Source organism: Chenopodium quinoa, unplaced genomic scaffold, assembly GCF_001683475.1.
Source record: "Chenopodium quinoa cultivar QQ74 unplaced genomic scaffold, ASM168347v1, whole genome shotgun sequence".
In the NCBI taxonomy this organism is placed as follows: domain Eukaryota; kingdom Viridiplantae; phylum Streptophyta; class Magnoliopsida; order Caryophyllales; family Amaranthaceae; genus Chenopodium; species Chenopodium quinoa.
The window spans coordinates 4,216,935-4,277,882 of record NW_018743919.1 but is presented as its reverse complement, the minus strand read 5'-3'; the positions used below and the strand labels follow the sequence as shown (position 1 = coordinate 4,277,882).

The 60,948-nt window shown below is 36.2% G+C and overlaps 7 protein-coding genes and 1 non-coding gene across 8 annotated transcripts in view; 5 read left to right on the top strand and 3 right to left on the bottom strand.

Moving 5' to 3' along the window:
* Window positions 1-219: 219 nt before the first annotated feature.
* LOC110687488 (oligopeptide transporter 3-like) lies at window positions 220-5,179 on the bottom strand. The gene is made up of 6 exons (XM_021864145.1): window positions 4,628-5,179; window positions 3,288-3,385; window positions 1,826-2,395; window positions 1,467-1,722; window positions 1,179-1,361; window positions 220-1,071 (listed from the first exon to the last, which is right to left on the bottom strand). Exons 1-6 carry the CDS (start codon window positions 5,120-5,122, stop codon window positions 457-459), a joined length of 2,217 nt encoding a protein of 738 aa, XP_021719837.1. The 5' UTR covers window positions 5,123-5,179; the 3' UTR covers window positions 220-456.
* A 4,630-nt stretch (window positions 5,180-9,809) lies between these two features.
* LOC110687487 (heavy metal-associated isoprenylated plant protein 7-like) lies at window positions 9,810-14,347 on the bottom strand. The gene is made up of 5 exons (XM_021864144.1): window positions 13,719-14,347; window positions 13,432-13,621; window positions 12,793-13,004; window positions 10,607-10,697; window positions 9,810-10,413 (listed from the first exon to the last, which is right to left on the bottom strand). The coding sequence occupies exons 1-5, from the start codon at window positions 13,725-13,727 to the stop codon at window positions 9,968-9,970; spliced, it is 948 nt and encodes a 315-aa protein (XP_021719836.1). The 5' UTR covers window positions 13,728-14,347; the 3' UTR covers window positions 9,810-9,967.
* Window positions 14,348-15,469: 1,122 nt separating this feature from the next.
* On the top strand, window positions 15,470-17,547 carry LOC110687108. Its single transcript, XM_021863728.1, has 2 exons — window positions 15,470-16,985; window positions 17,273-17,547. The coding sequence occupies exons 1-2, from the start codon at window positions 16,463-16,465 to the stop codon at window positions 17,314-17,316; spliced, it is 567 nt and encodes a 188-aa protein (XP_021719420.1). The 5' UTR covers window positions 15,470-16,462; the 3' UTR covers window positions 17,317-17,547.
* A 2,025-nt stretch (window positions 17,548-19,572) lies between these two features.
* On the top strand, window positions 19,573-20,334 carry LOC110687549 (uncharacterized mitochondrial protein AtMg00810-like). The gene has a single exon (XM_021864208.1). It carries the CDS (start codon window positions 19,573-19,575, stop codon window positions 20,332-20,334), a length of 762 nt encoding a protein of 253 aa, XP_021719900.1.
* Window positions 20,335-43,423: 23,089 nt separating this feature from the next.
* Window positions 43,424-44,830, top strand: LOC110687486 (anther-specific proline-rich protein APG-like). The gene is made up of 3 exons (XM_021864143.1): window positions 43,424-43,811; window positions 43,891-43,972; window positions 44,101-44,830. Exons 1-3 carry the CDS (start codon window positions 43,788-43,790, stop codon window positions 44,778-44,780), a joined length of 786 nt encoding a protein of 261 aa, XP_021719835.1. The 5' UTR covers window positions 43,424-43,787; the 3' UTR covers window positions 44,781-44,830.
* A 1,247-nt stretch (window positions 44,831-46,077) lies between these two features.
* Window positions 46,078-49,861, top strand: LOC110687485 (pentatricopeptide repeat-containing protein At4g16390, chloroplastic-like). Its single transcript, XM_021864142.1, has one exon. The coding sequence runs from the start codon at window positions 47,365-47,367 to the stop codon at window positions 49,399-49,401; it is 2,037 nt and encodes a 678-aa protein (XP_021719834.1). The 5' UTR covers window positions 46,078-47,364; the 3' UTR covers window positions 49,402-49,861.
* Window positions 46,388-46,461, top strand: TRNAR-UCG. Its single transcript has one exon. It is a non-coding gene; the product is annotated as a tRNA-Arg (tRNA).
* A 6,962-nt stretch (window positions 49,862-56,823) lies between the features above and the next one.
* LOC110687484 (microtubule-associated protein 70-5-like) overlaps window positions 56,824-60,948 on the bottom strand; it is a 5,096-nt gene continuing 971 nt past the window's right edge. Inside the window, exons 2-10 of the mRNA XM_021864141.1 lie at window positions 59,482-59,567; window positions 59,300-59,365; window positions 59,009-59,179; window positions 58,596-58,922; window positions 58,214-58,360; window positions 58,064-58,135; window positions 57,460-57,975; window positions 57,232-57,380; window positions 56,824-57,093 (exon numbers count right to left, since the gene is read on the bottom strand). Of these exons, the coding sequence (XP_021719833.1) occupies window positions 57,078-57,093; window positions 57,232-57,380; window positions 57,460-57,975; window positions 58,064-58,135; window positions 58,214-58,360; window positions 58,596-58,922; window positions 59,009-59,179; window positions 59,300-59,365; window positions 59,482-59,567 (1,550 nt within the window). The 3' untranslated portion in view covers window positions 56,824-57,077. The remainder of the gene's footprint in view (window positions 57,094-57,231; window positions 57,381-57,459; window positions 57,976-58,063; window positions 58,136-58,213; window positions 58,361-58,595; window positions 58,923-59,008; window positions 59,180-59,299; window positions 59,366-59,481; window positions 59,568-60,948) is intronic.

The following is a 60,948-nucleotide window of genomic DNA, read 5'->3' as shown; positions in this document are numbered from 1 at the left end:
CTGTACAACTTACTACTAATTAAAACATGAGCTTCAATGCTAGCGCAAATACACTCTTGCTTGCATCTTCTGTTTTGGTTCAATTGATCCCACATTTGCAGGGTCATGTTAAACCGATTCGCCTTACCTCACACTTAGGCCAAAACAGTTAGGATATGCCAGCCCTGTTTCTAAACCTCAGAGTGTATTATCAATCAGACGCTTATGCACAAGCAAAAAGGATCAGAAACTGTGTTACTTAACCAAAATTGATCAGCTTAACCAAAATTGATCACAAAACAATTTCAACCACACTAAATAGGTTCAATAGGATAATAATTCTATCAATGTGTTTATTGAGGGGTTCTTTCTCAAAAACTATTCCTCATCCTACTATAAATGTAACATTTTCAAAAACAATAATAATACTCCCTACACTAACTTGATGATGGCATATTTGCAAGGCTTTCATGGTAGTTAATGGACTGGACATCCTTCCACTATAATCCCTGGGGCAGTTGGGCACGACGCCAAGGGGCAATGATCTATTTCTGTTCCCCACCATTTCAGATTCTTGTTCTCGTTTTGGAGAGCGAAGAATATCAAAACAGCCATGAAGGCTGTCCCGGCATCCAAGGCTGCTGATAGAACATAGTTGTACCTCTTCCACCATTCTTTTCTGTACTTGAATACAAAGTAGTTGAATATGGTACCAGTGACCAGCCAACTAGCTATGTTTGTAGGCGTTGCTGGTGGCATCCCTGCAAACCCATATGATATGACTGGTATATTGATGAGTGGGATCCATTTGTTTTCAGGGAAGATCTTGTGGAGTATCCAGACTGGAACAGGCAATACTGCTCCGATAAGGAATAGCCACACCAAGTTCCTGTACAACCCTCCTGGTCCAAAGAGCCTTTGAGGTCCAATTAAGCCCCAGATAACAGAAGCATCAAAGGTGACTCGGAATTTGGGGCATGTCCACGGGCTGTTAGGATTTAGAGACTCCACATCGCATATGTTGTCAATGGAGGCCAACATCCACCATGCTACTGCAAGGTTGACTACACCGGCAACTAGTGTTCCAACAAGCTGTGAGTTGTTAAGAAAAGAATGGAAAAAATAGGTGAGTTTCAAGCAATCAAACCTAATCTTCATTTACTGAATGTTCTAATAGACAGCTGACGATATGTACAAACCTGAGCTGCGTACATGGACCTTGGTGGGATTTTCATGTAGTGCCCAAGTTTTAGATCAGACAGGAAGGCCAGAGCATGAACGGTGCTGATTCTCCCGTATATCTTGAAAAGCAGATTGGCTATGGGTTTTCCAGGGTAGACATACCCAAATATGAACTGTGCTATTATGTCGTACCCAGGTTGCTGCATTGATCCAGAAGACGAGTTTAAAATCCAGAAAATCTTTAAATAAATTAACCAGATAAAGTAAAATCCGCAGTCTTAGAGCATGTAGGTACTAGGTAGTACCTGGTTCGTGGTCGCTTGAATGACACCAATGGGAAGAGTCACAACCCAAGCCAATGCAAATGCAAAAAGCATCCCCCACCAGGGCAGCTGCACATCATCTTTCCATATAAACGACATCAGGATTGAAAATGCCGCACTCAAAACTAACAAGATCAGGAACCACCATTCAGGCACTTGTTTGTATTTGCTCATCAGCTTAGCATGTACGTCCTTCTTAGCATTTTGCATTGCGGACCTGCTCTGCTTCCAGATGTCCCTGCACAGCACATCCGAATGACATGAGTAAAGACTTGACTTACAACCGCACTGACTACTGGATCAATGTAATCTGGTAATTTGCATGGACTGTAGCAGCATACCTTCCATGGAATAGAGCAACATGTGTAAGAGTGGCAGTGAATCTTGCAAATCCAGACCCGATTGAAAGGGCAAAGAGAGGACTAAGGTATAATTTTCCGTAACTATTATAAGCTGCAACGTTGAGGTCACGTTGTGGGGTGAGAATCTTGGTGGTATCATACTTCAGTCCATTAGACCGAAAAAGCTTGTTGGAAAATATTGGAAATTTCCTGGAATCAAACGTATCAAACTTCCAGTAACACAGCGGGATTATTATGTATATGAACATGATAAATCCTATTCCAACATTGACAATGGAAGACCAAGGTGCCACCAGAGGGCTGCCATGGTAGGCAGAGATGCCCGCCCAATCCAGGGTGAAGGCACCCACACCTAGCCCGTTGTAACCTGATCCAACCTGTTGGGCGGTAATGCTTCGAGGCCAGGCCCAACACACCCAGGAAAAAAAGGTCAAAATTGGAAACAGATAACCAGGGAGAGCATAATAGGCAAAGCTTGCTGCAAAGAAGATGAGGAAAAATTGCATTCGGGTAAGCCCCTTTTGTTTGTGCTCCTTCTCATGAAGTGCTCTGCAGCATCGAGTTAATCATAATCAGATGTCTTTAGTATTAGAAGAATAAGATTACACAAGTAATTACATAATTACATAAATGCATAAACACTTTTTACTCCATGGTTTATGTCAAGACCTTTTAAGTTAGGGGAATTTTTAGTTGGTATTCCTAGTTAGTTACTGCGACATCCTTAGAACACGAATATTACTGATCACTGATTACTTTCTATTACATGAGTTAGCCTAAGAGAATCTTGCAATACATTTTCCTTCATTCATATTGTATGTGCACAAAGAACGAATATACTCGATGACAAGCTAACAAAACTGAGGGTGACAAATTCTTACTCCGTAGCTCTTCAGCATGAATTCATTACTGGAATATAAGTTATGAAATGACTTTCTTTTCTTTTCTAGCAGCAAATTCTTACTTCCAAAAGTCAATTAACCTTTTAATGGTTAAGGTAAGGTTATGTTAAAGCATTTTTCACCAAAAAAGAACATTTTTGTTAAACAAAAATACAGGGCAAGAGCATTTGTCATTTCCATGCTCCTAAATTATTGAAAGCTAAGGAGTTGATATATTAGTCCCAAGAAAGCATGATATCATAATACGAATAGTATTCCTAATAAAAGTTGGTTGTAAGATCGGAATATTGAAGCACTAGTAGTTCCAATCCGTAACATCTGTCAATGAGAAGGATAGGCAAGTAGTAGTCTATCCAGTGGAATTGATGCTCTTTGTTTAGACAAATACATGGCCATACATACGTATCAATCAATTAGCCAGACGACTTGCCCTCAACTTTCCAAAGGAAAGGCGAAAAGAAGAATTTGTGACCTTTGCAATTTGGCAAGCACATTGCAATGTATGTAGAAATAAAGAGTAGAAAGGTTGAAGAACGAACCTAAAAAAGGAGACTTGGGCAAGGTTTGCTGGCCACCACATTTCAACTGGGTCAACCAGATACCTTCTAAGCATCCCAGCCCATCCATATCCAATTATCTGATCATGTTGTCACAACCACATATCACACTTTTAATGGACCTTATTATGCAGACTACTAAAAGACACAAATCAATAAATAGAACCTAATAAAAAGTTGCATGAAAAAGTATTATTTAGTCTTACTATATCATATGGAGTAGGAAAAACTTTATTATACAGTAATGGTCATGTAAATTAAAATGACTTTCTCCATTTCAAGTTAGTTGTGGTAGTCATATTATCCCATTTATCTCTTAACAAAATCTTCTCATGGATGGTAAAATTATTTTAATTAATTTGCTAGTTTATGGGTCTAATTCCTTCCTTAAAATACATGCCAAAGTGATGTTTACAAGTAAATAAAAACGGAAAAAGTACTTCCTACACCATAATATTTAATCCCCTTTGCATGCTCTCTCTTTTCTCCCCTTTGTAATTAATGAAACAAAAATTGAATGTGATGAAAGCTCAAAAAATAAGGAAAAGAGATGAAAATGAAGAAGAAGAAAAGTCCAAAATAAGAAAAATGAAAGGTGGAATGGGAAACTTCCAAGAAATGTAAACCTATGGATGGAATAAGGATGGGACATGCAACCCAACTCCAACACTCCTCTCACATGCAAAACCCAGACCTAACCTTCTCCTTTAATTTTCAATTATTATCAGACAAATTCCAATTCCAATTTTCAACATTATTCTACCCCACCCTTTTGTAATTAATCGACACATTTCTATTAGTCAAATTATTGATAACTCATAACGTATACCACTTTTCAGTGTTCGCTCTACTACCACGTAATTGTAGCACAATTTGCCACTATACTTCCAATTTTATGGTCAATTCTCTCTTATAATCTGTACCAAAAAAAATGATAATTAATTATGTAATTTGAACTAATAATATGTTCACGAATTAATAATAGCATAAAACAAGTGTTCCTGTTCATGTGCCTGCGATAATATCATTGTGGTACAATATATGTCATTTATGCGTGGTACTAATTAATTACTAATGGACATAAAAGTGATATGCTCGTACAAGACATGTATTTTTTGTAATGATGTGACATTCACTACTAAGAAGTATCTAGGTAAAATTTGTTTGTTAGTGATAAATAAAGAAAAATTAAATTGCACGTATTCATTTATGGTAAATGTTACAAATACACTCGTATGGTTGATTTTATCATATATTTTTAAATTAATACATCAAATTAAAGAACAATTACTAAAAATTAATGATGAACAAAGCAAACTGACCTGAGTAGTCAGCACAATGAAGAGGGCACAAAGGAATCCCAAGGACTGTTTATAGTAAGCTTTCATGACAGTAATGGCACCAATCGAGTAAGCATCACCCCCACCGTAAGAAACACCACAATTTGCTAATATCGTGATTATTACATGCTCTTTTATATTAAACGGACCCGGGTTCAAGCTAAACTCCCAACGCCCCCCAAATAAGCTGTACTTTCGGGTCGGTAAAACCCGGGCCATGAACTTACCCATGGGCAAAACCGCTATTTGCATTAATATGGCTGATATAGTAAGTGGTTGTGTTCTATAGATAAAAAATGTGTTTAAAAATATGAGTAATACGCACGATATCATACCCAAGAACCATGCCCGAAATGTTAACACCGGAAGTGTCGGGTCATCGGTTTCGGGTACCACTAACGCAACCTCTTCCACCGGACACCTCTCGTGTTCCTCCTCCTCTTCTTCCATCCTCTCTCCACCCACTTTGCTCGCCATTTCTCTCTCTATGTTGAGAATTGTTGGTGGTTTAGTAAATATGACAATGTCATATGATATGAATGTATAAATACAAGTCCTAAATTACACCATTATTTTTTGTGAAATGACGTTGTTGTCCTTAATAAGGAATGACGGAATTGCCCTTGTAACGGAATAGGAATGGGTGGGTGGGTGGCGCCATCAAACTGCTGAAAAGTGGAAGAAAACTTTAGGGAGTAAAAAGAGAGCATGAGAATATCACGAGCTGTGTGTTGTACTCCTTGTTCTGACACACTTACGTGCCCTCTCCAAAATTGCCACGCTGGATGTCTACGTGGATTTCGTACTTGTGGGACCCGTCTTTTTGTCCACGTAGGATAGTGGACGACTCTGCTTGTGTTAGCCTTGTGCTTTGGTTTTGTTTCCTCGTTCCTGGTTTCTTTTGATTTTGCTCCATTATTAGAATGTGATTTCCTTAATTCTTGCTATCTCATAGATACGCTCATTACAACCAATGCTTTTACAAAGTTTCTAATTATATTTAATACAAGTGATAATACTTTTTGAAAAAGCTGAGTCTTTCACAGTTTCACCCCTAATCCAACCCAGCCTAGAAAAAGAACGGGTTTAGACAAATCTTAAAACGTATTTCTAATTCTAATTATAGTCTAGGCTCTGCCAAAAAAAGCCCAACAGTAATTTGTAGGTTTTGTTACACAAAAGTTAAGCTCAACTCAATTTTTTTATCATCTCTATCTTAAGTTCAATTTCAAAATGCATTTTTTTTTAATGACTAGGGATTCTAACGGTAAGCCCTTTAAGAAAATTATTACCGGTGGCCTTTATGCCCTATTCTTGTTCGCATGATATTTTATTATAGCTATTTGCATATAGGCGATGAATGTATTGGATATTGTGTAACTGTGCAATGTTCGAAACTTTAGTAGAGCTACTTTGATTTAGCGGGAGAATGATAAAAATATCGAGTTCTAGAAATAAAAGTCCTTTGTGGAAATAAATTGGGGAAGATATTTTGTTTAACTTTTTATATATATAGGGATTGTTTCTTTAACTTTCTTTGAAATAATTAGAGATAGATTATCGATCAATGCATTTATTGTGTTCATCTCCTTGAACTTAACTCCACATCACAGCTTTCCACCATATCATTCTAATCAACTATTATTACGGACTTCTTACAGCTAGTATGTTTATAACTTTCCACCATATCATTCTAATCAACTACGAAGTATTATTATTCCAAACTTCTTACAACTACTCGTAGTATGTTTAACAGTGTATTAAGTACGGAGTATATGAGTATATCCTAGCATATGTACGTTCTATCATTTTGGTAGCCCCAGTTGGGTTACAAAACCACAAGGCCTTGTTCATTTCACTTAACAAAAAATAATACGAAATATTAAGTAAAAGTAATTTCAGTTTAGCAAAAAGAATTTCAATTTAGTAAGAATAATTTCAATTCAATAAAATAAGTTTAGTTTTGTAAAAATCAATAATTTTAAAAAAGAAATATAATAGAAAATTATTAAAAATAATTTCAATTCAACAAATATAATTTCAGTTTAATAAAAATAAGTTCAGTTCAGCGAAAATAATTTCAGTTCAGTAAAAATAATTTCAATTAAACAAAAAGAAGATGAAGTGAACAGGGCCTAAGTATATTCTAGCATATGTTATACTACTTCAATACAATAAATGTTGTTACTCAGTCCACCTCTAGCCATGAACTTCGTATTATATTTCATTTGGCCGATACATACATATACCTTATATAGTTATACATTTTTGACCAAGGAAATGACAATATAGTTTATGCTTTGTATATAGTTCAAATGTTCAATGTTTAAAAGGGAGTTTTCAAAAACAATCACTCCTACTTATGCCTACAATTCATGATATTGAGTACATTAAGTTGCTCGTAAAATCACTCCTACTTTGACATACACATAAAGTAAGAAACATTATTTTGATAAAATGAGCTCAAACCATGAAACCAATTATGAATAATGATGGATTGGAGACAATAATGAAATTGATTATAAACCAACCAAGTTTCATAATGGAAATAGTGGGTATGTATGTAGGGGTTCTGTTTGAACATTATGGCACATATCATAGACCATGCACGGTCCAATTCTACGCCTAGATTTTCTTTTTACAAAATAAAAAATTTAATTTGTCCACATGATACCTTCGATGGGCCACGTCCCACGGGGAACGAATGTCATATTTGGTTCTAGAAATAAAGGAGCCGTACGATGTGGTTTGAATATTCGCCACTTCCAATGGCAAAGCTTACTTGATTACAAAAGAGCATATAAATATTAAATTATTAATGTATGAAATGATTGCTATTTACATGTAACATTGTACCCAATGCGCTCGTCATCAAACTCTATCACTACGACGCATATTTCAGATCTTGTTTATCCTAAATAATTCTAGATTCGTTAACTTTTATCTAGCCGAGTCGATAATGGTTTATCGTCTAACTAATAAGTACCTGCATATATAGTCAGCGTAGATTAATATCTTACCTTTCCCTACATTGGCTGTTCTTTGATATCCATGAGGTAACCTATATTTGGTGTGTACACTAACTCAATTGAGTTTGTACTGTTGTAGCCTCATCTGCCTTCGCTTGCTAATACTTACCTTATCCTATAATCATAAAAAATTTCAAATCGAACAGTTGATTACCAAACAATATTCTCATTTGTTAATCATATAGGAAAGGAAAAGGGAGAAATATGAATTCTGGAAGGAGTAGGCCTTGCACAATTGCCCATCATCTATTTCAACAACAAAGATATTATTTAACTTAATGTAAGCGTAGTTCTAAGGGTCAAGATTGTGAAATTTCTAAACATAATTATCTAATAATTAATTAAACCACATGCAACGTATATTTTAGAATTGGGCAGACTAGCCAAAATAAACCTTAATTAATTTCGTACCCTCTCCCTATTTTCATATGTTAACAAAGGAATTTGGATTCATCATCTTGTCTCTCATGTCCTTCACTACAAATCCTTCACTGTAAAAAAGCCTTATCAAATTATTATGCAGTCCAAGTAATACAGGACGTACTCGTAAAGTCGTAATCTTCGTTAATTCGTATTAAAACAAAGGGGAAGATAGTGAGGAATGGTTTCATTGTACTCCAATGTAGGAAGATAAATGCTAGCTAGGTGAAGGAAATACGGATTACAAGTACATAATAACGACTCATAGATGTTGGTTGTTTGGGTGTTATTTGTCGTTAGAGAAATGAGTCTTCTGTACGACAAAGTTACAGGATGAAGGGAGGACCACAATGCCATAATATTCATCCATCAGATTCTCAAGATGAATTTTGAGTGGACGATCTTATGCATAATCTATAATCTCATGTTCCATCTCTTTAGTTGACAATTTCAAAACCCACTTGTGTTATTTGGCACCAATATATCGATCAAGTTTTTTTTTTTTTTTTTAACCATTTACGGACCACCGAAGGAATTTTATAAGATAAAATTATCATGGTACTTCCTCTAATTCATACCAGATTAATTGACATGTATTAACTTTTGACTTTATTCACAAAGTGTTTTGGCTAATATGTGTGATTTATAGATAAAAAAAATATAATAATAGTGATGTAAAGACTTACCCCTCTCAATGTAAACTTTCATTATATTATTAATAGATATACTTGCTTACAATTGAATTGTGTATTGACAAAGGTAATAATAAAACATATGGGCTAATTTGAAACAGCGAAAGTAAGGAAGAAATTGTATGGCCTATGGTCTAAGGTGTGTAAGTACGAGAGTAGGTTTTATGGGCTATGGTGTTTTGGTGTATGGCTCCCTTGCCAATTGCGATTGTAGTCCAACTCCTGGACAGTAGGATTTAAAAGGAAATCCGGAAAAGTGTGGGTAGGCCAGCTCTACTGGCCCAAATAATTTTTCATGTATAAGCCCATTCTATTGAAGGAAAACTATTCCTTAAACAAAGCAATTTTCCGCATATTTGATAACCTTTTCCTAGAGATGATCCATTCTTCTTTAACGAAAAAAAAAAAAAAAAAAGCTCTTCTCATTTTGCTGCTTGTAATTGGAAAAGAAAGACGGATATCATTTGGGCCATGTCGGACCATGTTTCATGTTAATCCTGCGTATGCCATGCTACAATATTCAAAGCGAAGAGCCCAAACGCATCTCGTGCCTACATGCCCATCGTGTAAGATTGTGTCGTGCTTACATGATCAAGCAATTTATTAGTCTTTATTACCCATTGTTTGATTTTTGTTCACATGTATAAATATATTTCCTTCAAAATAATAAGACAAAAACATGTTATACTATCACTAACAAGATACACATTTCAGTTATTAAACAACAATATATAAGTCAATAACAATCCATCAATAAGTTGGCATAGAAATTAATTAAAAGTGATGGATATATTATTGTATAATAGAGGATGATTTGATACTTTGATGGTGTGGGTGAGGAGCAATGGCGTCCACTTAACGTAATAGACTAAAAAGGTCCATGAAGCTAAGAATTATCTCCCATGCTTAAACAATACGCCACAATTGTTGCTTTTCAGCTTTCAATTCACCATTCACATCAAAGTTGAAACAAATTGCAATTATTTCAAGTCTTTTGGATTATAATGAAGGCTTGACAATAGATCAAGTTGATAAAATACATTATAACATAATTATTACACAAAATCATTAATCATATATAATACGAAGAACATTACATAATAATATTCAAAGCAATAATAAAAGTATAGATTATTTATACAAAATTTATAGCTAGCTATTATATAGGTAGAGGGTTTACATTACATAATAGAGCAAGCATTAGGGTTTTCATCACTAAACACTTGAGGAGGCTGATAATTATGATTATAATGATGATCATTATTATAATAATCTATCATGTAGTCATACCTTGCTGATGGCCAATAATAATCATTCGAACTGTTCATCATATTATTCATCATCATCATCTTAACATCTTGATCAATTATTGTGTTATCAATATTATTATTGACCTCCTTATTTTCCTTATTACCATCATCTTTCTTGCTGTTCTCTTGTTCATTACTACTTGCCTTGGTCGTCGTTGTCGTGTCTTGCTTATTATCTTGTTCATTACCAGCCTTGATAATGGACACTTGCTTCCTTGTCTTCTTTTGCACGTACTTAGCCAATGCTTCTGGATCTCCTATCACACCCTTCACAATCACTTGACTCTTGCCTACATCTGTTTCTACGGACTCTACCCCTGTTCATAAATAGATAATATTCATCAGATCATCTCAAATAATCATGCATATTCTAATCTACGTACATGTACGCACAATTATAAATTAAATATGGGGTACTACACTACGTACGTACTAAAAAAAAGTGTGCAAAACATGCATGTACTAATGTACTATATGAATTATTGTATGCATAGTTACATACAAACGTACCTTTAATCTTTCGAATGCGCTTATGTAGGAGCTGCGCACAGGCTTCACAATGCATATGAACTCCTAGCACCACTGTTACTACGGGAGGTGGCTGCCAAATTAATTAAACATGCATATAACATTATTAACCATATGATAAATATATTAACCATCATACATACATATCATACTCGATCAATAGAATTGTTTCAAATCACTATAATTTAATTCAAGTCATGTCAAAAATATCTAGTATAGTTTTGCAAATTGCCAGACAAGGAGATAAGATAAGGTGGTTTTGAATGTAAGTATCATATATGTAGCAATACAAGCTAATCATCTTCAAATATGATCAGATTGAACAAAATTGACTAGCATTAAGGCTTTATTTTGTTCATCTTTATTGCCATATATACACCATACAACTTTATTGTCCTTAAAATTAAAAATCAGTGACATTTTGTTACGTCACTTGTTAGGATAAGATCCTGAGAGAAGCTACAAACCACATGAATATTCAAGATTCTTATAATTTTGAATACTGCCTATAATGGCACTACTAGCTAGAAGAATTAAAATCTGAAAGAAATGAAAATGAATTTTAATTCAATAATGTGAGTCGAGGCTTAATTATGTAAGAGAGCAACAAGGGCATCATGCATGCTAAATCGAATTTACAATATGCATTATAAGGTGCATATATATGTGCTTATGTATAATCGTGCTTTTATTACTCTCAAGCAAGTAGCTATCTTTGATCATAGCTAAGCAACTACTTTGTCATAAAAAATTGTGCAAATATGACACTCCGTATGATCTTTATAATGGATAATAATACTAATCCTTCTAGCTAACGGATGTGTAGATGCATGACTCACATTTTATATATATATGTTGGGCTTGAATTGGAAATATGGTAAGAGCGAGGTTTCAAAAATTGACCTCAACTTGATTGACTCAATTCAAATATAACTTGATCCAAATTTCGAATTGTATGGGCATAATAATGATTTAGCATGAGTCAAACTCAAATTAGACCCGACTTAACCAGACTCATTTGAATCCGACCTATTTACCCAATTAATACCTCAATCTATATAGGTAGCCTTGATGCAATCTTAAATCACCATAAAATTAGTGATAGTGTTTCATACGGATAGATTAGAGAGATATATATATAAGTTGAAGCATACTTAAAGGGGCTTAAAAAAAAGGCCGAAATAAAGATGTACAGAAATGTAAAAGAAAGATGCGTGTGTGGCTTAAATGTATGAAAATGGAAAGAAGCAGTTGGTACGTACGGTGCAATATGGTACGGTGGTTGTGGTGTCGGCAAATTAAATAAATGTGACCCGGAATTGGAATTCATTGTAAAATGTGCGATTTTATGTTATGCGAGTAGCTTTTTCACCTTGAATTCACTCACCGGCCTTTGAATCTTGGCCTTGTATTTTCATGTCAGTTTTAACATATACGACAACTCCACCACATCACATGCTGTTTCAGATTTTACCGTACGTAAAATAAAACAGTGGACTACTACTTTAGTACTTTCTCTTCACCTTATAACTATGTCTGTCCTACCATTTCTATTCGACCAACTATCTCCATCTCTAATACACGCATCATCTTTTAATATTTCATCACACTATATAATTATATATATGCTTAATTATCTTTATGTATCTCTCTCATTTTATGTCAAACAAGATTACAAGACTATAATTAGTTATATATGGATAGATACATTAGGTTATGCTCTTGTTCCCCTTTCGATCCGCCTTATGGTAAGGTGGTTAGTTGATGTATTGTGTAAGTGAATGTCTAATAGTCACATAATGATAAAGAACTAGGCTTTTTCAAAATCAAATGTATATCATCACAATTTAGAAAGACCTTTAGTGATTCGTGATAAAAGTAAAACACGTGAAATGTATAGATTTTGTGAAATCCAACATTTTTTGAATGACAAAAATAAAGTTGCAAGTTGCAACTACTCGGTCACTAGTTTAAAAAGGTCTTGCTCGCTGTAAGTAACATAGGACATCGTAGTATTTTTTTATATCCTCTTTTATTTTAGTGGACATGCATCTATCTATATTCCTACATTAAACACCAAATTAGAACAAAAACATAAAAAGATTAATGCATAATTTAAAGCAAGGAAAATAAAGATGCATAATGTAAAAGGGTAGAGAGTTGCATACTTGATCCTTTTTCGCAGGTTCATCCTTTTGGTCCTTGTTCTCTTCTTCTTTTGGTTTCTTCTCTTCCTGAGGAGGCTTAGGCAAGGGAGAAAGTAATTGAGCGTTTCGGCCAGTTTTGTGGCGAATTCGGTCACATAACTTCAACGGTTCAGCTGTCTTCCCTTTTACCATTACCGTGTTCGTCTTCCTGTCCACTGCTACGTCTTCCACCCCTTTTAATTCATTAATCATAACCAATTCAATAGAATCATTGATATGGATTCAAAATTCTGGATTATGTAAAAGATTTAATGTTACATACAGAGTAATATATTTATTACTCCGTATGATTTAGTATTAAGGAGTACTAATTTACTACTCCATATACAAAGTATAATATAACCTTTACCTCTTGATATAAAGTTTTACGGATATTCATACTACTTATTAATCAATTTTAATTATTAATCGGAACTAATTATCATCCCGCAACATCAAGAAGTTTACAGATGAATACTTGTATAAATTAAGATGCAATGCGCGTAACTTTAAACATTTTTTGTACAAAATTTATAACTAACCATACATACATCTTAAAGGTAAATAATACGGAGTACTAGCTAGTAGCATGGATTATTTAAAAAGCAATAGATAACATACCTAGATAACCTTTAAGAGCTCTAGAAATTTTCTTGGCACAAGCCTCGCATTGACAATGCATGTCAACTTTAATTACAATAATCTCATTGTTATCATCATTATTATCATTATTCTTGGCTTTGTCGGTACTCCCCTTTTCCTTCTTCTCTTCAACCCGACCTTCTCCTCCGACAACAATGTCTTTCTTTTCCTATATATGGATAAATATATAATCTTTAAAGAACAAACAAAGTATAATACAATCGTATACATAATTTAAAAGATTATTAAAGAACGTAGGTACGTACCTCTCCCATGAGATTGGAAATTCGAAGTTTAGTTACTGGTAATCACAACAAGAACGAAGTATGAGCAGCTAAGTTGTAATACTCGTTCCCAACAAGAACGAAGTATGAGCAGCTAAGTCGTAATACTCGTCGTACAAACGTGTTATATGTGTGGTAGATAATTTATGTGGCAACCGAAATAAACCTCGCTAACTTTATTCTTATATAGGCGATATAGCAATTGTTAAGTTGTACGAGTATTGCATTAGTACGTGTATTATTTTTTAATTTGTATTATCATTTTTGTGGTGAGAAGTTGAAGGAAAAAATATAGTCGAAAGTATTTATTGCATGTTGTGCTCAAACAACCAAAATCAGCCATTGCGTCACCAAGTCTTTTCGAGAGCACCACATAGATAGAGGTAACTATTAACCTTTTTCTTTTTCCTTTTTTCTTTTTTTTGGGTGTATGTGTATCTAAAGAAACTACTAGTAGTGGTACCTATGTTTTTTCCTTTTTCTGTTTTTAAGGTAAAGGGGTCCATTTTGGAGGAGAGGGGATAAGTTTAGACACGATGAGAATCAAACCTATAGTTGGGTTTTACACTATCAAAGGGTTTTGTGTTTGGAAGTTGGAATTGTCTTGATTATATATATATATATATATATATATATATATATATATATATATATATATATATATATATATATATATACACATATACATATATATATACATATACATATATATATATATACATATACATATATATATATACATATACATATATATATACATATACATATATATATATATATATATATATATATATATATATATATTGCAAATTGTGCTTACAAATAATGGTGTATTGACATTATACTACTACATATATACTCAAGAAAAAAAAAATCTTATAATAAATGAATTATATATTGTGAATAGTGCGTATCCAATAATTGTATATTTTATGTGTACCACTCCAACTCGTCTCATAATTAGTATTGATGCTACTAAACAAGGGATTATTGATTGACACCTTAATTAGAAATTCTTAGAGAAACTAAAAGATTCTTAGAGATTTTCATATTCTTTCGAACATATGCTTATTTTTTTTGGTGTTTAGAGAGCCATAAGGGCGGGTGATGAGAATTGATACCAGGATCTTCTGGAATCGGGAGGGACGCTCTAACCACTTCAGTTATGTGGTTTGGTTAAGTCATTTAGCTTTTTACATATTTCAGTTTGATGTAATTCAGTTCATTACAGATTCATTCAATGCAAAATAATACTGTAAAACTTTATTAATGCTTATGGGTGTATTTTATTGATTAGGATCCCTACCTTTTGAGATATGAAGCGAAGTTTCTTTTAGGATACACAGGAAAATTCAAACTTTTAACTTATAAACCAAAGTGGCAAAACTGATTGGTGTTAGATACCACACACAAAGTTGCACAATTTCACTAAACTTTGAAATTAACTACAATATATGTACAACTCAAAAACACAATTATTGAACAAGTGTTTTGAAATCTTGTAATCTTGTACCATCATTGAAAGACTTGTTTGCTACATAAAAATATAGCTGACATCAACGTTGTCAATTAGAGTTGTTAGTATCATCTTATCTCGAGTTATCTTCTTTGTTCGAATAACAAAGTACCTTAGACCTTAGCACACATAAGATAGAGAAGAATATCAGAAATTTAATGGAGCCCATGGGCTGATATCACGATAGCTCAATTTATGGTGAGGGCTTTTTATTTAATTTCTGTTTTCATAATTTTGTAAAAATATTTGTGAGGATCTTTGGAAGAATATAAATACTAGTTTGGGGACCAAAAACTAGCACTTAACCTTATCAAAAGGATAGAAACTTTGGAAATACTGTTAGGATATAATTATGTTGTGAGATATATTTTGTGAATATATTTGTATATATCTTGTTAGGAGTTTTTGGCATGTTAGATTAAGGTTGTAAGCCTATATATACGTGTTTAATGGTAAAGGCTCATTAAGCCGTTTTCTCTTAAATTTCTTGTGAGTTTAACATGGTATCAAGAGCCCTCTAATTTATAAATTTTTTTACGTTCTTCCCTGCTTCCATTTTCTTTGTGTATTCTTTGTGTGTAAGTCAATTAGTTTCGGTGTGATGACTGGTGGTGAAATTCCGCCTCCGCCTCCTAAGGGTCCTCGTTATGAGCCTTTAATTTTTCTGCGTATTACCTTCATCCGAGTGAAGGTACGGGTGCGGTTATCAGCCCTATTATGTTGAAGGGGATAATTATGAGGAGTGGTCTCGTTCTTTGCGTAATAATCTTCATGCTAAGAACAAGTTTGGTTTTATTGATGGGACTATTGCCTTGCCGGATAAAACTTCTCCAAATTATGATCAATGGGGTATTGTTACTCTATGCTCGTTGCTTGGATTGTGAATACCTTGGATGTTTCGGTGCGTTCTACTGTTCGTTTTCAGACCATGTCAAATCCTTGTGGGATGATCTACGTGATAGATATTCTCTTGGCAATGGTCCTCGTATTCTTGAGTTAAAGGCGCAGATCGTTGATTGCAAGCAACGTGGAAGGTCGGTAGCTGTTTATTTTGGTGAATTGCGTAGGTTGCAGGATGAATTGGCTAGCTATTGTAAAATTCCTAAGTGTTCTTGTATTGCTGCCCCGGAGTATGCGAAGATCATTGAGAGTGAGTTGCTTCATCAATTTTGTATTGGTTTAGATAGATCCGAAAAAAATAAGTAGTGTTATGTCGACTTTGCTAATGATGGATCATGTTCCCTCACTCAATGTGGCATATGCCAAGGTTGTCTCTGATGAACGCAAGCAAACTGTCTCGAATGTACATGATAATCTTCCGGAAAGTGCTGTTGGGTTTGCTGCGTCTGGTTCGGCTCAGGGTCGGACAAATTGGTCGAGTGGTGGAGATGTTCGTATGTGTGGCCGTTGTGGTAAAAAGGGGCATGTGAAGGAGGAGTGTTTCGACTTACATGGCTGGTCCGATTCCTTCAATTCTGCTGGGCGCGATGGTCAGCGCAGTGGCAGGTCTGGCCGTGGGGGTGGCCACGGCAGCCGTGGTGGTCATACGACAGATTCTGGTGGCCGTGGTTTTGCTGCGAATGTGAGTGGTTCTCAACAGTCAAGTGCGCAAGATATTAATGACAATGATCGTGGCTCGGCTCCTACTTTGACTGATGAACAGTGGCAGCAATTTATAAGTGCAATTAAAAGTGCAAAGCCCACTAATTTTTCTTCTGATCAGACTTTTCATGGTATGTATAGTTCGAAAGAGTGGATAATTGATACCGGAGTATCAAATCATATGTCGGGTGATTTGAATTTATTTTTCGATTAGTGTGATATTTTATCTCCTGTTGGTTTGCCTAACGGAATAAGTACTACGGCCACTAAAGAAGGAAAAATAAAATTAAATGATGGTTTAATTTTAGAAGATGTTTTATTTGTTCCGAAATTAAAATGTAACTTGATGTCAGTGTCTCAATTATTAGACAAACAACATTTTATTGTTCTTTTCACTAACAAGATATGTACTATTCAGGACCGCACTTTGGAGAACTTGATTGGAGCGGGGGTGCAGTATAATGGGGTCTATCTCTTCCGGCCGGTTCGTGCTCGTAACTTTCAAACAAATTCAGTAGCAGTTCCAGATGCAAGTATGTTATGGCATAGGCGTTTAGGTCATCCTTCGATGAAAGTTGTTTTATCTTTACCTGGAGTAGTTAGTAGTAGTAAGAATAAAAAGTGTGGTGTGTTTGATTGTCATATTTGTTTTATGGGTAAAGAGCCCCGTAACTCTTTTCCTTTAAGTATGAATAAAGCATCTGGTTTATTTGATTTGATACATTGTGATATTTGGGGTCCAAGTAGAGTATCATCTAGTGTAATGCTAAATATTTCCTTACTATCGTTGACGATTTTTCTTGTGCTACTTGGGTTTATTTGATGGTTGGAAAATATGAAGTAGGGAAATTAATTCGTGACTTTTATGCTTTAATCAAAACTCAATTTAATAAAAAGATTAAAGTGTTACGAAGTGATAATGGACAAGAGTTCTTGAGTTTGAAACCTTTCTTTGACAAAAAAGGCATAGTACATCAAACATCGTGTGTAGATATCGCCCAACAAAATTGTCGTGTTGAAAGGAAACATAAGCATATTCTAAATGTTGCTCGGGCTTTACGTTTTCAAGCTAAATTACCTAAGTATTTTTGAGGAGAATGTGTTTTGGCTGCGGTTCATCTTATTAATTTGACTTCGACTCCTATTTTAAAGGGCAAGACGCTTCATGAATGTTTGTTTGGTACATCTCCCTTATATGACGATGTGCGTGTTTTTAGTTGTTTGAGCTATGTGGTGAATAATTCTCGTACTAAGGATAAGTTTGACTCTAAGTCTAGGAGGTGTATTTTTGTTGGTTATCCATATGGTAAAAAAGGTTAGTGGTTTTATGATTTGGAGTCTAAGGAATTTATTATAAGTCGTGATGTCAAATTTGTTGAAGACAAATTTCCTTTTATTGAGCAATTTGATGAGTTAGAAAAGGTGCAGTGGGAAAATTATTTTAGTCAGGTTCGTTTATGGGATGATGAAGATTATGTTAGTGATTTGCATGCCTTTTCACCTACTGCACATGATGGTAGTAGTGCTTGTGATGTGGATTTAATGCATGAGTTGCATGCTACTGTTGAATCACCTAAAGTCAGTGAGGGTACTCAAACTTTGCATGTGCCTAGTGATGTTTCTTTTGGTGATGATATTGCTATTGCCTCCCTGACTCAAGGGGGAGTACGGGTGCTCATAATGATGTGGCAGGGGGTATTACTCCCAATAATGGTGAAGTGTTGAGTCGTGGTCATCGTGTCAAAATTCCTTCCTCAAAGCTCCGTGGTTATGTGACTAATATAGTTCTTCGTTAAGCAATAGACCCCACTTCATCAACAACTACTGCACCCGCTTCTCAATCACGTTCTTCAGGTAAATAATTTGATATAGCTTGTTATGTTTATTATAACAATTTTTCTATGAGACACAAGTGTTTTCTGACAGCAGTTACGAAGGGTAAAGAGCCTTCCTTGTTTAGGGTAGCTGTGAAACATGAAGGGTGACGTAAGGCGATGAAAGAAGAAATTGATGCTCTTGAACGAAGTGGCACGTGGACATTGGAGGACTTACCTCCGGGTAAGAAGGCTATTGGTAGTGGTTGGGTGTATAAAATTACATATACTTCTACAGGTGAAGTAGAGCGACTTAAAGGTCGTCTTGTTGTGTATGGTAATCGACAGGTTGCAGGTGTTGATTATAATGAGACTTTTGCCCCTGTGGCAAAAATGGGGACTGTTAGACTTTTTCTTTCCGTTGCAGCTTCTTTAAATTGGGAGTTGCATCAAATGCATGTTCATAATGCCTTTCTTCATGGTGATTTGGAGGAGGAAGTATATATGCAGTTACCTCCGGGTTATAATTGTCCTACTCCAGGGAAAGTTTGTAGGTTTCGTAAGTCTCTATATGGTCTGAAACAGGCTCCTCGACAGTGGTTTTCTAAATTGTCTAAAGCCTTGAAATCTTATGGTTTCAAGCAATCATATGAAGATTATTCTTTGTTCAATTATATTCAGGGTACGGTCTCCCTTCATGTTCTTTTGTACGTTGATAATCTTATTATTGCTGGTTTCGTCTCATGATACAATTATTCATTTAAAAAAATATTTGAGTACTTGCTTTCATATGAAATACCTTGGTGTGTTGAAGTATTTTTTGGGTATTGAAGTTACTCGTGGTTCGGAAAGTATATTTTTGTCTCACCGTAAATATGATTTAGATGTGTAATCTGAGGTAGAAATGTTAGGTTGTAAGCCTATTGATACTCCTATGGAGCAGAACCATCGTCTTGCATATGCCGAGGGGGAGCCATTCTCTCAACCTGATCAGTATCGTCGCTTAGTTGGGCGACTTGTTTATTTATCTGTAACTCGTCCAGAGTTGAGTTACTTTGTTCATACTCTTGCACGGTTTTTGAGTAACCGACAGGTGCAACATTGGGATGCGGCAATCAGGGTACTTCTCTGTATCAAAGGTAGTCCTGGTCAGGGTATATTGTTACGTCCTATGAAGGACATGTGTTTGACGGCTTTCTGTGATAGTGATTGGGCAGCGTGCCCTTTGACTCGTTGTTCTTTGTCTAGTTATAAGGTTTTTCTTGGTCGTTCCCCTGTCTCGTGGAAGACTAAGAAACAACCGATAGTATCTCGTTCTTCAGCTGAAGCTGAGTATCATGCTATGGCAGTTACAACTTGTGAATTAAAGTGGTTGAAATCTTTGTTGTCCTCTCTTGGTATTTTGCATCCCAAGCCTATGAAGTTGTATTGTGACAGTCAATCTGCTCTCCATATTGCTAAAAATCCTGTTTTTCATGATCGTACTAAGCATATAGAGGCAGGTTGTCACTTTGTTCGTGATGAGTTGGTGAATGGTAATCTAGCTACTGCGTATGTTCCTACAGGTCATCAGTTAGCAGATATTTTGATGAAGGCACTTGGGAAACGACAGTTTGGTTTTCTTCTTAACAAGTTGGGCATTCGTGATTTACATGCTCCAACTTGATGGGGAGTGTTAGGATATAATTATGTTGTGAGTTATATTTTGTGAATATATTTGTATATATCTTGTTAGGAGTTTTTGACATGTTAGGTTAATGTTGTAAGCCTATTTATGTGTGTTTAATGGTAAAGGCTCATTAAGCCGTTTTCTCCTAAATTTCTTGTGAGTTCAACAAATACAACGATGAAGTTGTGCTAAGAAAAGGAAAGCCACCTCTTGATTTTTCTTGTTGTCCTCAAGTATACCAAATTGATACTTAGCCACAGACCATTAATCTCACATTTCTCCGTCACTAATTAATTAGATCTAAAAGTGCGTGATGCGTGTTTCATATTTCAAAAAAAACACATACTATTTAGTCTGTTGAGAACGTTACATTTTAAGAGAGTCATATAAAAATATAGACGTATTTAACTATTTTAAGCGGACACTAAACATCTCAAAAATTAGAGTATAATAATTACGAAGAATGTCACAATTTTATAATAATTCTGTTTTGGAAAAAGTTTGTTGCCAATCATTAGTATATCCCTTTTTTCATATATGTATGTAACTTTTAGCAACGCCTACCAGAATTGGTTTTACAACCTTCTACGCTACATTATATTCTAGAATAACAATTACAAGCTTCTAATAGAAATGAAAAGATAGAACAATAATTGCAATAAAATTATACAGGAAAAATTCACAAGAATAATCTGACCTTTTACATATCTTTTCAAATTAGTCCCAACTATTAAAAATCTGGGAATAATCAAACTTTTAGGTTGGATCTTCTCAAAAGAGTCCTATGTTTTTTTTTACCTGATATAGGCAATGGATTGTCCTATATATGTGGCATTAACAGTTGGTAAGGTTATTAATTTTCTTGTATATGCTCTTAGAATAACATCAACCACCCCCATTAACCATTGTCATCATCATTGATACCAGATGTGAATTTTAACCTACAAGTGCCATCACAACATCCATTCAATTGTGCGTCCAAATCGTGGATTAAAGTTAAATGGGTGCTCGTTATAAGCGCACCAATACTCAATGAATGTCATGAATTGTTGTAAGAATTCTGAAATTAAAAAACTAAAATAAAATTGGGAAGTTAATAGGATTTAAGGATTAAGAGTTTGGAGGCTTGTCATTAAAAGTTGCAAAATTGACTGTGCAATCATATAAAAGACTAGTTTTGTGTCTGGGCGATACCCAGATGATTGATAAAATTTTAAGATAACTTTTTGGATTGAAGTTAAATACGATCCTAGAATCCTTTTGATAATACAGGATATTTACACATAAGATATCATATTTCTTATTTATATAATAGTGTACTTTTTGTAGTTTTGTTTGTAAATAGATATCTATGTTATTATTGACTTGAAAGTGTTTTTATTGAATTTAAATTATTTCTAATGAGCTGAAAGTATTTTTACCATACTAAACTTATTTTTAAAACGAATTTTATGATGGAAATATAACTAAGTTATAGGATTTTTATTAAAAGTTATGATTAACTTTGTACATATATGAAATATTAGAAGTATATCGATAATAAAATTCTATACAATATTTTTATCTTACAAAATCTATCAAAATTTTTCTTACTTAGCATCATACGTGTCACAATAATACCTATTTGTCGCCTACGTGGCACGACACTTGGCGAAAATCTGGAATGCCAAGTGTCGTTGTCTCGTGGCCTGGATGTGAGACCAGCTTTATTTATTAATGACTAGTTTTGTGCTCGGACGATGCCCGGATTGTTCTAAACTTTTGATAATGTAAAATATTTAGACATACGATATTATATCGCTTATTTATATAATAGTGTACTTTTTGTAATTTTATTTGTAAATAAACATCTATGTTATTATTAACTTGATATTTTTTTATTGCACTTAAATATTTCAAATTTTATATAAATTAACTTGATATAAATGGATCTCATTTTAAAGAATTTTTTAAAACGAATTTTATGGTGGAAATAGTACTGAGTTATAAGATATTTATTAAAAGTTATAACTAATTTTGTATATATGAAATATTAGAAGTATATTAATAATAAAACACTATACAACATTTTATCCTAAAAAATTATCCAAAATTCGCTTACTTAGCATCCTATGTGTCACAATAATACTTATTTGTCGCCTACGTGGCTCGACACTTAGCGAAAAATTGGAATGCCAAGTGTCGTTGTCTCGTTGCCTGGCTACGAAACCGACTTTATATATTAGTGATATGATATAAATATGGCTGGGCCTGATATCAGATATTGGGTCGGGTCAGCCGGGGTTGATAGATGAAGCTTGATTTTGTAGCCAGGTTGAGCATAACTCAACAAACAAGTTGGACTACTGTACCAAGAAATAAAACTATGGTCCAAACCCAACCATTTTGGGCCAAGCCCAATTAATCAGCTCTTGCTGGACTATTACAATTGAACTATCCAAGCCCCTATTATATATAGTTACTTCGTACTCTCTTCGTCTGTTTTTTTTCCCCATTTGACTTTTCACGGTTTTTTTTTCCATTTGACTTTTCACGGTTTTCAAACGCATCTTACGCGTCCTAAAGTGAATATATTTTTATGTGTGTAAAATTATAAAAACTTGATATTAACAAAACATGAAATGAGACAAATCCAACAAGATTTCCCATGACTATATTATCTCCTATGATTCAATGACAATTAGTGGTTAAAGTTTCAAAAGTTTCACCCATAGAATATGGGTCAAAAATTTAGGGACAGAGAAAAAAAATGTTATAGGATGAGTCACTATTTATAATAATGGACCTTTTTTTTAAATACCTTATTCCATATTTATGAGGTATTTTTTTATTTCTATATACGAGTAACTTGATCTGTATATACTTTATCCATTTTTTCAAAAATAATGAATCAATTAGTACTCATATCATTACAACAAATATTGCAATATTATTCTATTTGCACATGTTTTCTCTTTATCTCACTCCTCATTACATGGGTTTGTATCCTTATTTTCCCTTTCTTTTCAACTTTTTATTTATGCCTCCCCCCCCCCCCCCCACACACATTACAATATCAAGGCATTTAAGGGAACAAAGATGTTTGGGTCCAATTTATTTCAATTGGGCTGGTCCATAAATGATTTAATTACAAAGCCCAAAGCAAGGTTCAACTCTCCAAATAATTGCCAAGTCAGTCAAGGCCCAGTCAACGTGGCAAGCCCACTTGATTTAAGGTCCATTTATCTATTTGAGCAAAGGTATAAAATCCTTCAATGTTCTTTCTCTACATTCATTCAATTCAAGCCTCAGCAATTAATACTCCTGAATAACTTTCTCTCTCTAAACATTGTATTGACTTCGGCATCAGAGGGGCCTTTCCTCGGCAACACCCCTGAGGCCAGTTTACGTGTGTTTGCTGTTCAGGAAACCCTCGGCCCAGTCATCACTTAGACCGAGACCAATCTTCAACCCACAGAAAAGGACCTTGCCGAAGGTCTTATTACTTTTACCCGAAACAATTTGGCGTCGTTTACGGGGAAAAACATTCAAAAGTAAGCCAGAAATCAACCAATCTTAGCAAAAATGACTAAGAGTGGTAAGAGTGCTAAGAGTACTAAAAAGAACGACTCTTCCTCTTCGAGGAAAAGTCCATTTCCGGTGATAAGGAATCCACTTGCTCCACCATCACCAGAACCTTCTTCTTCTTCTTTGAAAGCTCCCTCTTCCCTGGAAAAGGCAGCGCCAGAGAGGTCACCATCCCATCATACTCGCCAGCCGACCAGCTCATATCGGCCGAGTCAGTCCAATGCTAAGAGTTCCCCTCGAAGTTTCCATTCTCGGTCTCAGCCGAGAACAACTCCTCAAACGGGGCCCTCTACGGAGAAAGTGGCACGAGCCGTCGCGGTCTTCATGGACCTCATGAAGGCCCAAGAAGGAAACTTTCCACCATCCCGTGACCGCTCGCCTCTTCCCCCAAGAAACTTGAGAAGGAGAACCGGCCAAGAGGAAAATGGACGAGCTCCATCCTTCAAGGAACTCGGGGACAAATGGCAGGAGGACACTTAGAAGACTGAACAGGAGAGGAAAAAGAACCCTTAATTCTTCGAAAATTCCGAAACCCAAGACTCCCGAAGCTACAAAAGCAGCAACACCACCTCCGCGTGGCAAGAGTCTGCTCGCCGAAATGTTCACGAACGTCTCGGCTCAAGGGAGGTGAGCATGCATAGTCGCCTCACCTACCCCGAGGGAATTAAGCCTTGTCTCGAATCGTACCAGCCGAGGATGAAAACCACTTCAACCTCTTTGAGAGGGAGGAGCGAGGTCTCGTCGGCTAGACATAAGGGAAAGGTCGTGATGGTTCCCACCACTCACCCTTCCAAAGCTGGATTTTGGAAGAGCATGTCCCGACGGTGAAAATCCCGACACACATAACTTATTACGGTACTTCAGATCCGAAGGACCACATTTCCTCTTACGAGGGGCACATGTATCTAAACCCCAGGTCCGAAGTGACCTGGTGTAAATATTTCCTGACCACTCTTAAAGGTGTTGCACAAGCGTGGATCACCAAGGGAGTAAAGGAAGGCTCGATAACCGGTTGGAAAGACCTTTCCAACAAGTTCAAGAGCAAGTTTTCTACGGCAAACCGTCGAGAGAAGACAACTGTAGAACTTATGAGTCTGCAGCAAAGGGAGGACGAGAGCCTCCGAGACCATCTGACTCGCTTCAGCAACGAGTCGTCTAGAATTACAAGTCTAGACCAAGGGCTAGCCGTTTTCGCATTGCAAAACAGGCTACAAGCTGGAAAGTTCCTTGACTTCATGGTCATGCATACCCCGCAGACCTTGGAGGAAGCTCTGGATGCCTCTGATAAATACATCCGAGCCGATGAATGGAACACAACCAAATCCCAGTCTCAATCCGGGGCTGGGAAGACAAAGGGATAGCAGTCCGAAAGCCAAAGCTAGAGGAAAGGGAAGGCGAAAGCCTCAGAACCATCCTCGGCTACCGAGCTGAAGAAAGAAAAAACCCCATTCGTGGGGAAATACGAATCATACACTCCTCTCGCCCTTCCACGTGTTAAGATCTATAGCATAACGAAGGACGAGCAGAAGTACAAGAAGCCGAGGCCACTACCATTGTGGCACCAACAGAAAAACAAGGACCGATGATGTGGATTCCATGAATCTCTTGGACATCACACCGAGGACTGTATCTAACTGAGAGATCAGATTAAGGATATGGTCCGAAAAGGTTACTTGAAAAAATATCTCGCAAATCGTCGCGAAGAGAAAAAAGCCGAGAAAGATTCTCGGCAAGAACTGGACTTCCCCCAGAAAAAAGACAAGCTGCAGGACATAGACAATCCCGAGATCCTTGTCATTTTCGGAGGAACAAGCTCTCGGAAAGCGCGAAAATGCCACTTGAGGGGCTTGATCCATCAAGTGAACCATGCTGATATCCGAGCACCCTAGTGTCCAATGCTAAACTGTATCGTTCACAGTCGAAGACTACCGGGGGGTGGCATACTCCCATGATGACCCGCTGGTGATTGTCACGGGGATCGCAAACCACAACGTCTGGCGAACCCTCGTCGACGACAGAAGTGGTGCAGATATCCTCTTCCGGGAGGCTTACGACCAGCTGAAGTTGAGGACCAAGCACCTTACTCCGGTACCCTACCTGGTATCTGGATTCAATGGGTCTGCAACATATCCGGACGGGAAAATCCCGTCACCGTCGGCAGAGATCGAGCAGCCCGGAACATCATGGCCGAATTTCTGGTCATGGATGTTCCGTCTGTATACAACATGATCATGGGGAGACCCATAATTCACAAAATCCAAGGAGTAGTCTCAACGTACGATCAAATGATGATATACGTTACAGACGAGGGACACTCCGAAAGAATTCAGGGCAGTAAAAATGAGGCCCGAAGATGCAACTACCTCAAGCCATCCAAAAGTTGTCGCGATGAACAGGATGATGAGGAAGAAGAAAGAGAAAAAGACCGATGCACAAAGAAGCCTAAAGGCTAAAGTGCTTCGGCCTAGACGCCCCAGCACAAGAAAGATCTTTGGGGAAAGAAAAAGTTATTTCCTCATCTAAGCCGAAAGACTTAGAACACCAGCCGAAGTCAGGGAAGCCTGTTGATATTGACAACAGTCCAGATTGTGAAGAGTACAGTGCCAAAGCAATAGAGCTTGACCAGCAGACTGAGTCAATAGAGTTGACCGAGGGAGACCCTGAAAAATGTGTCAGCATCGAGCTCGGACTCCATCCGAACGTCCGTGTTGAGCTTATCCAACTCCTTCGAGACAACAAAGATGTGTTCTCTTTCTCGGAAGCAGACATGTCCGGGATTGATCTGAACCTCATCTCTCACAAGCTTAATGTCGACCCCACCTGTCAACCGGTTAAGCAAAAGAAGCGGAATTAATCCGCAAATAAGAAACGAGACATCGCAGCCGAAGTAAAAAAACTCCTTGACGTAGGTTTCATTGAACCCTGTCAGTATCCGGAATGGTTGGCCAATGTGGTGATGGTTCAAAAGGCAAATGGCACCTAGAGAATGTGCGTTGACTTCACGGACCTAAATAAGGCTTGTCCGAAGAACTTTTATCCCTTGCCGAGGATCGATCAGCTAGTCGACTCGACAAGTGGGCATGCCATGCTTAGTTTCATGGACGCATTCTCGGGGTATCATCAGATCTTCATGAACTCCGACGATCGAGCAAAAACGGCCTTCGTTACAAGTGTCGGGGTGTATAATTACAAAATGATGCCCTTCGGATTGAAAAATGCGGGGGAAACATATCAAAGGCTGGTAGATCAGGTCTTCGCCGAGCAAAAAGGCCGCAATATGGAAGTCTATGTTGACGATTCAATCGTCAAAAGAAAAGAGGACAAAGACCATGTTGCAAACCTGGCCGAGACCTTCACCACCCTAAGGAAACACCAAATGAAGCTGAATCCGAAGAAGTGTGTCTTCGCCGTGAATTCGGGAAAGTTCCTAAGCTTCATGGTCAACAAAAGGGGGATTAATGCCAATCCCGCTAAAGTACAAGCGGCGCTCGACCTTCTCGAGCCAAGAACAAAGAGGGACGTCCAGCGCCTCGCCGGGAGAATGGTTGCCCTGTCCAGGTTCATCTCTAGAGCCTAGGACAAGGGGTTACCCTTCTTCAAAGCGCTGAAACTCCCAAAAACCAAGGAGCTCATTTAGGAACACGAGCGAAAAGGAGCCTTCAAGCAGCTTCGTGAACATCTGGCTCAACTCTCGACGCTGGGACGCCCAGCCGAAGGAGAAACTCTGTACTTATATGTGGTAATTAGCCCGACTATTATAAGCGCGGTTTTGCTGAGAGAAGAAGAAAAGGTCCAGTAACCGATCTACTTCGATAGTCACACTCTGACGAATGTCGAGACTCGCTACCCCTTAATTGAGAAAGTTGCATATGCTGTAGTGGTAGTCGCTCAGAAGTTGAGGCCCTATTTTTACTGCCATCAAATAGTGATCTTGACTAATCAGCCGCTGGAAAAAGTCTTCGACAAAGTTGAAAAATCTGGTAGGCTAGCAAAGTGGGCCTTCAAGCTCATTGAGTTTAGCATCTGCTACCAGCCGAGTACAGCCATCAAAGGCTCAGGCCCTAGCGGACTTCCTGGCCGATTGTTCTTACCAGGAGACACTGGACGAGGAAAAGAAAGTTTGGACTGTTTTTACGGATGGATCCTCCACCGTAAATGGTTCGGGGGCAAGGGTAGTCATAACCTCGCCCGAAGGCAAGTCCTTTGAGTATGCACTGAAATTCTCATTCAAAGCTTCAAACAACGAAGCTGAATATGAAGCAGCAATCGTAGGCTTAGAGTTGTGCATATCATTGGAAGTCGAGCATGTCTGTCTAAAGACAGACTCTCAGCTCGTCGCAAATCAGATCCGAGGCGAATATGAAGCCAAAGAGCCCTCAATGATAGCTTATCTCGCAAAGATCAAAACAGTTATTACGAAGCTAAGAACTTTTGGAGTCGAGCTGATTCCAAGGGGTCAGAACGCACAAGCCAATGCACTCTCCAAACTTGCAAGTTCAACTTTAACAAAGCTGTACCGATCTGTATATGTGGAGGTGCACCAAGAAAGAAGTGTGGACGAAGCGCCTAAGGTTTGTTGCGTCACACACGAGCCGAGCTGGATGGACCCCATCCTAGCTTACAAGCTTCGGGGAGAAATTCCCGAAGATAGGAGCTTGTAAGCAACCCTTCTTCTCTTTGGGCCGGACATCTCTTCGTCTGAAGAGGATTCTTCTTCAGCCGGCTCTCCTTTATTTCCTTCTTCTTCGTCAGAAGGCTCACAGAAGTCTTCAGCAAGCGTTCGTCTTCAGCCCCTCCCCCCCCCCCCCCCCCCCCCTCTTCTTCATCTTTCTTCTCTTCCGCCTGAGGATCAACAGAAGAGGTAAAAGGTTCAGCACCACTTCTTGTAACACCCTCGATTTACTAACTAATAATATGCAAGATTTAAAGAAAAATAAACAATCTTTAAATAATATTGCGGAAGCATAAACCTAAATCGGAGGTATCACCGCCACACTCAACAACTTGTCAAGTGCTAAGGCTTACAAAATCCCAATAATTACAACCCAATAAACTAGGTGAGCTATTTATACAACTTTACAAACTTGCTATAATATACTAATCGAAACACTTGAGCTCCTTTATCTATGATCACTTGATCAACCTGTTTAGACAAACATGACTACTCACCATTAAGGACAAATTCCAAAATAGATCGTTGTAGGGCCACCATAAGAAAAAGACATGGCCGCAAACACAAGTAGCACAACAAAACAACACACACGTCAGCAAAAAGCTGAGTAATCATCACATATCAGAATACAGAGTATAATAGAATAATCAACATTACTAGGTCAATTAAACAATGTAGTTCAAAACTACATTACACATTGTACTCTTAAAATAACCTTTGTCAACTCAACCTCGAATAATAACACGAACCTTTACTCAATTAACTCATCTATCCCATAAGTGTGTCACACTCTTTTGTTTTATACCTAGCCTTGGACATGAGTAATTCAAATAACAAACCAACAAGTATAAAAACTTGAATACTCTCAATAACCAAAAAAAAACCTTGAACCAGACCACATATGGGCCGAATCCCATTGCAGGGGACCATAGAAAAATATAAATAAAAATTGTACCTCATTCTTAACTCATGATCATTATCTCCTTACCAACAAGCCAAGGACTAAGGTAATTAACATCGAGCCTCGAACCAAGAACAACATAATAATTCTCAACTCTTTTGATCTCATACTTGATCAAATAATCATTTACAAATTCATAATCAATATCTCAATAATGGCACATGTTCCCAAATAACATAACAAGGCATATTTGGTTCATAAAATATCTCAACTTGATCTTATAAGACAATAATACTAGTTCCCAAATATAATCAATCTTAACCCAAAAATAATACTCCGCATTAGTAACCCTAAACCTCAATAAAACAATACTCCCTAGAGCAATAAACAACATTAAAAACCTTAGCATAAATAACATATTTAATCAATACGACAATTATATCATATAATACAACACACTAATCACACATATATAAATCTTGATCATACAAAATAGAAACATAAAATTTACACAAAACAATTAATACAAACAATATATCATCATAGAACTCCAAGAATTAAGATGTGCTTACATATAATAATACGAGTAGGCAAACATCTCCAAAACAAATAAGTGTGATTACCTTTCGGAAAATAATACTCCAAGGTTTATCAAGAAACTAATGTCACGCATTAACAACATTCTGCACACATATAATGCTTTTCAACTTTTGCTAATGCACTTGCATATAAAATGAAATCACGAAGTCAAAGTCATCAAAGGTGTTGTGTGTGAAACAAAGAGATCCGTGGAAGCAATTTGCAAGGATAAAAGTTTTAATATGAACCCTTTAACCACTAGAGCAACTTTTTTTTTTTTTCTTAAAAGCAATTGATAACTATATTAGGGTTTAAGATAATTTTTATAGGATAACAAAAATAGAGTATAAAAATTCATAAAATAATTTAAAATATCATATTTTAGCCATAAAATATATTTGATAAAATCTCAATATATTCGAGTATTACACTTCTAGAGGCCTCGGTAACCCTTGCCGCCCTCATAGCAGCAACAGCAACAACATCTTGTTCTGCAAGGCTCAGAAGGAAGAAGGGGTCACGCTTCTTCCACCAGACCTTCTGCGCCTCGTACTCAGCAGCGCTGACTATCTGAAGCTTAGTCTTGCGCAAAGAAGGAGGTCGGTCTGATGACTCGGTTATATCAAGAGCGTTCTTCGTCACCCTCCTTGCAGCGTTGATCCCGAGCCGATTTTAGTTAATACCGGAATTTCCCTCGTGCAGCACTGAAAAGCCGAAATTCAAGGGTTAGTCGGCACGAAGAAAGCAAACAGTAAAAGAAAAAAGAGAAAAGCAAAGGCCTTCGACCCCAGCCGAACTCCTTACCCCCTTGGTAATTTCGGCTGAGGCCGACAACGGCAAACATTTTCTCCTAGAAGATGTAGTGGTAAATGGTGGGCACTTGGGCCATTCGGCCCGTGCCCCTTGGATTTCTCTTCTTGCTGAAGAGTGTCAGCAGCTCCTTCTCATGATCATCGAACTCGTAAGGCCTGATGCTCCTCATCTGGGGATCAGGCTCGCTCAAGTACCTCGGCCCACCAAAATAGTTCGGATGGTCCTCTTCTGAGGGCGCCCGAATCCAGATCCATTGGCCCCGCCAATCCTTGTCCGAAGTATCATTCGGCCAAGTGGTGAGATGCCCCCTATGGGTCTCAATCCGCCACCATCCAGTGCCATGATGTTCGTCTGATTGTTGGCTTGGCACCAGTTTGTGGAGTTTCCGAAAGACATAGAGCCTCGGCGCAAAACCGTAAAAGAGGCATACCTAGAGGAACGTCATCATCCTTCGGATGCTGGCAGGGGTTAATTGGCACAACGAGATGTTGTACCCGTTCAGCACTTCAACGACAAAGGAGTGCGAAGGGAAACGAAGTCCAAACTACAGCTGCCGAGTATACACCCCAATGTACCCAGGGGGAGGACAATGAATCCTACCTGGAACTATGGGCATTTGGCACCAATATTCATCTGCCTCCATTATGCTGTAAAAATTTTCAATTTGCTCGACAAAGCGGTAGAGGGGACTCTCGTTCACCCACCAGTCATAAGGAGGGGTGGTCATCAACCCAAAATTCTCAGGGACGTTGTCCCACTCCCTTGCTCCGGGGGCAAATCCCAAGGTTTAGGCGCCCAACTCCCGCCTTGGCCAGAGGTGCTAGCCTCCCCCGAATCTCGGGGAGGCGCGGATGACAGTGCCATCGTACGAATCGCGGCTCCGCTGGAAGAGGGTGTTGTCCCAACCCTGGGACGAGGGTTGCGGCCACTCAGAGGCGGCTTCATCTCTAGCGGACGATTGCATCGCGGAATCAGCTGAGGAACTTCCTCCTCCTCATCGACAACCATAGGTCTCTTTCCTCGATCTCAAGCCATTTTCATCAGTGGAAGTTCGAGAAACCGAGAAAAATGGGGGTGCTCTAAAAATCAAAGAAATTCGAAGAAATTTCGAAGGAAATTACCTTTATTAGAAGCGGAATTTGCCGATCTACTAGTTCAGAGCAACGAACTTCGATTTCAGGTTACGGATTGCTGAGAATATGCGGGAAAAGGAAAGCAGTTTAACAGTGGTGATTAGCGAAGAACAGAAGAGAATTAGCATGGAAATGAGGAGAGAGAGTGGGATGAGTGGCTTAAAAAGACTTTCCGAAAGCAGAATTCTGGGAGTCCTCGCCACTAAAACCCCCACTAACTCCACTTCAATGCAACCGTTAAACACTTCCCTAATTAACTACCCACTAAACCTTCCAACTTCCCTAATTACTCTCTAAATAATTGTTATTGCCTCAATAACTACCCAAATTCATTAAGTCAAAACCGGGCCCATCATGCTTCCGAATCGGATCTGGGGGCAAGTTGTTTGGGTCCAATTTACTTCAATTGGGTCGGTCCATAAATAATTTAATTACAAAGCCCAAAGCAAGTTCAACTCTCCAAATAATTGCCAAGTCAGTCAAGGCCCAGTCAACGTGGCAAGCCCACTTGATTTAAGGTCCCTTTAATTATTTGAGCAAAGGTATAAAAGCCTTCAATATTCTCTCTCTACATTCATTCAATTCAAGCCTTAGCAATTAATACTCTTTCATAGCTTTTTCTCTCTAAACACTGTATTGACTTCGGCATCGGAGGGGCCTTTCTTCGGCAACACCCCCGAGGCTAGTTAACGTGTGTTGTTGTGCAGGAAACCCTAGGCCTAGTCATCACTTGGACCGAGATCAGTCTTCAGCCCACAGAAAAGGACTTTGCTGAAGGTCCTATTGTTTTTACTCGAAATAAAAGGTAACAGATTAATGGTTAGATTATGTGAATAATGAATGGGGCTTCCTGTTCGAGAGCTCTGACACTCATATTTGTATATAAAAAAACAGTAAATATACAGAATTATACTTTTGACCTTAGGGTTTCATTATTAGATTAGACCAAACTAAACTTAAATAATCCATCTCATATCCAAACACAAAGTAGATTCATAAGACTGGATTGTCACCATCATTGGGCCCATTTGAGAATTGATCCCAAGCCCAACGATTGACATCTCCTCATAAGTTCTCACAACTATGAATATTGACATCATTACTACTGAGGCAGGTTAAGTCCAATTCAGTAGTCCCAGTGCTTTGTTTAGTTCAATATTGTAAGGAAAATGAAGGAAAGGGCTCCATAGAAACGAAGAGAAGGAAAATGAAAGATGTTTTAATTTCCAATGTTGGTATAATATTCGGAAATGAAAGAATCAAAATTGAGAGCGCTAAATTTACTCATTCCTCCAATTTTTGAAACTTGTAAAAAAGTGTTTTTTATATGTCAATGATCTTCATTTCCTTTCGAATTCCATATCAATTTTCAAATTAAACATTATGAACATGATGATATACTTATTAGTTATTACGTAGTATATTTCTTCTGTTTTCCTACCAAATCCTCTCTATAAAAAAAGGGCCCTAGTGATATATGTGGTGCCATTCACAAAGCTACATATATAGTTGTATGTATGTAGCCTTTGAATTAAAGCTGTTTGGCATTGGAATATTATTATGTCATCTTAAGTCATTAGTAGCCAACTTGTTCTTTATCGCTACACACAAAATCAATCCTCCACCAGACTTTTCTTTCTTCCCCTTTTCTAATCCTTAAAGCACCAACATATACCACGAGTCCTTTTAAGTGGATCTTTTTAATAATATTCAGCTTCTTTTTATGATTGGAAGATACAATTAGTATAGCTGGCGATATACTCATTCAGTTCTTTTCTTTGAGTCGACCTATTTTATGACCATTTAGAAAAAAATTGCTTAATAGCTTATATTATAAAGTCTTCTCAATTTTGTTTTATCACTATTATATACGCTTTATTTTGTCAAATATATTAGTCACACAGACAATGCGGAGTATTAATTAATTTAGATAATCTTAGATAATTTTCATTTTTTCCACACTATGGAATATATTCTTAATTGGCTAGGACAATGTGTCTAATTTACGATCGAAGGAACAATTTTATATTCAATTATCAATATCTATCAACTTAGGTTCAATGTATTTGCAAGTTGAGTTATTAATTTCACAATGGAAAATCAAGCTAGGTTGAATTGAATGAACGGTACGTTGATAACCGTATTATTTACCATACTCCAAACTTAATTTAATTGACTTTTTTTTACCAAAAGCATTGCACTAGTCAAACTTTTCTTTAAGTGCGTGCACTTATAAGGTACACGTTCTAATTCTTTGGGTATATATTGAAATAGAATGTGCTTCGTAATGATTTGACTTTTAAAAGCATATTTATTAATTTATCATTTTTTTAACAGAGAAAAATCACGACCTAATTTACCGCACATACTATTATTGGATTTTTTTTTTTTTTACACAAATTCTTATCACGTGGCCAGCCATCATGCATGGGGGTTACTTCGTTCTTCTTATAGGGTTTATCCGATCGTGTTTAGGGGTTACTCGTTAGTGTTATACGGCCTACTTGGCCAGTGTTTAGGATTACTTCGTTAGTGCTATAAAGGTTACTCGGTCAGTGTTACAAGAGTTACTCGGTCAGTGTTTTAAGGGTTACTTTGTTCTTTTAACCAGTCACACAATGTGGCCAGCCGCACACAAGATGCGCTGATTTTTTTATTTTTCAAATGTATACTCTGTATTAATTACGGGCCAAACATGTTTAACATAAGTATTGGAAGTAGGGGGAGAGGTAAGGGATTCCCCACCTTCAAGCAAACTCACTTTAATTTGTAATATTCAAATCTCAAAACTTTACAATTCGACTGAGGTAAAAGTTTTATTAAGTGAATTAATATAAGCCTATGCTCAATTCAACTTATTTAAGCATCATCTTATTATTTATGCTTATTCATCGCTAAATATTTATAATTCATAATAAAAAAAAATACAATTTACATATTTTTGAAAGTACTATATATATATACTCATAAATATGAATGTATTTAACCATTCCTCGTTATTTATTTGTGACAAATTTGGGTGAAATAGTTGATGGAATGTCTTGTTTATTATTCATCGATATGTAGAGTATTTATACAAAATCTATGCTCATAAGATAGGAAACAATATTCCTAAAAGATATATAACATAATCATAAATCCTAAAGGATATATCTTTAAATAATATCTTAACATAAATAAACCTAAAATATTTATTCTTTTAATGATATCTACGAAAAGATATCTCATATCTCTATATATTCATTCCCTTAAAAATTAGTGTACAATAAGATTAAATTCAACGCGCCCCATACTTGATAATTGTGTACAATAAGATTAGTGTACTAATTTAGTGTACAATAAGATTAAAATCCTGAATTTGATAATTGTGATTTTTTGAGTTGAGAGATCAGACGTAAACTCTCATACTAAACTCTCAATTTGATGTGTGATTTTTTAGTTGATACTTGTAACATGGTACGTATTATTTTTTGATTTTTGAGTGATGAGTTATTCCTCACGATCATCCAACTGTTTCATACGACGTGTAACAAAGTACATGATAGAAAAGAAACCAAATTTGAATAATTGGGGCATATAAATCAGACATTAGTGGACATACTTCGTATTAAGCTAAGCATGCAATTTCAAATCCATCGTCATCTTTGGAGGCTAAGTGGATTAGGGAAAATGGTAGGTAAAAGATGTACAAATTAATGAGCTGTGATTTTAAATGGATTAGCTTAGCCACCGACGCCAAACTTTTAGTGATAGGATTATTTGGCAATTCTTCTAGCTACAGATAGTAATAACATCTTTTTCACCTTATTTTTCTGAAAATGATTGATTTGTATTTTATCAATAACAGAATTTACTCAATAAAAATATGAACATTTGGTACTTGATAAATAAATATTCATTAGGGTGAACTAAACTCACGTTACAGTAAAGTTTGACAATATATAACTCCAATAGTTAAAAACTCAGTTTAATTGATACTCTATAGTAAGTGAAGTAGAACATGATATTAAATTTTTATCTTAAGTTTTTTAACCATTCCCCTCTTCTCATTAATCTTGCACAAAATTTTTCATTCAAAAAAAAAAAAAAAAAAAAAAAAAGTTTGTATGTTAGTCATCTGATTACTCCATTATTATTTAACTTTCCTCTACTTCTATGTGGAATAGACTCACATGTGACTATGTGAGGCTCTTCTAAACAACAATAATTAATAAACGGATGGAGTATATCTTAGCTTACTTTCAAGTATATACCTATAATCAATACAATCATCTCTTTGTCAAAGAAAAAACAAATCAATCATCTCAAATAATTAATTAAATTATGATGTACTTCCTTTGTATCTATTTAAGTCCATCTATCACTTTCGACCGGTATATATATCATGCAGAATTTTGACCATTAATATCTTTAATTTAGTATAAGTTAAACTTTCAAATTTTGATATTATGAAAAATTTACATAGTAACTAATAATCCATAAAAGTGCACATAATAAAATTTAGGTTCATCAAGGCCTATTTTCTCTTCCCTTTTCTGCTGACTCAGTTTAGATATCAGGCGGCTAGCTTATTAAAATAATATTCCCAAAAAGTTATATATTAATAAATAATCATGTTAAAAATAATATGTAAATAGCGTAAAACTCAAACTAATACACTTATTTAGATACAAGGAAATAGTATTAGTTATGATTTAAGTAACAACTAAGACTGTTACTTCCCCCGTCTCTTAATTAGATGCCTACTTGTCTTTATTATGTGAGTAATAAATGTTAGAAATAGACATCTAATAAAGAGATGGAGGGAGTAGTGTAGTAGTAGGGATAAAAGCTAGGAGGATGAATGAGATGAGCTCATATCAAATAAGAAACGAAACTACTCAATCGAAAATTCTTTTAAATGAATGATTATGATAAATGAGTAATGAGTTGGACTAATTCCAAGGTAGATGTTGGCGGGCCGACGGGCACACACAAAGCTGGCCATGTGGGGTTCGCTTATTTTTTTACTCTTTCCAACCATGAAGCTTCACGTACCTTCTAATTTTTGTTTTGATCGTACACTTTTTTATTTTTTTTTAACCTTTTCCTTATTTCTGATTAAGTAGCAACTGAATCTACCAGCTCATCTATCTTCCATTCTTCCTCCATCTTTTTAATAACGTACCAACAAAGTCTTGCATGAAATTTGTTGGAACAATAACAGTTAGTTGTTGAGTTAATTATTCCCTTGCACTCTTTTTGTTCTACTCGGTTGTTATAAAGTTTAATTGAATATTTGAATGTACTCCATAATACTTTAGGTGGTAGGGTGAGGAAGAGCAAAGTGAAAGATGCCTAAAATTTAAAAGATCCAATGATTATCCCGAAAAAATTGACAGAATTATACGAGTAATATCAAATAGGGTATCCAAGTATATATCTATTATATACAAGTAAAAGATTAACATGTATATTGTGCAGTATTTTGGTAATTTTGCTAAATATTTTAGGATACTTCGGTAAATTTATTGACGGAATTTACTATACAGACAAATGTTGAATCTTTTTAGGATATTTATTTTTTCTTTCTTTTCAATTTATCATAGATACAAACCTTGTCGCGTCAATTTTGACATATGGAGGCCGACCATTTTTTTCGTGGGGTTAATGTCAATGTGGACATGATGATAATCAGTTACTATACTAATTTATTGGTTCTTGAAGTTGAGTGTTAATTCAATTTTAAAAGGAGGTGGAGGTTGTAAATTTTTTTTTTCTTGGTGAGAGAGGTTGTAAAACTATGATAGGTACTCCGTAGTAAATATGTGGATTTTATTGGGGGTTTAATTATACAATTAAATAATCATAATTTCACTACATAGTACATACAAATTTAAAATAGTTGGAGCACTCAATATTCATGGCTTCATGCCTTCATGGAAAGATGAAAATACTCCGTACAAGTTTAACATGCATTAATATAGCAATATTGTTACTTTCTCATATTTTCTTAAACTTCTTATTTTTCGATTAGATATGACAAATGAACTCAAATAAAAACATCCTTTTAGCAGAACTACGATCGTTGTTGTAAATTGTACATTCGTGGAGTTTATTGATCTGTTACGTTATAGTCAAATTTTGTCTGATCCATCTGATGATAATCGAAGAATCAACTTCTTTTTCGATCCTGCACAAATCATTACCCATAAGACAACTTACCATACTAAACTCATAAAACAAAATTTGAACAAAACCCACCATGTAGGCACTTATGACACTCAAATCCACTATAGGGGTACTTATTATCTTCAAATAATGTAGTTTTATTGAATTCAGTAACAAAAACATGAAAAAAAAAATTGAGGGAAAGGCTTGAGAAATTTGGCTATTTTCGGCCTATAAAACACTTGAAGAATCCTAGAAAAAAAATAGAGAGGAGACGGCTAGGGTTTAATATCTGTCTACTTTGTTCCTTCAGAAAATAATTTTTTTTACTTTTATCCCTCTTTACCCATATACATGATCTACATTAACTATATCAAATAATAATATCCACAACAAGTCTTATATATATGGCGGGCTTACGTTAATTTTATTATAAGACAGTTAATTTAAGGGGAAATTTTAAAAAATTTATGATAACTTTAATTCCTTTAATAATAACTTTTAATTTATAATGAGTTTGATTGCATTTTAATGTGTAATTTCTAATGAATACATATTATGGAGCGCTAGTTAATATGATTTATCAAATCACATGGCATGAGTGAATGGGAATGCGGTGGGTGAGGCCAATGATGAGCCCACCATCCATCCATGAAGGCATTTGAGACAATTCAAGCTAATAAGGTTTCTAAGTCCATCAAATTCAACGCCGATATCATACGTGGCTAACCCTTATTTATATTATTTGTTATCATTACTAGTGAAACACCTTTTTATTCTTCCCCTTGTTTCGTGATTTAGCTTATTTGTTGTTTTATTAGCAAGCATTACCATTGGTAGAAAGTACTACGCAGTTGTCAATTCCAGTTTTGAGAAAAATTCTTCTTTAATAAAGGAAATCTTGTTAAAGACATCAAATACTTTCTTTTTTAATCAAGCTAGAATTTTTGGAGTTTTTTTTTCAAATGATTATATAAATTGATTACAATTATTCTCTAATGGAATTATTGTATTGATTTTGTTTTTGAAATATCAATGGATGTCATCATCTCATTCTAATAATTTTTTTTTAGAGAATTATAAGGGCGGGTGATGACAATCGATCTTAGGATCTCTTTCTTGAAATAAGGAAGGAAGCTCTAACCACTTGAGCTATATATCCCTCACTCTCTCATTCTAATAAATTTGAGAATAACAATAATCAATAATAACATAATACTAAAACAGACACCAAAAGTGACACATGTCACTTTCTGGTGTAATTCTATTCCCTCCAAAATCTATTTCTAAAATTTATAAATTCTAATTTATTTTTCTTACTATATTTCTTTCATTGGAAACATTTTTTTTTAATAGAAACTAACTACATTTCTTTATAGTATGTAATAGCAACAAAAGATTTGTAATGATAAAAATAGATATTCTAAAATAATATATAGGTCAAATGGATTAAGTTAAATAAAACATCTTTACTTATTATTATATCAAATTAAAATTAAGTATCAAAATTTTTAATTTTTTGCGCATTATTCATAAAACTAAAAATATATGAATAATTCCTTCAGTTTTACTTCGGGATTTTGTTACACACACGGTTGTTGCTAAGAGTCTGTCTCGTTCTTCCAATCAGACCCGGGTACTCCGTATCCCCTAGTACATTATATAAATTGTAACACTTTCTCTGTGAATTATCATAATTTTATTGCAGCAATTGTTCAAAACAAGGATCCAACATCTTTCAAAGAAGCTATGAAGTACGATGGGTGGCGCAAATCCATGAAAGAAGAAATTCGAGCTCTAGAAGACAATGGCACATGGACCTTGGAATATCTTCCCCCGGGAAAGAAGGCTCTTGGGAGCCAATGGGTCTACAAGACCAAGTTTTTGTCTAATGGGAATGTTGAGCGTCTCAAGTCTTTCTTGGTTATGTTTGGTAATCATCAGAGAGTAGACGTTGATTATGATGAGACGTTTGCTCCGGTGGCCAAAATGACAATAGTCTGAATTGTTCTTGCCATAGCAGCTTCGAAAAATTGGGAACTCCATCAAATGGATGTTCACAATGCATTTCTACATGGTGACCTTGATGAGGAGGTATACATGAAGCTACCTCCCAGGTTTGAAAGTAAGGATCCCAAGTTGGTTTGCAGATTATGCAAGTCTCTATATGGTTTGAAGCAATCTCCCAGATGTTGGTTCACAAAGCTTGTCAAGGCTTTGAAACAATATGGTTTCCTACAGTCCTACTTTGATTATTCATTATTTACATACACTAAGACTAACGTTCAAATAAATGTCTTAGTATATGTCGATGATCTCATTATTACTAGGAATAATTCCGCTGCACTTACTGTTTTTAAAGCCTATCTTAGTGATTGTTTCAAGATGAAGGACCTTGGTCCTTTGAAATATTTTTTGGGTATCGAGGTTGCTCGTAGCTCTACAGGCTTATTATAATGTCATAGAAAATATACTTTGGATATCATCTCTGAAGCAGGTTTATTGGGTGCAAAACCAAGTGGGTTTCCGATGGAACAAAATCACAAGCTCGGCCTAGCAAGTGGTGCGCCACTTTCGGATCTAGAGCAGTATAGAAGGCTGGTTGGTCGTTTGATATACCTTGTGGTAACACGACCTGATTTAACCTATTCAATTCACATACTTTATCAGTTTATGCAAGAACCCGTAGTGAACATTGGGAAGTGGCATTGAGAGTAGTGTGCTATTTAAAGGGCACTGCGGGACAAGGTATTCTTTTGAGCTCTGATTGTGACTTAAATCTGCAAGGTTGGTGTGACTCAGATTGGGCCGGTTGTCCTCTTATACGGAGGTCTTTGTCTGGGTGGCTAGTGTTTCTTGGCAAGTCACCTATTTCATGGAAAACTAAAAGCAGCACACAGTGTCAACATCATCGACAAAAGCCGAATACAGGTCCATGGTGGCTATTACTTGTGAACTTAAATGGTTAAAAGCTCTACTGTCGAGTCTAGGTGTTCAGCATCCGAAGGCAATTAAATTATTTTGTGATAGTGAGTTAGGTATGCACATAGCTAAGAACCTGGTTTTTCATGAACGAATGAAGCACATTGAAGTCGATTGTCACTTTGTTCGAGATGCAATTACTGAAGGATTGATCTCTCCCTCTCATGTTCCAACCAACTCACAGCTCGCGGATATCTTCACCAAGGCTCTCGGCAAATCTCAGTTTGATTATCTTCTTTCCAAGTTGGGCGTTTCCAATCCTCACGCTCCAACTTGAGGGGGGGGGGGGGTAATGAGATATCGTATAATATATTTTTGTGAGGATATCTTTTGGCAAATATTATCTATTGTATTTTAGTTAACTTCCTAGGATTCTAGCATATCTTTTGATTCTATTGTTAGGAGGTGTAACTATTAAATATTTGACATTACGAACAATGAGAAATTCAAGTCATTCAATTCTATTTTCTATCTAATTTAACATGGTATTAGAGCTAGGCCCACGATATGGGATCTCAAATGGCTAAAGTTCACTGGGCCAAGAGTAGGTCCATGTAAGGGGGAGTGAAGAAGCACTCTAACCCGAAAAATCACATGAGACAAAGTTAAAAAAGGACCTTACATGTGAGGGGGATTGTTGAAGAATAGACCTCCCAAGTATCACCTTGTAAGTGTTCCACATTGGTTGAATAAGAGAGAGTTAATCACTTTATAAGGCTAAAGGGCTACTCCTCCTATTGCCATATGGTTTTGGGATGGAATCTCCTTTGGTCTTGTGAAGTGGACTCTCTCTCTTAATTTGAGGGTGCAGCCCAAACCCGTATTTAACAAACTTGCATTAATATAGATATTTTGATTTTTTTTTAATCAATCATTATTTTCATATCAAACTACACTGTGAAAAAAACAAAAGGCATAGTTCAATAACTGTAACGATTTTTTTTTTCATATTTTTATCAATAAGATTATATTGAAATAAACACCAAAAATGATTCAAGTCACTTCCTATGCAAAAAATTTCAACCAAAGTACTTATTAAAAGAAAAAATAATCATGCCTACAATATTTTTTTTTTCATTTTCTATCCTTTTTATATGATCCACTTATTTATGGAACATATAATATACTTTGTATATACTTAGGTTTTTTTTTTTTTTAAAATGACACTACACATAGAAAGTTTTGTTTTACTGATTTATTAAGCTTATAAAATATCTTAGTTAATTACCTAATATATTAAACATACACTATTTTTTAGATATATTAACGTGGTATTTATACAATTGCTTAACTCAATGTCTTTTAATTTGTCACATTGACATATTAAGTATTTAAGTGTATAAATTTTTTTTACACATTTTGGCACTTCAATTTAATATGCTTAGGAAATATGTATCTTTATTCAATCATATCCTTGGGTAATGGTTACCGAATCATTGAGTCAAACTATTACAAAACTTGCTTATATGGACTATGTTCAATTATACATATGTATATATTCAATTATTAATATTTAGTATTCAAAATCGAATATATGTTTCAAAATCTCATATATAACATATATTATACACCTGATCGACTATCTGAGTGCAAGATACATTTAAGGTATTTTTACTTGATCATTTGGATAATTATTGTTCATTTAATCGTCAAGTGAGCAAATAATAACTTTGAATGAAAAGGTATACCTAGGTGTATATAATAATTTTCATCAAAACCTACATATTGAGACTTTTTTTCTAAGAGTCTTTTCAATATTTTATAAGGGTACAGTGTTTATAAATAAATTTGACAATTCTATTAAACTTAATTCCACATTATGGGAAATCATTTAAAGTAGGTACAATATTAATCGGCTCATTCCATAATATTTGGATAAGCTATTATTGTAAGTATTCAACAATGTAACGATGCATTTGTTAATATTATGGAATCCACTAATACTTATAAATAAATATTGTATTATATAATCTACATATGAAATCATCATTAGAATTTGTAACCCGTGCATTGCACGGGCACTATACTAGTACATTCTAAGAATATGAACGATTTTAGTGTAATATATTTATGAGCGGAATATATGAAACACTTTGATGATGTCGTCCAAAGAGAAGGCCAAACATATTTTTGCTTGATTTATACAAGTAATTAATACGATGGTTCTAAAAAGTTGAATAAAGTATTATTGATAATAACAGTTATGATCGAACGAACCTAACAATAATGTAATTCTCATGTAGACATCCATTATTATTAAGATGATTAACAGGCCAGGTATTATAATTATAATAAAACGCTTAGTTTGTAATTTAGCTAGGTAGAGTTGGAAATCACAGAGTAGGGCTCAAGTAGTAGATAGTTAATGAATTGAAGGCATTAAGTCAATTTAAAAGCACCCCACCTAGAGAATATCGATCCAGCCACCCAATTGCCTCCTTCGTTTCTCTAATAATTTCAACCTCTCTTTGTCTTTCCCTACCTAGCTAGTTCCTTCTATGAATTCACCTTAGCTTCACCACCCTCTCTTACTATTGTACTGTTAGGCAGCAACCATATATTACTAATCACTAATCACTCATCACTCATCACTCCTAGCTTCCTCTTTCATTTGCACATTTCATTCTGGAATTCATCACTTTCATTTCCAACCATGACTTGCTCTCAGGATCAAAAGGTATTATTGCCTCTCAATCTTTTTTCTTTTATATATAATCAATTTTGTTGATCATATGAACGGGGAAATGTATGTTCAGGTAACAACAATGGTGTTGAAGGTTGATCTTGATTGTTGTCAATGCTACAGAAAGGTTAAAAAAGTTCTCTGCAAATTCCCTCGTGAGTCTCTTCCTCCATCGTTATCTCATTAACATCATTATATATACTTATTATTGATAATTGTCTGCATGATTTAAGTTTATAAATGAAACTGGACTAAGTTATGTGATTTGATTTGATGACAAGAGAAATACGAAACCAAGTGTTCGATGAAAAGAATAACACGGTGACCATCACCGTGGTTTGCTGCAGTCCTGAGAAGATCAGAGACAAGCTTTGCTGCAAAGCTGGCAAATCCATTAAGAGCATCGAGATCGTCAAGCCTCCTCCACCCAAGCCTGCTCCTAAGCCTACTCCCGCTCCCGCTCCTGCTCCAGCATCCGAGCCTCCAAAGCCGCCCAAGTCCGCTCCAGCTCCCGCTCCTGCTCCAGCACCCGAGCCTGAGAAGCCTAAGCCTGCTCCCGACCAGAAGCCGCCACCGATGCAGAAAAATGGCTCCAAGAATGGCTCAAAGAACGGCTCCAAGAAATCCGACCCCCCACCTGAGGCAGCTCCAAAAGCAGCTCCAGCCCCAGCTCCAGCTCCAGCACCCGCACCCGCACCCGCACCCGCACCCGCGCCAAAGCAACCTGAGCCACAGGCCCAATGGGTGCCTGGCTATCCCCCAGCAGGTCCACCACCTCAGGCATTTCCGGTAGCGATGTGCTGTACTCCTTGCTACGAAGGTAGACCCGGTGGGCCATGCTATGGGCCTGGGCCCGGGTATCCGTACGGTTACTACGGGCGACCATGCCCACCCCAACCCTACTGCGTTAGTCGGTGCGATTATTTCAGCGAGGAAAATCCTTCTGCATGTTCTATCATGTGACCTGTTTTTCAGCGAACCTTAATTCATTCCCTCTTTAAATCGTTTGCTAATTGCAACCTCTTTTTTTTTTTTTTTTTTTTTTTTTTTTTTTTTTTTGGGATGGGTTAATTGCACATCTATAGGTTATTACTTACAGTTTACAGGCTTTATTTCATGTTAATATAGAGATTATACCTATTTTAATCATAATAATATTAATAATAAGGTTGTTTATTAATTAGTGACTTTGTTCAAGGGGGGTATTACACGTTTTCTATGCACTAAATTAGTGCGCTAAATTTAATCATTCAACTTTACCTTAATGATCTGAATCAATTGCTTCAAGGTGTACGTCCTCATTTTTATATCTTCCTCTCTTGGATCTGTTGATCATTTCTTTTCATTATTCCCTTTCACACTATATTTATATCTAGCAAAATTAATGAATTCATCGGATCCAAGTATCAACATCGTTAACTATTTTTAAAAGATGATTTAATATTAACTTTTATATGAGTGAGATTCTCGTTATAATATAGTCATGTGTAGAAATCATATTACTTTATTTTTATAATCGAAAACGTACGATACAAATAAAAGGTATTGAACTTTATTTTTTTTTTTTTTTAAAAAATGAGTTGTTGGTATGATGAATAAAAAGTTCGTACCAAATCCAAAAGGTTGATGTATTTGTGTCATCTTTTGCGAAAGAGGTAATTGGGAGGATAGTACGTGTTTAGGCTTTTTGCACAAGAGTGACTTTAGCCCCAAAGAAAACTAGTAGTGCAAGTTGTGTCAAGGACCATAAATAAATTAAATTAAATTAATTAAATGAAATAAATAAAATGTAATGTAAGGTGATATGAATTGGATATTAAAACTAAGTGCGACTTTGCTGTAATAACACAACAAAGTGAAATGAAAGCAATTAAAGAGTTACAATCAACCACCATTTATTAGTAGGTCTATATCTTGATTGCAAAAGTAGTAAATTAGGTGCACGAACAGTGATGAAACTAATCTTTTGTTACTTATGATTTTCACTTATTTTCCCTTTTCACTTTTCTATCTATCTATGGTCTCATACAACTTTTTATATCTTTTGTTTGGTGCAAAAGCATTGATTTCAAAAGCAATTTGTTACTACATTATTTGTCAAAGTTATATTTATACTCTAAAATCCAAAGCAATCATATGCCTATATTTAAAGATTTTATCATCTAAAGTGTTCAATCTATTTCATGTAACCCCTAATAATAAGCTAATACCATATACTAATTAGGGAAGAGAGGTGGGTGGGGAGGGGGACAATAATCATGCTTTGCTCACAACCAAGGAAAATAGAATAAATGTCAACTAACTTAATTAGTTAGTAAAGATTTGTAGGTGATATTTAAGATTTGGAATTAATTTTGTCTGTATTATCACTTTTCTGGATTCTTTCACAAATAAATAAGTAGTAATATACTACGTAGAAAAAGTCATGTAATTGCTCGATTAGTCCCATAAATTTTCTATTTGATCAAAGGGAGCATATTACAACTGTACAACATGAAAGTGAAGATGGTAGTGATTTGACATGAAACATCTTAGTCTTGTATTCACTTCCGTCCTATGTAGCAAGATGAGACCGCATAGCGCAGTGGATTAGCGCGTTTGACTTCGGATCAAAAGGTCATGGGTTCGACTCCCACTGTGGTTGAAATATTTTTTAAGGCTCAGCTTGTGAATTGGTGTTCTCTTTATATTTTGGTACAATTTCATCCGCAGATCCAAGTACATTGGCCTCCCTGCATGCAAAGCATATCCTGCAAAGTTTTACTTGATCCAATTCACCGGAGATAATTGCAACTCTGAGTTCAATATTTTGTTATTTTTTTTTTTAATATAAAAATGTCACTTCAACAAGAATTATCTCGTGCATTAGCAATGTATACTAACAATAATATAGAGTAGTAATTAAGGAATAAGTTGAGATTCAAATATGTTATTATTTGATTTGTTTCTAATAAAACTAGTTATAGAGATAACTAGATCAGTGAAGGCATGTGACTTGCCAACGGGTCTCGTGATCAAGTGTTCCATGTATGGAACGTGGATTGAAATGTGGGTCAATCTTTCTTCCACATGTCAATTTTGTGTCAAATTTTGAAATTCATATCAATACATAGCGCAGCTCACTAATGTGTTTGTCATATTAATCTGGGCCATTTCATGCCAAACCATGCTCATGTACCATGCTGGAATGTGTTATGCTTACATGCCTAAGACAAAATCGTGGCGAGATGTTTTTTGTCATAATTTTTCTAAATAAAGGCAACTCACGGCCTGACACGCACAATATCATGTCGTATCTAAACCGTGTCTATACTCTTTCCGTATTGGATAACGCGGACCTATGCTTTAGGCCGGCCAAGCCAGTGTCATCTATGCCTCTAAACTAGTCCAATAGCCTATGCAGCTATTTTTCAATTTAATTCCATAAAATAAAGGGTTGAGGAACCTACAAGCTAAGGTGGCTCTGTAACCTGATAAGGCCTCGGCTATGCAAAATTGCAGTGTTACTGAAGTGAGGTGAGGAGATCAATTCACACAGGAACAGAGAATGGCATCTCTGTTTGATTATCAAATCATTCCCTCCAAATTTCAACACCTCACCCCCTTTTCTTCTTCTTCAACCTTTCGCCTTCCTCTCACTCTGAAACCCAATTATCTCTCCTCCCATTCCAGGCTCTTCATTGTCAAATCCTCCCAACTCTCTCTCAATGACTCTGCCAACCCAGATACCCGAAAAGGCTACATTTGGGTCAACCCCAAAAGCCCAAGAGCTGCTCAGCTTCGCAAACTATCATACGATTCAAGGTACTCTTCTCTTGTTGAAGTTGCTCATTCTTTAGATTCATGTGATGCTACTCATGAAGGTGTTTCTAAGGTCTTGTTTGGTTTGGGGGAAAATGTTGTAGAACAGGATGCTGTTATTGTTCTTAATAATATGAAAAACCCAAATACAGCTTTGGTGGCTCTTCAATTTTTCCAGAATAAGATCAAATTGGTTAGGGAAGTTGTGTTGTATAATGTTACTTTGAAGGTTTTGAGGAAAGGTAGGGAATTAGATAGGGCAGAGAAGCTGTTCGACGAAATGCTTCAGAGAGGTGTAAAACCTGATAATGTTACCTTTTCTACTATTATTAGCTGTTGTAGGTTGTGTTATTTACCCCATAAAGCTGTTGAGTGGTTTGAAAAGATGCCGGCTTTTGGTTGCGATCCGGATGATGTTACTTATTCTGCTATGATTGATGCATATGGAAGGGCAGGGAATGTGGATAGAGCATTTGCTTTGTATGACCGTGCGAGGACTGAGAGGTGGATGATAGATGCTGTGACATTCTCTACCTTGATTAAGATATATGGGAAGACCGGTAATTTTGATGGGTGTTTGAATGTTTATGAGGAAATGAAGGCTCTTGGGGCGAAGCCTAATTTGGTTATATATAATACATTGCTAGATGCTATGGGGCGTGCCAAAAGGCCCTGGCAAGCCAAGATTATTTTTAAGGAGATGACAAACAATGGGGTTTCCCCGAATTGGGGGACTTATGCTGCTCTTTTGCGTGCCTTTTGTCGAGCTCGTTATGGTGATGATGCTCTCAAGACTTATAAAGAAATGAAAGATAAAGGACTAGAGCTCAATGTTATCCTTTATAACTCACTTTTAGCAATGTGTGCTGATCTAGCTTATGTTAAGGAAGCAGTACAAATCTATGAAGAGATGAAGAGTTCCGGGACCTTCCAACCAGATAGCTGGACATTTTCGTCTATGATAACAGTATATTCATGTAACAAACAAGTTGCAGAGGCAGAGAATGTGTTAAATGAGATGGTCGAATCTGGTTTTGAGCCTAATATCTTTGTTCTTACCTCGCTTATTCAATGCTATGGGAAGGCCAATCGAACGGATGATGTAGTGAGTACTTTCGATAGGGTCTTGGAATTGGGTATAACTCCTGATGATAGGTTTTGTGGCTGCCTTCTAAATGTTATGACTCAAACACCAAAAGAAGAATTGAATAAGCTCATAGAGTGCATAGTGAAGGCTAATGAGAAACTTGGCAATGTGGTGAAGATTTTGTTGGAGGCTGAAACCAGTGAAGAGCATTTTAAAGGGGCTGCATCTGAACTCTTTGATTCAATTAGCACTGATGTAAAGAAGGCTTATTGTAATTGCTTGATTGATTTATGTGTCAACCTTAATATGTTGAATAGAGCTTGTGAGCTTTTGGACCTGGGTCTCACTTTTCAAATATACAGAGATTTACAGTCAAGAACTCCCACTCAGTGGTCTTTGCACTTGAAATCCCTTTCGCTTGGAGCTGCTTTGACTTTGCTACATGTTTGGACGACTGACTTGGAAAAGGCCATTGAAAGTGGGGAGGAACTTCCTCCTCTGCTTGGGATCAACACAGGACATGGAAAGCACAAGTACTCTGAAAAAGGATTAGCAGGTGTAATTGTTGCTCATCTGAAGAAACTTAATGCGCCATTTCATGAAGCTCCAGATAAACTTGGCTGGTTTCTGACAACGAAGGCTGCAGCACAATCATGGTTAGAGTCTCGAAAGTTCCCTGAACAAGTTTCTGGTTAGGCGCTCCTTGTTCATTTCCAAATTTTTGTGGAGGGATTTGTCATTTTTATCTGTCCAAGAGTCATAGTAAGTATTCTTCTTCGCATCTTTTTTATTTATTTTATTTATTACTCATAGATGATTTTTTTTTTTTTATATAGAGTTGGTTTGTTCTCCTTTGGCATGATTTTTCAACAGTTGTGTGTCAAATTGCCATATATAGCTTTAAGGCCTAGTGTGAAAAGTATTAAGAATACTTTTTAATGATTCAGATGATGCTGGAATTATTTTCTGATTCATAATTCAATGTAACTAATTTTAATTTGATGGTCAAAATTTATAAAATTTGACTACGATCAGTAAAAGATGTGGACTTTTACTTGTGAACAGAAGCCGTATATAATTTAAGCTGTAATTTAAGCTGCATGTGACATGAGACTGATTTTGTTTAACACTCTACACTACATTTCTCTGAAATTATACACCACATAAATACTCCCTGTGAATCTGAAGTGCAATATTCTCTTAAAAGGAAGAACGATTATCTATATTGATAGATAGGCAAAGGAAATAAGGAAGGCATAAAAAATTATTCATTAACACACACCGATAAGGAATTCATCTACCTTCCTAATCCAAATAAAATGCTACTGTCATTATACTTTGTATAATATTACCCTCATACAAAGGTATAATTTACTAAAACTATCTGTTAGCTTTTATTAGGATAATTTGATACTATGTATCTATTTCCCGGCTATTAAGAGGATGTTGCCATGGATAGACTACTTACTTCCATCTTGTACGAGATGGCTGAATGGACTGTTAAAAGAAATAAGCTGAGGGCACTAAGGCAGCCTTTGCTTGCACTTAATAACGATCCAAATTCCAAAGAGGCCAACCTCAATGGTGTTACGTCTTTAGCGCCAGTTGAGTACAGTGTTTGGTAGTCTCGCTTTTCGATTGATAGCGTCTGAGTTGCATCTACTAGTAGGTTCCCTTGTTTCTCTGCCTTTACCTTGTAGGGTAGTGCAAGGAATCAATATATGGGGGAAGGGCATGTTAGTCATAGTCTATTAGTAATAACATGGGGAATAAGCTAGAGGTTTGTTAGGAGGGATTTTCATAAATAGGTCTCATTAGGAGGAATAAGGACATGTTGAATATTGAGTGGTTTGTTATTAGGACTTTAGGAGAGAGTGAGCCTCTCGAAAGCTCATACTTAGGGGAGAATCCACCTCTCGAAAGTGGAATTATCATTTGATTTATTGTAATTCTCATCTTATCAATATAATCATCATTTCCTTCTTAATTTTCTGCCATTGTTAGAGCTGTCAGCTATGTCAGTTACTAGGTAGTCCTTAACCTATCCAAAGACCAAGGTGAGCCTGTCAACCAACTTCTTGGAAAAATGTACATAATAATTCTCATATCATAGACACTAATAGGGATGTCAATGGGGCGGGGTGGGGCGGATGTTGGCCTTCCCATCCCTATCCTCATCCCCATCTAAAATTTTCATCCCCATCCCCGCCCTGACGGGTACAATTCCAAAACCATCCCCGCCCCAACCCCCACTTGGATATCCACCCCCACCTAATCCCTACCTAATCCCCGCCTAATCCCCGCCTCCCAAATACACAATCCTTCATAATTAATAAAGATTGCAAAAAGAAAAAAATTATTGTTAATATTACACATTTTTTTGTGTATAATACAAGTGTATTACAAAGTATTATATTTACTATTTTATTTTACATAATTTTTTTTATAAAACAATATAAAAGTATAATTTTGTTTTTAATAATATATGGATGTGGGGATGGGGCGGGTACAACCTAAAATCCACGCTCGCCCCATCACCCATGGCGGGTATGGTTTTTATCCCCATCCCCGCCCCATCACCCGCCAAATCAAGACCCATCCCCACCCCGTTGGGGTGGGTCTTCTATTTGACCCGCCCCACTGACATCCCTAGACACTAAGATATGGAGGTTCATTATGAAAATTAATTTGAGGTTTTGCTTTGAGTATAAATAGAGATTTCTCTTATATTCTGTAGTTAATGAAGTTGCGATACTCAAAAGATACATCAAAAAATGGTTTGAATTTGGATCTTCAAGGAGGGAGCTAATATTATAATGGCCTAAAGGTGTTGATTTTTTGGCAAATGGTAAATGGTCAATGGTCAATGTTTGTGGAAAAATTTGTTGCTTGGTGTTTCAACTTCTCTTTTTGTGTAGTGGAGGTTGAGTGATTTATTTGAGCACCGTTAGCTGATTTTTTATTTGTAGAAAAAGCACATGAAAGCAATGTTGAGCGGGGGCAGCTTGTTATGGACTAGAATTTCCTCACCAAGATTAAGCACAGATGACAGTAATTTTAGAGCTAAAGCTTGAGTATTTGATTACTAATGATCGAAAGATTACAAACTAAGGAAGATAAGTAATAGCTTTAGGCTATTAATCTCATGGTAGCTTTAGGCTACTACTCTCTAAAGGATTCTTAACTCAATTTCTGGATGATCTTACTAATGAATTTACCACCATACTTATACTCAAAGCTTCTAAAAGATACATGTGATACTTAGCTAATTTGGCAAAACCAAACTTAGACATTGTTGATGCTTGTTGCTTGCTTTCTCTAATTGATTCTTAATTATTTTTGTCTTCTAGCATAAGAATGCTTCCCTGCTAATTTGCTTGCTGTTGACCTTGTGCCTGACCTTGCTTTTGTTGTTGACCTTCGGTGCTCCTTTTTCCCCGCCTCGAATACACCAATAAAGGTGTTTGACTTGACTGACCTGGCCTAGTAAACCAGTCCATGACACAGCTCTCCTCTATGTTTGGTCGATTCTATGAGTTATTTTTTAGCCCTAATATGGTATATAGCCTCATAGGTGTCACCTTCCCGTTTCTGCTTGTTTGTATTACTGATAATGTATTGGGAGATTTTTCCGCCTCCATTTTATATACAGAGTGCGAGTTATTAAGCATTCTAGAAAATTAAAACCTTATTATCCTCTTAAATGTTTCAAACATGCTGTTTGTTCTTTCTGACTAAGACCTTGTTTTTACAGTAGCATCTAAAGCTGTAAATCAGAATTTATTTTACTGGCATGTGAATGCAAGCTCTTTTACTATTTCTAGACTAGCAGGCTACATGTTGGAAGTTGGGAATTAGTATTGACAATCAGATATCATATGAAAGTTGGGAGCTTGTTTCATTAAATTTCTATATAGAACAATGCTGAATTGAAAGCTTTCCCCTCCAGTGCACATACCATATTGGAATACTTAGAAGAATAATTAGATTAGTGGCACAGGCAGCTTAGAATTTGCTGCCAGTTCGTTTTTAGGGGACTCTCACTATCACTATAGAGTCATGACTGTGGTTTAGGGAATTTTAATGTCTCTAGTCGAGAGCTATCAGAACTACTGTTGATAACCCGAGCTTGAGGAATTGCCTTTTTTACCAATAGAAAGAACCAGGAGAGGATCTTAATGACTTCTTAATATGCTTTTCTCTGTCAAATAATAATGGTACATGAACCCTAGTCAGCCTTAGTTTTTAATACCTCAAGCAACTATCTATTGTGTTCTTTGCCATGAGGTTGGTGTTGTGGTAGTCCTACTAGAGATGGGTGACATTGATTAGTAGCTAGTACCTAGGGACTACATTGGAGCTTTTTGGGACATGTTCATGAACATGGAGGCTCGAACCAGATCTGGTACTTGGCACTTTGGCAGTGACAATATCAATATGTGGAAATGAGAAAGCTGTTGAGGCATGTATGGAATTGGTTTTTTTTTGTTAATTCACTTTAAATGTATTAGTCTCTGTGTCACAAAAGAGGACCTTTACTTTACCCTATCCCAGGTAGAATCTTGTTCGAGGCATTGTTCGGAAGGTAATAATGCTATACAGTGATCTACATGATAAGGTTATATATCTGACATTTTGCATCCCTAAAGGAATAAAAAGTTCCATGAACTTTAGTTGATCACATCTTGATGACATGGAAAAGCAGCAAATACATTACATCCTATGCTTCAACCAGCAGTGGGTCAGAGGCTCTTCTTACTGTTCAGTGCTAAACTGAAATTGGCTGAAATCATTCGATCAATGGTTTGGTATAGTTTGAGCTTCCTGCTTTTCAACGAGAAGTAGGTTTTTATTGTCTGACACCCCCGCCCCTTCTGGTTTCCTTGGGGTTGAAGCTTTGATATGATGTCTAATATGGCTTCATAAAAGGACCACTAAATTTGCTGTGTGCTCAAAATATTTACTTATGCTACCTGCCTCTCTTGTTCCTCTTTTATCTTCCATCTGCCATCCTAAAGGAAGAATAGGGAACTGTCTGCTTTCTTCGATTTACTTGTAATTCTTTACCCTTTGTAACATGAGGTTACTTTTCATATCAGTCTGCTCTTTCTTGCATCATTACGATGATTTAACACCATATTATCTTCTTGAGTGTAAATAAATAAGATTAAAAGAGCCTTCCTATAACAAGAATTCAAATGGAAATGAGGATTTGTTTGAAAATCAGGCTATTGACAAGGTATCAGAGTAATATTTTGTTCACTGATAAGCCATTATGCTAAGTATGACGGGGTTATACATTTTAAGATAGAATTGCAACTTTTGGTTTTGTGTTTAGGGTAATATTCAAGGTTTTGGTTCAATTTTACGCTTGTATGTGTGAATTGAGATTAAAATTACTGTTTCCTGTGGCTATCGAGGGACCAATTTCACTTAACTGGACTTCTCCATCTTCTGATGGAATTTGAGAAGGAAGAAGTTGAGGAAAGCTCTATATTGCACTATGAAATGATACAAGTAGCATTCATTATTTAAAATGAGGAACATGTACATATGTACTGGAATCAATGAGATGTTTCTACTCTTAATTTTAAATTAGGGTTGTGATGAAGCACAATGCTTATTGGAAGTTGCTCTTAAGACTCATGAGTGAAGGTTGAACTATTAGGACAATACCTGAGTTGTCGATTAGTAATTCTGTACGATTACGAGCTGGCTGTTAACTGGATGGAAGACGACTTCTTTTTTTTTTTCCTCTTTTAAGAAATTATTATTGTTTTTATAAAAAAAATAAACAATACAATCGGATAAAAATTTACTCCATCCATTCTACTATTTTAATTTTCAAATTATACTATTGTTTATTTTGGCCTGTCCTTAAATATTTCTCATTGAATGAAAATGTCATTCTACCCAACCAATAAGATGTAGGTTTCTTAACCCAATTTCTTAATCTTATTCTTTCTTAATTTCATAATCCATGTAATGTGGGACTCCTCACTAAAGTTATCAAATTATTATCTTTAATCAATAATTTCACACAATTTATCAAAATAAACTCACTCTCTCCTACTGTTGCTTGGCTTATAGAATAATACTTATTGTAATAATAAGCCTAATATGCTCACATGCCGGTTCTCTTAAATGTCATGCCTCATTTGATCTTAGAATGGAGTTCAACTTATCATCTAATATAAGGTTATCCTAGACTTCCTAGCTCCCTAGACTTCCATGTAATGGTCGAATGTAGTTATGTTTTAACTATTCAGCTTTACAGTTTACGTTGCCTCTAGCTATTTTCATTAATAAGTAAATAGAGTTTTTGTATTCTAGTCAGGCGCAGATTTATGTTACCTGAATAAATGTTGTGAAATTATCCTTAACCTCCATTGTGAAGGTGTTTTCTGGAATATCTTTTGTTTGGGAATGAGCATTTCATTTCAAATGCTGGAATTGGCCAAATTGAGTTGTTTGGGAAAACAAATAATATTTGTGAAAATTTTATAGTAGTCGTATGAAATATGACTATTGTAATGTTTTAATATTTAATTGACATATTTTTCTCCAAGTAATAAATACTTTATTTTTGATATAAAATAGTATTATCAATATTTTTTTTATTTATCAAATTTTATTTTCCCTCCGAATTTTGCATTCGCTCGGTTATGTACATTGAACACCATTGCTGCAGTTGACTTCGTGATTTTTTTTTTTTTTTTTTAATTACATCCTCAATTTTCTTTTTATATTAAGATAAAGCTGCTATTTAGAGATGCAATAGCCAATAACCTCGAAGGCGCTTTTCAAAGCTGGAAGTGTTCACATCAGGAAGACCCTGTATAATAGGAAGACAAGGAGCAAGTGTGCATAAACAAATCCATAGTTTATTGTCTAAACGTGCAAGCCCACATGAGTGAATTGACCTGATCATGTTTAGAATGTTTAAAACCTAATATAGTAACCAGCAAGGTGGCCTGCACGTTATGCTGCCGCCTGACCTGCTTAAACTAAGAACAAACTCTATATAAGTCTTGTTGTATGGGTGTTGCTGTCATTTTATCATTCAGTCTCCACCTCAATAATTACCATGGGTAACTGCATTCAAGTTATATTGTCTCAAAAGGGAGCATTTAGCTCTAACAAGCTGCAGGAATTTGATGAACCTAAATGCTATGCAAAGGTTCACCCAATACCTGCTCTCGCCTCAATGCCATTGGAAGGCAAGACAGAAAACCTAGTTAACCCACCAATCCCTCTTAAGATGTCAGCTGATGATAGTTCCAAACGCAAAACTGTAAAGATTGTGTTAACTAAGAAACAGTTGGAGGAGTTGCTGAAAGATGTGAAGGAGTTAGAAGCTACTGGAACTAATGTGCAGTTTGCTGAGAGCTTCTGGGAGAAGGATCGAAGATCGAAAAGCAGGTGGCAGCCATCGCTTGCTACGATCCTAGAGTAGGTACATTAGAGATACCTTTTTGTAACTCTTTTTTATCCATATTTTTAGTGTTGGATAAATTAGATGCAACCCAGTTTTCCTTGGACCTCTGATTTTGCTCGTGTAAAATCTGTCTGGAAAATGAGAGGTGTTTTGACTTTCTAGGGCTAATATCACTTTTTATTTTTATTTTTATTTTGATGTTCTATGGCCGTTTTATTCCTCCCTTCCTGCCATTCAATACTCAGTGACTTAGAAAGAGGTTGTATTGTTTATCAATTCAGTGGACAAAGCATTTGTCTCTAAATCATAGAGCTCAGACAGGAAACTTATACACCATGGCATGTAATGTAATCTCACTCCTGAAGGTCTTAGGTTAGAGACTTCTTTTTTTAGCTGTTCTCCTAGTAAGAGCCAGCAGGCTTAAGAAACCCTTGACTAGTTTTGTGAGAAATCTGAGAACATATTTGAGGTGAAGCTGACTGGCTGTGTGTTCATGTATGCGTATGTGTATCGTCACTCTATCAGAAATCATAAAATCACTCAAATTTTAGATTGTTTAGAGCCTTGCTTGGATAGGAGCCTCAGGCACTATGATGTTGCACCAAGTTTATCTTTGCATTTCCTTCTTTTTCCAATAGATTATTGATCTGAATTTAGGGGAATGGAATAAGCTTCAGGAATAAAGTAACATGTACTTGTATTTCTGATATGCTAACGTTCATAAAATCAAAATTCACAAAATCATATTGTTTGAGTTGCTTCTCAGCTATCAATCTATACAAAATTAACATGTGAGGCTAGCTGTTGTGAGTTGCAACTCAATAACATTCTTCACAAAACATGTACACACCGAGGAAAAAAAAAAAAGCACAGGAGAATCCCCATCCCTTAAACTTCTTGAGCTCAAAGAGTTTCTAAACTGATTCAATCCTGATTAAGATTTTGTGACCCTGCAAAATCATCAGAAATTCATGAATTTATGACAAATATTAGAATTACATATTGCTAAGTGAGTTGACGCTATGCACATGACCTTTTGAGAGTAATCAAATACGAAGTAAAAGAGAAGCATGAAATTAAAGTATCACCGTTTAAGGAAAGCTTTGCTCCAATTTTTCTTGTTTTCATCCTTTGCAGCTGGTATAATTGCCTTTTGTCCGGCTGATGTTTCTTTCTTTGCTTTTCTTGCCTCCACTTCTATGGCTTTGGTCAGTGTATCAACCTTCTTCATGAGAATCTGTCAGGTAATTTCAGCTGGTAAACTTATTTTCTTCACAGTGAAGGAAAGACGTAACCTTATTTCAGCAAGATATTACCTTGATTTCTTCATCTTTGGAATTTAAGCCATCATCTTTTGCTTGACAAGTCTTCCGTAAATTGATAACTTCTTTTTGAAGCCTATCATATAAAAACCCTGAAACCGCATCTTCACTCCCTATTTCTTTGCTTTCCATTACCCCTTGAACTGCAGAATTACTATCCTTTGACAAATCAGTATTCACGACAGTATTTGCTATTGATTCTGAGTTTTCCTTTCCAAAACGGTCTGTATTGGTAGTCTTGGTTCCCCATAAGCTTCTCTTGGCTATATTTTCTTTTGAATTATGGTTCTCCAAACTATTTACTTTCTCCAACCAAGGTTGGTGAAGGGGAGAGCTCCTGCTGTTGATCACAGAACCTCTTGGCTGTGATGAAGATCTCTTCCTCGGTCCAGTATTGTTTGATACAAACCCCAGGATTCGATTAGAATTTGAGTTTTTTGGTGTGCTCTCATTGCTTGTAGCTTGCTTTAGGCCTTCTTCCAGAGTCTTCAGCCTCAGCTTGAATTTTTCCTGAGGTTGTAGTTCGGTCAAACACACCAATAATTAAGAATCATAGTTGGGAGGGTGGGGGGGTTATAATGCAAAGACGGGCATGTACCTTCAGCTGTGCTTCTGCCTTTGCAGTTCTTTCGGTCACAGTTAGTTTGTCTTTTAAACGCTGCATCTCAGCCTGAGAAGTAGCATAAATTTGTCATTGCTTAACTGGAATTAAATATTTGATAAGAGTTCCATGTTAGTATTTGCATACCTGCAGGACCCTACGCTCTTCCAGCCATTGCTTCACCGGCATTACCTTATCATTTTCGTCTTTCCATTCATTAGCAACAACAGTTGCCACCCTGTTTGCTGACACCCTAGCCCGTGAAAGTTCCCTCTCGAGAGTTCTCTTCTCTTCCTAAATATCACCCCAAGACAATTTTTGATTATTATTTACACCATTTAGTTACCTTGGGACAGGGCTAATTTATCCATCTTTACAGTTGAACATAAGGAGAGTTGAGAGCAATTTTCACCTAATCACCTCTAAGAAATACCAGTTAATTAAGTGCAAAGAAAAGTGAAAGCATGAAACAAAGGTGAGAAATATGATGCAATTTACAATACTCTTTTAGTCAGAATATCAGACTTACATTCAGCTCAGAGATTTTGCGTTTATATTCTCTAACAACATTAGCAGTAGCTCCACCTGCCAAAACAGCCTCCTCAAGTTCCTGAATGGTCTGGCTAAGCTTTTCAACCTCTACAACTTTCTGACGGTTGGTCTTTTCAAGTATTTTGTTCTCCTCCAGGCAGATTTCTATCTGTCTCCTTAACTCAAGGTTTTGGTTTTGTACATCCTCAACTATCAAAGCCCTTTCGAGGGCACTCCTCAAGATTTTCTCGGTCTCGAGAAGAGCTGTTTCTTTTGACTTTGTGAGACGCTCCATAGCTTTCTTATCCTCCAGTAAAGAGGCAATCTGCCAATAAAGAGAGATCTTAAAACTCAATAAACTATCTAGCAGTCAATCTGTTGATTCTGAAAATTATTTATATCAAGCAGTACCTCATTTTTGTACATTTTGATGTCAGCTTCAAGAGGAGCTAAGATCGAATCAATTGGTATATAATCATCATCCTTTTGGTTTGTGTGTAACCTCCTAAGGGCTGCTTCGGCTGCAAACTGTGCAGCCAAAGCGTCCTTTTTCTCATCAGCTAGTTTCTTCATCTCTAGATTCTGCATTTGATCAGTTCCCAATATACATTCATTTTCACTTATTTAGTTCTTTCACTCACTTCCTTGCACTTATATCAGTATATGAAACCTTTATTAACATCAGAAAGTAAGCATAAATACCTTTTGTTGCAGGGCATTCTCGGTTACTCTCAGTTTCTCATCCAACTTGTCATAATTTGTTTTGAGCTGTACAAGTGATAAAGTAAACAGAAAGGGAATGCATAATGCATATAGACTTAGCTGAAGATCATGGAAAACTATCACAGGAATAAAATCAAGAACATGACAAAATTTTCGGATACCTCATCTAGAGCCTTTTCCTTCTGTGCTTGAGTTGCTCGCAGGGCCTTGATCTCATTTTGTGCAGCACATAAATCATTATCTTTCTCTAAAGCCATGTTTAAAACCCAAAAAAAAATGTTGGAATTCAGACATAGCTAACCAAATACGTTGTCTTTTAAGGAAGTATAGAATAGGTTCTTATATAATCTGTCAAAAGCAATAGTTAGTTATTGACGACTTCATCTGCTGCATTGTTTATTCTTAATGCATCTTTAAACAGCGATTTCTGAGTTTCCTAGATACTTACATCTTAACAGACTCTTCTTATATTGCTATGAAACTTTAATGCATGTAGGCTATGTCTTGCATGATTTAATTAAGTTAAAGGTAATACACATCTTAGAAGTTCTGACACTGTTATTCAGGTGATTAATCAGGATCAGTTTGTTACAAATTCTGGTAGTGTGAAGTGATTGAAAAATGTGTGTATTACGCTTCACCTAATTAATGTCACTAAAAATAGAATTTTCTTCATCTACATAGGCAGAAATAACTACTTATTGAATGAGGAAATCACTTTTCATTTGTATAAAATTGATCTTGTACCTAAACTTGAATATTACCTGTAGTGTAGTGGCAAATGAAGTACTGAGATTTAGGAATGAGAGACGTGGTTCGACTCAAGACGAAAGGATTTAGGGATCAATTCTCATGACAAGCATGGGGTGGAACCCGTGGAGGGGTGGAGGTTGGGGGCTGGACGGGCCTATTGGATATTCATGCTTGGGCCCGCGTACCAGCCCCCCACCCCAAAAAAAAAAAATGGCTAATGAAGTATCAAGCAGGTTAGATGATATATCAGATCATACTAGTTAAAATGCTATGGAGGGGTCACACAATCACATTCTCATCATTCTTTGCCAAAGATATAAGCAATCCACCCCAAAACAAAATTACAAAACTTCTAGAAATGTCATTTGCTTCCACATTTGTCAAAGGAATTAAAATGGGGCTGGAATGGATCTCCTTCCCATATTCCCTTTTCATTATGAGATAAAGTTGGCAATGGCATCTGCGATCATAGCCCAACAGTGGACTATGGCCAATTTCTAGATTGTGATTTGCAAAGACTAACACGATATAACAGGATACAACCTAATTATTTGGCACATTATATGGGTCAATGCGCTTGGCATGACACAACCTATTGTGAGTTGTGCTACATAGATACAAAATGTGTTGCATACTTGCATGACTCAATCTAATTAAACCAAGTATTTGAGAGTTATGGTACATGGTTACATAGTGTACTCCGTACAATTTTATACTTTGTATTGTACTGTATTTGACTAGAAAAAAACATTGCTTTATAATGGGTTTGAAAAAAATCATTACTCTTAATGGCATAGAATTAATTAAATTTATTCAAATGTTGCACTTTAAATTAAGTGGTGGAAAAATTGTGAGAATAACACACATATTACAAA

What these genes read in the sequence shown, in the direction of transcription:
- LOC110687486 (XM_021864143.1), top strand. Translation starts at nt 43,788, where the DNA reads ATGACTTGCTCTCAGGATCAAAAG. An exon ending in CTTGCTCTCAGGATCAAAAG is followed by an intron (nt 43,812 to 43,890) that starts GTATTATTGCCT and finishes ATGTATGTTCAG; the next exon opens with GTAACAACAATGGTGTTGAA. An exon ending in AGTTCTCTGCAAATTCCCTC is followed by an intron (nt 43,973 to 44,100) that starts GTGAGTCTCTTC and finishes TGATGACAAGAG; the next exon opens with AAATACGAAACCAAGTGTTC.
- LOC110687108 (XM_021863728.1), top strand. Translation starts at nt 16,463, where the DNA reads ATGTCGACTTTGCTAATGATGGATCATGTTCCCTCACTCAATGTGGCA. An exon ending in TTCTGATCAGACTTTTCATG is followed by an intron (nt 16,986 to 17,272) that starts GTATGTATAGTT and finishes TGTACTATTCAG; the next exon opens with GACCGCACTTTGGAGAACTT.
- LOC110687485 (XM_021864142.1), top strand. Translation starts at nt 47,365, where the DNA reads ATGGCATCTCTGTTTGATTATCAAATCATTCCCTCCAAATTTCAACAC.
- LOC110687549 (XM_021864208.1), top strand. Translation starts at nt 19,573, where the DNA reads ATGTTAGGTTGTAAGCCTATTGATACTCCTATGGAGCAGAACCATCGT.
- LOC110687487 (XM_021864144.1), bottom strand. An exon ending in AGCTCTTAAAGGTTATCTAG is followed by an intron (nt 13,005 to 13,431) that starts GTATGTTATCTA and finishes ATGAATTAAAAG; the next exon opens with GGGTGGAAGACGTAGCAGTG. An exon ending in AACCTGCGAAAAAGGATCAA is followed by an intron (nt 10,698 to 12,792) that starts GTATGCAACTCT and finishes TTAATTTGGCAG; the next exon opens with CCACCTCCCGTAGTAACAGT.
- LOC110687488 (XM_021864145.1), bottom strand. Translation starts at nt 5,122, where the DNA reads ATGGCGAGCAAAGTGGGTGGAGAGAGGATGGAAGAAGAGGAGGAGGAA. An exon ending in GCCCAAGTCTCCTTTTTTAG is followed by an intron (nt 2,396 to 3,287) that starts GTTCGTTCTTCA and finishes TCGATGCTGCAG; the next exon opens with AGCACTTCATGAGAAGGAGC. An exon ending in GTTGCTCTATTCCATGGAAG is followed by an intron (nt 1,723 to 1,825) that starts GTATGCTGCTAC and finishes TGTGCTGTGCAG; the next exon opens with GGACATCTGGAAGCAGAGCA.